The 72,089-nt window shown below is 38.4% G+C and overlaps 2 pseudogenes; both read left to right on the top strand.

Annotated features, from left to right (window-relative positions):
* The first annotated feature begins 21,980 nt into the window (after positions 1 to 21,980).
* LOC119533051 lies at positions 21,981 to 27,050 on the top strand (annotated as a pseudogene).
* Positions 27,051 to 29,731: 2,681 nt separating this feature from the next.
* LOC119533050 lies at positions 29,732 to 57,793 on the top strand (annotated as a pseudogene).
* Positions 57,794 to 72,089: the final 14,296 nt, after the last annotated feature.

Genomic DNA, 72,089 nt, shown 5'->3' with positions numbered 1-72,089 from the left:
ATAAGTATAATGTGTAAAATGTTTCTTAATGTAATTGTTGGTTTGTCTCTCCCTGTATTCAGTAGTTTGTTGGAGGGTAGGACCAAGCAGGAAGCATTTGACAGTTGTACTTATAATAGGCAAGTTTCTTATACACCATCTGAACTTTCTAATTACATAGAAATTGCTCTCCCTCCCCACACACATACACACATTGTAAACAACTTAATTGTAAACTGTGGTGAAAAAATCCCTGTGTGTGTTTACTTGGTGTCTGTGTGTAGAGTTATTAGATAATTTTATGTGTAGTAGTCAGATTTTCTGTTTTTTATACTGTGGGTCATTATAGATTTGTAGAAATTGCTGTCTTATATTGTAAATATCTTTTACTTAAGATTATAGGTGAGAAGTTTTTTTTCTTTCTTTTTTTTCTTGTGGAAATGTAGACCACTCTAGACTGTTGAGTGAGATTTTTAGGTGACTGAGTATATCCATTATTTCCCTAAATCATCAGTTCTTTTTAGATGTATAGACATTATGACATTACCGATATATTTTCATTGGTTTCCTTCTGTTTTTACTGGGTTCTCAGGAGGGATATGGACATTTTGGGAATTTTGTGATTTTATGTCTATTAATATCCAGTGCTTTTGCTTTATATTCTTTCTTTGTTTATAGAGATTGTAGATATGCATATGTTCTGTAAACATTTTACACAAAATGTTTGAAATAATTTATGCAAATATTTTTGTTTAAGAGCTCTATATGTTGGCTTTTTGGGTTTATTGATAAACAGCTGTGTTTTATAGTATTTTATACCATTTCAACTGTGTAAATATATAAAGATGATGAATTATTGGTTCATCTTTGTGTAATCTTCATTGGATTACTCCAGCTGTTATAGATAAATTAACTTCAAGAATGAGTTGACCTTTTGGAGTTATTTTTGTTATTTTTATATAAGTTGTCATGTTAGGGAGAGAGATAGAGAGATTCAAATACCTTTTACCATATTTTCGTTTAGAAAAAAAATTGCAACTGGAATCATTAAATGTTCATGTCCACTTTATATAAAAATACCTCTGTCTATTTAAGGGACATGTAAGTACATATTATTTTCCAGAAGGTACTTGGGTTCAGAATGCGATTCACTTTCACAGAAAACATTTTATAGAATCTCTAAACTATACAGTTCTGTGTTCATTTGTTGCATAGTGATATTCAAGAAAACTTCGTAAGTGATGGGTAATTAAGGTTTAATTTGTAAACATCTGAGTATTTCTAGATATATGGAGTCTAATAAAGTATAATTTTCTAATACATCATTGTAAATTTGTAGTTCTATTATTCTTTGCAATTGACTTGGCAGTGAAGCTGCTGAAAAACAGGGTTCTGTTGCTACAAAAAGTTTATCATATTTTTTTGAGGAGACAAGATTTAAGGTCTTTATGCCATTCTCATATAGAAGGCTGTCATTGGAAGTATATTTCATTTGTTAAACCATACCTAAAGAACCACACAAATTCATTTGGTAAATTTATTGTGGATAAACTGAGCATCCTGATTTTTTGCTGTTAACATACAAAATATAAATTACTTTTTTAAAGAGATTTTATGCTACCTATTGGAACTATACACACTTCTTCTGCATGTGTTCCCTTGATTGCATGACAATATTCAAACAACTTTGTAAATAATATGCAGTTAGTTTTTAATTTCTAACACCTAGTGTTTCTAGATGTACAGAGTCTCACAAAGTATAAGTTATAAATACTTCATTGTAAAATTTTATGGTTTCATTCTTTCATGTGAATGTCTTAGCAGTGTAAATGATAAAATTGTGGGGTTTTTGAGCTGTGTATATTTTAGTATATGTTTATTTTATTGTTAAGTGAAGGAGAAAGGTTTTGTGCTTTCATCATTGCAGTTTTAGGTCCTGTGTACATTAAAAAAACTGCTGTAACTAAATCATACTTTTGTAGTTGTATTGAGTTGCTGATAGGTCATTCTATAAATATATTTTTTAATCATTATGGGAAAAGTTTTTATATAGAGGAAATTTTATTCTACCTTTGTGAACTATATAGTTGTGTATTTAACTGCACTGCATGACAACATTCAAGACAACTTTGGAAAAAAACAGATAAATATGTCATTTTAAGAAATCCAGTATTTCTAGAGAACTTGGGGTCTCACAGCATATAAATTTGTAAATATTTCATTGTAAAATATAGTTACATTCATTGACATCTGTAAATGTTTTGGCAGTGCAATAGTTGACCTCTTAAGACTATAAAACATTTTAGTATTTGTACAGTGGGGTTTGGGGGAGAGGAATAAGAGATTGCTACTATGCCTACAGAATGTTATCTTCTCATAAAGAAGAACAGTTTGGATTATAACCTTTGGGGTTTGATATACTTGAAAAAACAAAGAAACAATGAGAAGGCAATTATCATATTTAATCAAGTTACATTCACAGTTAGAAAACATTCAAATTGTTAAAAGTCATTGTTATTTTGTTAGACTATATATGTCTGCATGTACGCATGTTGAAAGAGTACATATATGTGGTCTTGACAGATCTGTTTATAATTTTATGTGAGTACATGCATAAACACACATAAAACTAGGAATAAGAAATGACACTGCATTTTAAAAAGGGTATTACCTTATTCATACTTAGTGATTTAAATTTTATTTTTATTTGAAATTTAACAGTATTTTCTAAGCTTACAAACATTTCTGTGATAGCCAAGTCTATGCTGATTTTTGTATTAAATAAATAACCCAGTCATGCCAATGTCCTCTCTAGTCCATATGTGTGTGTGTGTGTGTGTGTGTGTGTGTGCTTGTGTGTGTATATATATATAAATACATATATATAATTTCTGTGGTTATGAACAGTTTTTGTTCTTTTCCTTGAGGTATTTATATGTTATGTCATAATCAGACACAAATGCCAAAAGTTGTTTTATGCCTCTGTTATATGTAAAATAATTTTGGAAAATTTCTTCTAAAGATTATTCAGTAGTGATTAAAATATAAATCAGTATATCTTTTCAAACAGAATTTTAGCAATGACAATCAATTAGCACGTGTAATTTATGAAATGGTATAATTTCCTGCTGGGGGCCTATCCTCCAATTCTAGAAAATTTACAGAGAAGAAAAAATATTATAGATCGATTATAACAGTAAACAGTAAATTGTACATCTGAAAATATCCATCAATAAGTATAAAAGGGAGAAATTATTGTAGACTGTTTAACCAATAAATACAAACTCTGAAAAAACATTCTGGAGTATAAAAGTGTTGGTAGTATTTTAAGTTCAAGCTTAAAATGATATTTTTGAAGAAGCATCAACTAGTTGTCTATGTTTGCAAAGGTGTGTGCACATTGCCTCCAGTTATGCTAACAAACTCTTAATAGTAATTATTCTACACAGCATGGGGAACAATTGAGTAATTCATGATCGTTGTTACAGTGGTGATTATTTTACTGTATTCTGAATTTTTTGTACAGGTGTGAGTTTACAAAGTAAAGCATTACATGCTTTACATGTTGGTATACTGCTACCTGAGAAAATTCAAAGTGAATATCTTATTATATGTGAATAGAAAATTGTCTGGAAGAATACATGGCAGAGAGGTGGAAAAACAAGAACAGCTTCTATGTTCTGCATTTGAATTTCAAATGTTATTTCAAAATGAACACTTAAAAAAAGAGGGAATTTTAAAGAGACAGTCTTTGTATGTCCCTTAATCCTTGCCTTTCAATGTCTTGGGGGTTCTGACTGTTTTATTCAGCTTTGTTTTCCCAGTGGCTGTTACAAATGTTTTTTTGGGAATAAACGTACAAAGAACATGCAATCTAGAGACTAATGCAGCAGAGTCTTAAAACATTAAAACAAAGCATATTGGATCACCTGAGGAGAGAAGACTCTAAATGATGGGATTGGAGGGGATTTTGAGGCAAGAAATACATTTGCAGATAACCTAAGTACAGCTGACATCATCAGAAATATTCACGATTCAATTGGGACTTTCAATTCTTAAGTCTTAATTGCAAACCAAAGGGGATGACAGTTCCAAGAAGTATGCTTTTGCCATCTTTTTTTAATGCCAAGAATGACACCATCAGTGAATGATATTTTTGTTTTGTTTTTGTTTTTGTTTTTGTTTGTGTTTTTAATTAAATTCAGTTTTATTGAAATACATTCACACACCATACAATCATCCATGGTACACAATCCACTGTCCACAGTATGATAACATAGTTATGCATTCATCACCACAATCTATCTCTGAACATTTTCCTTACATCAGAAAGAACCAGAACAAGAATAGAAAATAAAAGTGAAAAAAGAACACCCAAACCATCCCCACATCCCACCCCATTTGTCCTTTAGTTTTTATCCCCATTCCTCCACACATCCATACACTAGATAAAGGGGATGTGATCCACAAGGTCTTCACAATCACACTGTCAACCCTTGTAATCTACATTATTATATAATTGTCTTCAGGAGTCCAGACTGCTGGGTTGGAGTTTGGTAGTTTCAGGAATTTACTTCTAGCTATTCCAATACATTAAAACCTAAGAGGTGTTATCAATATAGTGCATAAGAATGTCCACCAGAGTGACCTCTCGACCCCATTTGAAATCTCTCAGCCACTGAAACTATTTCATCTCATTTTGCATCCCCCTTTTGGTCAAGAAGATACTCTCAGTCCCATGATGCCGGGTCCACATTCATCCCTGGGAGTCATATTCTGCTTTGCCAGGGAGATTTACATCTCTGGGAGTTGGGTCCCACGTAGGGGGGAGGGCAGCAAGTTCGCCTGTCGAGATGGCTCAGTTAGAGAGAGAGAGGGCCACATCTAAGCAACCAAGAGGTACTCAGGAGGAGACTCTTAGGCACCATTACATGCAAGTTTAGACTCTCCTTTGTGGTAAAGAGCTTCATAAGGGCAAGTCCCATGATCGAGGGCTCAGCACATCAAACCGCCAGTCCCAATGTTTGTGACAACATCAACACCAGTCCAGGTGAGGATGTCCAACACATCCACACCTTCCCCCAGATCCTCAGGGCTGGGGAGGGGGAGGCTGTAAATATATTTTTTATTATCTGCCCAAATTACTCTGGGATGTGAGTGAATGATCTTTTGCTGTACTCCTCACTGAAGGATTCTTCACTTCCTGGAATAATCTTTGGAAACATGATTGTGTACCACAGGGGAAAATGATAACATTGCTTCTACCACTACTTTCACCAAAACTAAAATACAATTTTCCCAAGGCTTGCAGACTCCTCCTCCTTTTTGTGTGTGGCAGTAGGCACTCCTTGAAGATGAGAAAAACTGCACTGAAAAATGAAATACTCACAGTTATAAAGTGACCCAACATGTATCAGCATAATGAATTCTAATCAGGCATGTTGACTGCTTTCATTGCTGCCATTGGACTAAATCCCTGGAGCCTGAACGGCAGAGACATTAGTACCCAGAGAATCTCAGGATGATGGAATGGACAGCTCCATCTCAGTGGTCTCATAAGTGCAACTGCATATGTTTCCAACTCTCACTTATCACTGGATAAATTTTGAAAGCTTAGTCATAAAAATTATTTTCCAAATAATTTAGAAGACATAGTAATTTTTTAATTAAAATATTTTTACTTTTGTACTATATTTTCTCCTCCTGATTATACTCCCCAGTTCTATCTGCCATTGATGGGATTTTCTGCACATTCTTTTGGGATATGTTCACAAACAATATGCAACTACTGTTTTTTGGGATCATAATTTATTTTCCCTTTTAACTGTTTCTTGAGCCCCCTGTAATTTGGTTATATAGCTTTACATTTCTTGGTGAGAGAGATGTAAATTTATTGATATGTTCTTCTTTAATAGATCTTTATATTTGCTACAAATTTTCTCTGCAACAAACATGCTTCTATGTAAATTATTTTGAATCTGTCCCACTACTTTATTGGAGTAATTCCTGTGAATTGATACTGCTGGGGCAAAAGAAAAGGAAAATATGCATTTTGAGTGAAAATTCCTTCTAAATGTAAGGCAGTCAAGCTTGCTCATAATCATATTAATAGTCATTTGTATTTCACTTCCATGTTCTCATTTTTCTTGGAATGTTTTCATTTCTATTCAAATAATAGTTACTTTGTACTGATTTCTAAGGGCTCATTTATTATGAGCAATGTAAGTCTTCTGATTTTCATATGTTGCACAAGAAATACCATGTCTTCTTCCCATTTCATTGATTCTACTGTTTCATTTTTGGCTGTGCAGAATTTCTTATTCAGATATAACTATTTTATGTTGCATGGCTTTTGATTTTTCTATTTGTTACAAATATTTACATTAGTGTCACATATATTTGTATTTTCTTCTATTTTCTAAGAATTATTCCTGTTATTTCCTTATGCATGGGCAATTACTTTAAGGCATTAAATTTTCAAAATTGAAAAAAGAAAAGCAATTTGGGTATAAGCCTTGTGTTGTAGTTTGCTAATGCTGTGGAATGCAAAACACCAGAGATAGATTGGCTTTTATAAAAAGGGGTTTATTTGGCTAAACAGTTACAGTCTTAAGGCCATAAAGTATCCAAGGTAACACATCAGTAATTGGGTACCTTCACTGGAGGATGGCCAATGGCATCCAGAAAACCTCTGTTAGCTGGGAAGGCATGTGGCTGGCATCTGCTCCAAAGTTCTGGTTTCAAAATGGCTTTCTCCCAGGATGTTCCTCTCTAGCAAGCTTGCTCCTCTTCAAAACATCACTCACAGCTGCACTGAGTTCCTTCTCTTTGAGTCAGCTCATTTATATGGCTCCACTGATCAAGTCCCACCCTGAATGGGTGGGGCCATGCCTCCATGGAAATATCCCATCAGTTATCATCTACAGTTGGGTGGGGTGCATCTCCATGCAAGCAACCTAATCCAAATGTTCCAACTTAATCCCCACTATTATGTCTGCTCCACAAGATTGCATCAAAGAATATGGCTTTTACTGGGGGACATATGCATTCAAGCTGGCACATCTTGACAAAGAAAAGCTGCATGCAAAGTAATTTGGCCTCAGTATAAATTATAGAATGGCCACAAGTGGCCAAATCAGAGATCAATAAAATAAAACACCATTTTACAGCTAAATTTATTTTGTAAGAGAATAAACAAATGGAATAAAATTCTGAATGTACAGTGTTATATGTCTCTATTGCAGAATAAAAAGCTAGAAAGAAAATGTTTTGGGCATAGCATTTTACCATATCAGTCAAGCCCCTATCCTCTCCTTAAATGCTCCAGAGCTTATTGCTTCAGGAGAAGTAAAAGAGGTTCCTAGCTCCCAGGTAAAAGATAAACAGACTGAAGCTTCCAAGGTCCAGGCTAAAGAAGTAGCCAAGGCCTCTGTGCCCCAGGCTGTGGGACACTTGGAGCACCTGATCCCCAAGATAAAATCGATCATTCTGTTGAATTTCCCTCATCCTTGCTTTTAAAGAATAAAAGAATAAATCCTTACAAATGCCTTATATTAAAGTTTTACATTTTAATCAAAAGTTATTAAATGAAAACTTTTCATGTATTACTTTAAGTGATTTATAAAGGTGTGATTTAGTATGAAAAAGTCCACTTGAAAGGAAGGTTTAGTAAATATAAAGCAGGCTTAGCACTCTAGCTTTTATATCTCCTTGTGCTACTGTGGTTGGGCAAAATCTGTAAGACTGATTAAAATCTATTAGTTCTCTTTTCTCAGAGCTAATGTTTAACTGGAAATAACAAATAGGGTTGCAAGAAACCAATCTTTTGTAAATTTGTTAATCTTTTTTATAGTTTCCCTTTAATGTAGCACTAAATCTGGAGAGAATTGCTCATGCAAAACAATACAAATGTACCACCCCTCCATAAAGCTTTGGAATGTTTTCAGTATTGTTGTAGTTTATTGTCAACTCCATTAAATCTCCTTTGCATTAAAATAAGAAACATTTTTATAAAATATAAAGTAAATGGTTTACTGTTGTTTGTTAGTACAACTGCAGCATGATTTTCCAGGGTAAATCTGGGAGCAACTTCCTAACACTAGGTAAAATAATTGAATAACAATTTTAGAGCTTAACTTAATGCAAGATATAGTTTAAAATGGTACAATTAGAAACTAAACAAGGAAGTGATCAAAGCTATGAGTGTTGTGAGAACCCAATTCTGCTCAGCCTAATAAACTTACAGATGCTGTAGTCACCCAGGATTGAGAGGGTGGTACCCTTTCTCCTCGGTTCAGATGCCCACTGCTCCTGCATTTCCCCAATCCCTGCAGCCAGGGTCTGTGGTTTTTGTGGGGTCTGTAAACTCTGCATTTCCCTAGGTCTTTCAGCCAGAGTTGTGGTGGTTGTTTCTATCACCCCACAACATTCTCTGCCAGAGTCCAGTACTTTGGGCAGCCTCTTCTTCCCCACATTATTGGGGAAATGCAGATGAGCATGGGATGCCTTTGAATTTACCCTGAAATGGCCTTCCTACCTCATATCATGAATGATATGAATTTTAGGCAGGGTGTCTCTACCTTTGGAGAGCAAAAGCAGGGACAGTAACCTCTCCAACAGGGGCCAGCTGAAATATTTTTCAGTGCTCCTGACATTCAAAAATTACAGAGAGTTGAAGATGAACTTAAGAAGTTGCTAGTCTCAATAATGATGGAATTGCATTTAAAGTGTTCTGTGCAGCTCAAGGAAGGGAACAAAAGAAAGCTATCACGTATAAAGCTAATTGAAATGCTAGTGTCTTTGGAGCAGTGCTGAGCAAAATTTTTCAGCAACAAAGGAAGTCTATAAAAGTTAAGACCCCCAGGGTCCCAAGGAAACTGCCGTTCTCCCAGCAATGTGTACATTGCAGGAGGAGGGACATTGAAAATGGGAACGTTCCAGCTTGATGCAAAGGGAAACAAGAGACTCCAGCAATACAGTGTTCACAGCTGACAGGAGACAAGGACAGTAACCTGTAGTATTGTGGACCAGGGGACTTTTCACCCATCAGGAAACCATCCTCATCACCCACAAAGAAACTTGGGTTTCATTCCAACTGGGTAAAAACAGTGATTTTTCTGGTAAACATGAGACTGAATTGCATTCAAATCAGTGCTTGTTAGGGACATGTCTGAAGTTGCTAATGACTTCTCACAACATCAGCAATGCCAAATTATGAAGGGTCAATTGACTTACAAATTTCTTTGCAAGATTCTCTCTCTCTCTCTCTCACCTGGCAAAATAAATTTACAAGTTCTGGTTCTAGGAGCAGGCCTACAAAGTGCATTGAAAGATCCAAGTAAGACACAACTTCCTAACAAAGAAAAGCCATGAAATATCCTTGAGGTGAGCCAGAGATATACAAAAAGTCATGGTAAGATTGTGGCCTAACATGATTTCAACATGTTTAAACAATGTCCACTTATGTGAAGAGAAGAAACCATTTTTTGCACCAATTAAAATATTTTAAAATAAAGAAACCAGGATGTCAAGGTTACAGATTTGTCCAGAGTTTAAGATTTATAAATCCAATGGTAAAACATATACATCCCATTGTCTGATCCCAGAGAAAAGGGTCTAACATACAGAAGGAGTGTCTGATCCAGGGGCCCTGCTGCTTATCTCACAGAAAACAGGCACCCCATAAACTAAAGAATGAAGGCTGTTAAAGGCTGTTCCAGCCACAGTGGCACCTCAAAGGCAGGTAAGGCAAAGTCAGATATGTCCATAAGATGAACAGCCAGAAAGGTCTGCTCTCCCTAGATAGATAAAGCAGCTGATTTTCTAAGGAGAATACTGTCAGAACCCTAGCAACCAATCAGCCTAGAAATTGATAAGCACTCACCCAATTGAGGCACAGAACACACTCTGCAGGCACTCATCCCCCCAACACCCTCCCATCCCAACATGGGTTTTTCCTTTAAAAATGCTGCTCTCAGATGGAGAGCTGGGGCCATTATCTTTCTTTCTTTCTTCTCTGCTGGCTCCCACCTGCTTTCTTGCTCTAATAAACTTTAAAGTCTCTACTTAAACCATGACTCACTGTGTTGCACGGATTCCTGAATGACTCCAATCTAACACCCATAGTATGTAATCTATATACTCCCTCATCAATATTCCTGGTGCATATACTTGTTTTAACTTAAAAAAAATGCCATTTATTGCATCCCAATAAATAAAGACTTGCAAAAACTCCTTGCATGCAAATGAAAAGGACTTGACTTAGGTATAAAAGAGCAGTGTAATTGGATAGTGTTAAAAAGTACCAGTTTTGTCCAGAAATCTTCAGGAGACTTTTTGCAGACTAGACCCTTTGGCAAGTAGCCATGCCAAAGAACAAAAAGGAACTCAGGATTCTTTTGTACAGTGAGCTATTGTTAAATGCTAATACCAAATTTTCAATTGATAGCCAAACCTCTATATCTGGCCACAAAGAAAAAAGAAACATTAAAATGGATATCAGAATATACAATTGCCTTTCAAATTTTTAAAGGCAAATTAATATCAGTGCCAGACTTGGGCTCCCTAATGCCATCAAAAATTAACTTATCTGTCCATGAAAAAACAGGGCATGAAATTCAAAGTACTTGCACAAGTCTTTTGGAAAAATAAACAGTGGCTTATTTGTCAAAAGGGTTTGATGCTGTAGCCCAAGGATGGCCCACTGACCTAGGACAGTGGCAACCACCTGTGAACACTTAAAAGAAATAAAATGTTTACTTGAGCTTCCAACTTATCCTTACTGTATTGGAACAAAAGGGGGACATTGGTTCACAATGGAGAAGATAGGTCACTATCAGGCAGTGCTGCTGGACAATCTTGAGCATCAATCATGCCCCAAAAAGCAAGATACTCAGTAGCAAATACTGCCTCTCCGGCCAGGAACATCAGCACAAATGTGGGATTAATTGCCCTTATAAGGGCTCTCCAGCTAAAAACAAGGCAGAGTCACCCACCTGAACAAACTAGCATATGTTTTTGCTGATTTGCATGCTCACAAAACAATTTGAAAAGATCATAGTCAAAGTAACTGCAGACAAAAAACATAAAGCTTATAAATCTAATTTTTAAATTGTCAAATGCAGTAATGCATCCCAATAAATTAGTCATCCCCTGCAAAGGACATCTATCCATGAATAATAAAAGTTGAGATGAAGAAAATTAGCAAATAGATTTACAGTCCTGCCAAAAGTCCTTGGAATCTTCAAGTACTTGCTAGTATTTGTATACACTTTTACTAAATAGCTAAAAGCCTTTTCCTTGTTGAACTACAATGCACAAGTTGTAAAATGGTTACTTCAAAAAAAATTCCTTAATTTGGAGTTCTGATTTCTGTTCAAAGTGGTAACATGCATCCCAGTTCAGAATTAACTACAATTCCATATGAAAAGTTCTTAAGTACTACTTTAGATGAAATTAATAATTAAGACTCCAATTCTTTAAATTCCCCACAGGTGTACCCCCTACACCATTACCAGCTTAAAATTTAAGTCTGAGTCTACACCTAAAACAACCAGTATCTCCAGGTTCAATTGAATTCTAAATGGGCCAAGCCTTATTTAGTGTTACTTGTTACTCATTTTTTTTAAGTTGCAGGAAATAAAGCCCTGGAATTCACCATACCAGAGTCAAGTTGCAACTGTTCCAGGGTGAAGACACACTTCCTGTTAAACAAAAACTGTGGTAACAGTAAATTATCCAGAAATAGAGTCATGGTTATGGACTCTTCAAACCATACTTACAATCTTCCTAAGTGTTATGTCTACTCTTGTCCTAGTCAAATACCTCTTATCTCTATATACTCAAATAATAACTCAACTATGTATGAAACAATTTTCATCTTCCAAAACTCTGGCTAAGAAGGATCCATGATGACTTGAATGTAGAGGATATGAGTGTTAGATTGGAGACATTCAGGAATCCACACAATGCAGTGGGTCATGGTTTAAGTAGAGAGTTTAAGGTTTATTAGAGGAAGAAAGCAGGTGGGAGCCAGCAGAAAAGAAAATAGAAAAAAAATGGCTCCAGCTCTCTATCTGAGAGCAGCATTTTTTAAAGGAAAAAACCATTTGGCGAGGGAAGGGTGTCCTGTGCTTTGAGTGTGTGAGAGCTTATCAATGTCTGAGCTGATTGGTTGCTAGTGATCTAACACACTACTATTCTTTGATGTGCACTGTGTTATCAATGTGGAGGAAGCAGGCCTTTTGGCTTGTTTGTGGTTGTTCATCTTATGGACCTATCTGATCCTGTCTTATCTGCCTTTTGGGGTCTAGGCACCACTGTGACTGGGATTTCTAAAGCAGCCTTCAACCCTTAGTTTATGGCACACCTGATATCTATGAGATAAGCAGCAGGGCCCCTGGATCAGACATTCCTTCTATATGTTAGACTTTTTTTTCTGGGGTCTGACAATAAGGAATGTTTTTATTAGAGGGAAAAAGAAAGTAGTTTTGTCTAGTTGTTTCAGAATGTGAGACAAAAACCTGAATGGAGGAAGAAAGTTGCAGAAAGTTCACAGAAAGCAAAATTTATTTTTGTGGTCAAGGTAGGAAAATGGTAAAGACTAGCCATATCACTACTTAATGTTAAAACATGACAACCTAAAGAGATGGTTTTTCAAAACAAAATGCCAATAAGTATTCTGGCTGCCACCAAAAGTTGTAGTTGTGCTCTAATTAATGTTCAATGCTGTATCTATGTGCCTAATAATTCACAAAATGCAACCCTTTTCATCTTCCAGAGCTCCAGATAAGAATAATCCATTCTCCCCCAAAGGAAATTGACATTATCTATAAGTCAAAGATTTCACCACATAACCTCTTAATTACTTCACTCCAGTTGTCAGCATGAAGCAGCCAGACCAATCAATGGTCAATTCCCAAGACTGGAAGTGAATATTATTTTAAGGGGGAAATTATAATGGTTACTTTTAAAATATAATCTTAAACTGTAAGCAAGCAAGAAATTGTAAAACATAACCTTCAAAGCTGGAGACAGAATATAATGGAAGCTCCTATTCTCACAAAGTATCAATTTGTAAATATAAAGTTTGCAAACATATGCAAATGTAAAGTTTGCACGTTCCCCATGTGTCACCTAGAAAACAGGAGATAATATATTACTGAAGTTCTCCAAACCTGTTACATGTTAACTAAACTAATGGACTCCCTTTATCTCTAATGGGTTTAGCCAGTTGAAGAATCCCTGGGAGACTGCCCCAAACCTCACAGATACATGGGACTTTTGTCTGTCACTCTTGTTGCATGTTGACTGAACGATTATCTCTCTTTATCTCTGAACATGGGTATAAAACACTTCAGGGAGGCAGATTTTAGAAAATTTCCCCTGTCTTCCTGCCAGCATAAACTAAGCCATCTTTTCCTCTTCAGCTGGGTTCAGTGTGACTTCTACTAGCTGCACCAAGCAACAAACCCCATATTTAACTGGTATTGTGTTGAATCTATAAATGTTTATGTACATCAAATTAAGCTCTTTAGGCAGAAATCAAATTATGTCATTTAGCTTTGACTGATTTTCCCCCATAGCCATCTATGGCCAACACAGATCCCTTGAATCAGGCTACATTTCCATAAACCAGAGTGCATAGTGTTAACATTTTCTGTTAATTAGTAGAGGACGAGTAAATCGTTACATATATATGTGGCCTCTGATCCCAGGTGTCCCTAGCTATTGTTTGCACCTATGGAGCTTGATGTCCCTCCTAAGGAAGAGGGAAAGGGGCTTGTCACAACTCCTCTGGGAGAGCAGAGGTTTCTGACTTCCTTTCTCCCTCAGAAGACTGGGAATTCACTTTAGTAATCTCGGGCCTCTAGGCAGTTTTCTCCATAGTTTTACTTGGACAATATCTGCTTGCTTCCCTATAGTTTCTATTTCTGTGCCTACAGTGATGAGATTCACCCACTTCTACTTAGGGGATACCTGATTACAGCAGTAAATCTCATGGGAGCCTTTCCCATTGCCCTTACTCCCACCCCCTTCTATGCAGCCTCTCCACCTCCGTGAGGTCAGCTATGGCCTGAGCAGCAAGGGAAATGGGCTGTCCTACTAGCAGACTTAGGATAGACATTAGAGGCCCATAGTAATGGTTGAAAGCACCATGCAATACCATGTTTTCCATACCTGTGGTAAAAGCTTCAGTGTCAGGACCTACGAAAGCTATGGCATAAATGGTGTGTTTCATTCCAAGCCCTCTTAAAATGTCTTGTACCTCCACCATAGTTTTCCATTGGGGGTATTGTGTGAATATATCCCTTTCATTAGGATATATGTGTAAGACATGCAGCCTTACACATGTCAATCAGCCACAACAATAAGGAGGTGATTCTCACATTGTCTGAGGTAGCACATAAGCATTTTTATAGAGAAGTGTGGGTGGAAATAGATGCCAATTTACTCATCTCTACCCCAAGAAAGCACTTATTCCCTCTGTTCTGTTGCCCCATAACCTCAGAAGCCATTTGGATAGGGACTGCCCAGATTTTGTCTATACTGTTGCCCCAAATTTTCCAATTCTGCCATGGTACACTCTCATATAGTAATGTGTAATTTCTGTTCAGGAGGCTGGAATTGCTGAGCCCAGGCAGTTGATCTTGTGATGCCTTCCATTTCTGTTGTATTATGGGGCACACCTCTCAGGCCTCATCCTCCTCCACCTCCCATCCTTCCTTCCCTTCCAATTTGTGGAGGAGTCTATGGGGTCCCATGCTTGGGGTCTGTTCTAGTTTGCTAATGCTGCAGAATGTGAAACACCAGAGATGGATTGGCTTTTATAAAAAGGGGGTTTATTTGGCTACAGTTACAGTCTTAAGGCCATAAAGTGTTGAAGGTAACACATCAGTACTCAGGTACCTTCACTGGAGGATGGTCAATGGTGTCCAGAAAACCTCTGTTAGCTGGGACGGCACATGGCTGGCATCTGCTCCAAAGTTCTGGTTTCAAAATGGCTTCCACCCAGGACATTCCTCTCTGGCAAGCTTTCTCCTCTTCAAAACATCACTCACAGCTGCACTGAATTCCTTCTCTGAGTCAGCTCATTTATATGGCTCCACTGATCAAGTCCCACCCTGAATGGGTGGGGCCATGCCTCCATGGGAATATCTCATCAGAGTCATTACCCACAGCTAGGTGGGGCGCATCTCCATGGAAACACTCAAAGAATTCCAATCTAATTAACACTGATAACATCTGCCCACACAAGATTACATCAAAGATAATGGAATTTGGGGGACATAATACATTCAAACTGGTGCATTCCACTCCCTGGACCCCAAAATGACATTATCTTTCCATATACAAAATACATTCATCCCATCACAATATCACAAAAACTTAAATCATTTCTGCTAAAGGCCTCCTCCGAAGTATCTTTAGAGTCCATATTTCCACAGTCTCTTCAAAGCAGTTTAGGCCTTTTCTATCAAGCTCCACACAATTCTTCCAGAATCTTCCCCTTATCCATTTAAAAAGCCACTCCAACATGTTTGGTATTTGCAAACTCAGCAGCAAAAGCACCCCACTTCTCTGGTAGCAAAATCTGTTCTAGTTTGCTAGTGCTGCAGAATGCAAAACACCAGAGGTGGTTTGGCTTTTATAAAAAGGGGGTTTATTTGGCTACACAGTTACAGTCTTAAGGCCATAAAGTATCCAAGGTAACACATCAGCACTCGGGTACCTTCACTGGAGGATGGTCAATGACATCTGGAAAACCTCTGTTAGCAGGGAATGCACGTGGCTGGCATCTGCTCCAAAGTTCTGGTTTCAAAATGGCTTTCTCCCAGGACGTTCCTCTCTAGCAAGCTTGCTCCTCTTCAAAGTGTCACTCTCAGCTGCACTGAGTTCCTTCTCTTTGAGTCAGCTCATTTATATGGCTCCACTGATCAAGTCCCACCCTGAATGGGTGGGGCCATGCCTCCATAGGAATATCTCATCAGAGTCATCACCCACAGCTGGGTGGTATGCATCTCCATGGAAACACTCAAAGAATTCCAATCTAATTAACACTGATAACATCTGCCCACACAAGATTACATCAAAGATAATGGCGTTTGGGGGACATAATACATTCAAACTGGCACAGGGTCCCATCTGGAGTAGCTAAATTCCTCCAGACTTGAGCCCCAGGAAACTTATAGCCATTGACTTGAGCATTTCTGCATGCCAGAGTCTTTAGCTGATTGTCCACTCAGAGCAGGTGATCAGTTAGAAAGTCCTTTATTTCCACCTGGGCATATCTTTTCCTAGTTTTACTTTCTCCTCTAAATGGTATGCAATAGTTTCACTGCTTGTTCTGTCTTGGTAACCATCTGTGGGGTTCCTAAAAGGGACCATGTTATGACTGCCAGTATTTGTAGTCCCTTTTCTTTTTTCTTAAGTTTAATTATCCTTCTATCCACTGCAAAACAGCAGCTCTGCCAATTCTTGAGCATTCTCATACTCTCACAGCAGCCCCATTCATCCAGGAGGGCATCCACCCCTCCTCACATGGATGATGGCAAATTTAGGATTGCCTCAATGGATTCTGCCTTCCCAGGACCCAGGCCCACTATTGCCAGTGGCTTTTGGGCCTCCTTCCTGGCTCACTAATTGTTCCAACACAGCTTATCCCTAAGACCAAAGGGCACACCAGGCACAGGAGGAGTTATTGATTTAATTGGGACTTTACAGGAGATGATGGTTTCATGGTTGTGGCTGGCTATGGAAAGTGAAAGACAAAGAAAAGAGAGAGAGAAGGGCCAGAGGGTGTGGCTTAGAAACACTTAGGTCCACAGGGTGTGACAATGGAATTTCAGCCTGGTCTCCTGAGTCCTGGGAATTAACACTGATCAAGGGAAGGGAGTTTTACTTCCCTGAACCCATGGGGCATTGGTTGACCTTGACATCTGTCCCATTCAGGTAGGTGACTGCATGCACTGAAAATGGAGGAGGGCATGGGGCTGTGGGGCCTCACACACCCACACCTAGTCCCAACTGATTAATCCAAAAGCTGGAGATTACAACTGTGCTAGTGCATTGTATAGGCTTAGCAAATGCATCATTTTATTACAGACAAACAACATCCTGGGAAGGACACATGAAAGTTATGACAGTGTTTGGGTGGGAAATGGAGCTTGTTGAATGGTGGGAAAATGATGACAGGAATGGAAAATTTATATGGTTTACCCTTGTTTACTGCTGGAATTTTAACCCTGTGCACCAAGCAGCTTTCAAGAATATGAATAAAAAAGGCATTGAGAAAAGAATAAAAGTCCAAGGAAGGATATAACAGCAAAATGGGTCTGCACTGCCAACCACAGCCCCCAACCTGCATCTGGAGGCAGTTTCACTGTGCAGGCAAGTACAGTAGGATGGCTCCCCACAGCAGAAGATGAGGGTGTGATAGAAGGTGTCAATCTGGCCAGACACTGGAGCATACAGCTGCAGCAGGAAGGCCAGCAGGCACCCACACAGGCTGAAGACCAGCTCCACAGGGCCATGTTTCAATCCAGCTTAACCTTAGAACTGAAGAATACTCTAGGCATAGAGTTAGACATGAATTTAATAGGACTGAGTTAGAGATGATTTGTTCCACAGCAGTGGAGGCCAGGAAAGATGGAAATTAGTGCTTTGCAAAAGCAGAGGGTGCCAGGTGGTGGTTCATAAGGGTTATGACAAGGAGGGTGTAAGAACAGGGTTTAGGCAAGCCCTTGTGACACAGGATGTGGAGATTTGTTATCAACAGTGATCAATGGAGGGCAGTTTCAGTGCTTTGTTTACAATATATTTTTCCTTCCCCAGGGAGGTCTGATGAATTTTAACACCTGTCCTGGTCAATTAGGAGTCTATGTGAAACCACTATGGGGGGAGTGGTCCAGGTCCTGGGTCTCCACAGCCTGGCAGCCCCACATGCACCAGCCATGCTGGCTGCCCATCCAACTTGCTGGGAAAATGCTCACTGTGCATGTGCCACACTGGGGCCTCCTCCATCAACCACACCTCCTCTAGACCTGCAGAAGTGGATGCCATGGGGAAGACATGGGATTCAGACATGCAGAATGTCAGGTTTGCTGAGGGAACATAGAGGTGCAAAGCAGACTGGCAATAGTGCCCAGACAGCAGCATGAGGAAAAAAGAGAGAAACCAGAAGAGAGTACTCACCAGGAAGGAGAGACATGAAACAATTTGAAGAGAGAGGTGAGAAGGCAGGACAAATGGCATGAGCAGGCCTAAGGCCCACCCCTTCTACACATATCTGGCACACTCATCTTCACTGCCTAGAAATGCAGGAGCTGGGCTCAGGGTTCCATGCAGGCACAGAGAGGTCCCCAGTTCTCCAAGTTGGTGGGCATTTATAATTCATGAATGACTATGGTGAACTGTGGAAATTAATGACATATAACTGCAGGAATATTTGAATATTTAACTAAACTAGACTATGCTAACTACTTAAAATGTATGAATCCTGTGGAGTGAAATGACCAAGACTCAGGGACAGATGGGAAATATGTCTGTGGAGGAAACAAGGCACAAGCTACACGATATCTCCTAGGGTACTGATGTTTCTTCTAAAACATGTGTTCTAGTTTGCTAATGCTGCAGGAATGCAAAACACCAGAGATGGATTGGCTTTTATAAAACACGGTTTATTTGGTTACACAGTTACAATCTTAAGGCCATAAAGTGTCCAAGATAACACTTCAGCAATTGGGTACCTTCACTGGAGGATGGCCAATGGTGTCCGGAAAACCTCTGTTAGTTGGGAAGGCATGTGGCTGGCATCTGCTCCAAAGTTCTGGTTTCAAAATGGCTTTCTCCCAGGACGTTCTTCTCTAGGCTGAAGTTCCTCAAAACTGTCACTCTTAGTTGTACTTGGGATATTTACCCTCTCTCAGCTTCTCTGGAGGAAGAGTCTGCTTTCAATGGCTGTCTTCAAACTATCTCTCATCTGCAGCTCCTGTGCTTTCTTTAAAGTGTCCCTACTGGCTGTAGCTCCACTTCAAAACGTCACTCACAGCTGCAGTGATTTTCTTCTGTATGTCAGCTCATTTATATGGCTCCTCTGATCAACTTAGACCCACCCTGAATGGGCAGAGCAACACCTCCATGGAAATTATCCAGAGTCATCACCCACAGCTGGGTGTGGTGCATTCCAAAGAAACAAAGAATCACAATCTAATCAACACTGATAATGTCTGCCCACACAAGATTAGATCAAAGATAATGGCATTTGGGGAACATAATACATTCAAACTGGCTCATGTATCTATGCAACCATAAAAGGATGTGAAACTAGGGTCTGATAAGGAGAAGGAAAGAAAGAAATTGCTCTCTAATTACATGGTTCCCAAGATGTGGCCCCTCCTAAATGCTGGTAAGAAACCTTTAGCCAAGGACAAAGTTCAAGAAGGTAAACAATCTCCCAGGAGGGGGAAAAATATAACCATGATGTAAAAGCAGCATTGATCATATCTTATTCTTAAACACTAATCTTGGTAAAACATCAGGTTTTAGGTCCCTTTAATGAATGTAATAGGGACCCAACACCATCATGCTATATGGAATGTGATGTTCTAAAATCACATATTAACACCCTGCATCCCCCACACTCCTATTCCTCATGGAAACACTAAACCTCCTGATCAGCCACTACCAGAGAACTTCTCCTGTCCATAAGTCCCAATAAAACTATGCCTGCTTCTATACCTGGTGAGTTTTTCACTGTCTTGGTAGCAACCCCCCAACCTCCCCAGAGCTCTTCACAAACTTGGTCTGGGCATTAACAGCTCCATTGGACTATTACCACAAATATACAATAGGAATTTAATAATATTCAATGAGAAATGAACAAATATTCAGGAACATAAAATAAAAACAGGAGCAACACATGGATTGTAAAAGATAATCAAAAGGAGCTGGTCAACAAAGGAAGAGATGTATATTTGGTACAGGATCTAAATTTTCTAAATGGTACAACTCCACAGTCGGTTTGTTCTAACATCACAATTGCATGGAACTTTGAATAAGAAGTGAGATATGGTAGGTTAGTATAGGCTGGAGTGAAATAGTGACACATCCCAGAGTAATTTGGGCAGATAATAAAAAATATATTTACAGCGTCCCCCCCAGCCCTGAGGATCTGGGGGAAGGTGCAGAAGTGTTGCACTTCCTCACCTGGACTGGTGTTGATATTGTCACAAACATTGGGACTGGCAGTTTGATGTGCTGAGCCCTTGATCATGGGACTTGCCCTTATGAAGCTCATTACTGCAAAGGAGAGGCTAAACTTGAATATAATTGTGCCTAAGAATCTCCCCCTGAGTACCTCTTTGTTGCTCAGATGTGGACCTCTCTCTCTCTAACTGAGCTGTCTCAACAGGTGAACTCACTGCCCTCCCCTCTACATGGGTCCCAACTCCCAGGGTTGTAAATCTCCCTGGCAATGCAGAATGTGACTCCCGGGGATGAATTTGGACCCAGCATCATGGGACTGAGAGTATCTTCTTGACCAAAAGGGGGGTGCAAAATGAGACAAAATAGTTTCAATGGCTGAGAGATTTCAAATGGAGTTGAGAGGTCACTCTGGTGGACATTCTTATGCACTATATAGATAACACCTCTTAGGTTTTAATGTATTGGAAAAGCTAGAAGTAAATACGTGAAACTACCAAACTCCAACCCAGCAGTCTGGACTCCTGAAGATGATTATATAATAATGTAGATCACAAGGGGTGACAGTGTGATTGTGAAAACCTTGTGGATCACACCCCCTTTATCTAGTGTATGGATGAGTGGAGGAATGGGGATAAAAACTAAAGGACAAATGGGGTGGGATGGGGGATGATTTGGGTGTTCTTTTTTCACTTTTATTTTTTATTCTTGTTCTGGTTCTTTCTGATGTAAGGAAAATATTCAGAGATAGATAGTGGTGATGAACGCATAGCTATGTGATCTTACTGTGGACAGTTGATTGTATACAATGGATGATTGTATGGCATGTGAATGTATTTCAATAAAACTGAATTTTAAAAAAAAGGAGCTGGTCAAAAACTTTGTGGAAAGTGCAGTCAGAGAAGGGATTCTGATCCTAGGATAGGGATAGCAGGATAGGGATAACAGCAGATCAGCCAGCTGGGGTGGATAAGTGGGAAGACCAGTGGAGACCTGAAATTTGTCTTGTCTTTGGTAGGTTTGTTTCCTCTGCAGAGAGGATTGGGAGGAGCAGAATGCCCCATGTAGTTTCTGGAGAGCAGAGGTCCCTGATTGTGCTCAAAGGGGCTGGAGAGGTGGCTGAGTGTGTCCTATACTCTTGGACCTGGAGTGAACAGGAAGACTGGATAGTGTGCCCCAGGTGCCAAAGTAATTTATGTTCCCTCACCTCATCACTGCTGTGCCAGGAAAGGCAGCCAAGTCCAGGTTGAGAGTGCTCATGATGTGCAGGGTTTGAATGCAGGTGTGAATGTACAGGGGTGGAGGGATGAAAAGATGTCTAGAGGGTAAGGGGTCTTGACCTTGGCCCTAGGAGTGGTCTGAGCCCAGCCCATGCCAGGCCTGGGTTTCTTCTGGGTTGCTACACATATGGATGTGCTGGGTCACAGCCATCTGCCTGCCTGAACTTGTAATGGCAGGAGCTAGGGCAGTGGGTGTCCATGCAGGTATTTGCTTGTGGCAGGAGGGCTCCAGGTATTCACAGGGAGGAACCATGGTCTGGGCAGTGGTGAAAAGAAGAAGCAGTGAGGGAGCCAAGGGGACTCAATATGCCTGGCAAAATCCTACAGCACCCAGTATTCCCAGATGGCCTCCCATCCAAATAGTAACCAGGCTTGAACCTGATTAGCTTTAAGGATCACACAAGAACCAGCATGTTCAGGCAGTAGAGCTGTACAAAGGACCACTAGCACAGGACAGCACTGCTCTGCTCAGTTCAGTCCCTAGAGGGACACCACCAACCCTAACATCACCCAGTCACCATGCACAACCCCATCAAAACCCTACCTGCCCGCACATGCCCAGAATCTGCTTTCTCCAGTCCCCTAACCAGTCCCCTAATTGCAGGGTGGCAAGCTGTGACCCTGCCCATCCATCCCTGCCTTGCAAGAGTAGTGGACTGGACAGAGGGCACCAGGGCAGACAAGGGTGAGGAGAAAGCCCGAGACCTGCTTGCACGCCACACACTCCCTGCACCGGCGGCTGCAGCTCTGTGGGACAGTGGGTGGAGCCTCATACACACTTCAGGCTCCTGGACGGCCTGTGGGCAGGTTCTCTGCTAAGGCCCGTGGAGCGCAGAGGCTGCCACTCACTTGTTTTTGGCGACCTTGTGGCGGATCCTGCCCGGCCACCCCAGAACCCCTCTAGCACTCATTCTTCCCCTCCCCACCCCCACCTAGCACCACACCAGCTAGGCCTCCAGGCTACTGTGGATTCTGACCCAGACAGCCACAGAACTCCCAAAAAGATGCAGCCCAGGGTCATGGGAAGATGATGGGTGTGGTTTCCAAGACTTGTCGAAGGCATCCAGGGCCATGGAGGAACCCACCTTGGGTTCCTACTCCCATTAGGGTATCAGTTGGGGGTGGAGACAGTGTGTGCTTCTCAGATCTCCCAGGCCTGAGCTGTCCCTCTGCAAACCTCCCCAAGGCTAGAGTGACTCCCTTGTCCCTTTCGTCATCTTGGCTCCACCCACTTGTCATTAAGGAGCCTGAGAGCCAGTGACTCATTCCTCTCCCCTCCCATACCAACAGGTGATCATGCTTGTAGGAGACAGGCAGTCAGCTTGGGCCCTCCTACCCCGAGACTAGAAAGCCCAGGGGTGCTGCCAGATGGGCTGGAGCCCAAACCTACAGACAAGGACATGGTCACTCTGGGCCAGTTGCTGGCCATTGTGCAAGGAAAGATGACTTGTGAACAGACTCTGGTGAACCAAGCCAGGAGCTCATGTTAGCGCTGGGCCTGGAATGGAAGTCACTGCCCTGCTGATGGGAATCAGCTGAGGTGGCCCCAGATGTGTGGTGCTGCCACCATGGACTCCACCATGGTCTCTGTTGTGTGCCTTCCATCTGGTTCTGCCAGCCACTCTGGGAAGACTTATGGGACCCTGAGTTGCATCTGTCTTTGTTTCCCAGGCTACTTGATGGTTTCTGTTTTAGTTTGCTAATGCTGCAGAATGCAAAACACCAGAGATGGATAGGCTTTTATAAAATGGGGGTTTATTTCACTACACAGTTACAGTCTTAAGGCCACAAAACATCCAAGGTAACACATCAGCAATCGGGTACCTTCACTGGAGGACGGCCAATGGCGTCCGGAAAACCTCTGTTAGCTGGGAAGGCATGTGGCTGGCATCTGCTCCAAAGTTCTGGTTTCAAAATGGCCTTCTCCCAGGATGTTCCTCTCTAGCAAGCTTGCTCTTCTTCAAAACGTCACTCACAGCTGCACTCTGTTCAGTCTCTTTGAGTCAGTATGTTTTATATGGCTCCACTGATCAAGGCCCACCCTGAATGGGTGGGGTCACACCTCCATAGGAGTATCCCACCGAAGTCACCACCCACAGCTGGGTGGGGCACATTCCAAGCAAATCTAACCAGCACCAAAACGTCTGTCCCACAAGACCACAAAGATAATGGCATTTGGGGGACACAATACATTCAAACCGGCACAGTTTCCCTTTGCACTGTCAGCAGAATGGCCATGTGGAGGTGGCTCATAGAGTCACTAGGTTTCCTGAGAGCATTCCCCAGCCACACACACCCATCATCCTCAAAGGGGTGTGAGGGCTGGCTGGGTGGATCTTGTGTCCTGGGGTCTGGAGGGCATGGGAAGCCTGGAGTGTGGTTCCCAGGTGCCAAGGAAAGGAATGTAGCCTTGTCTCAAATCTGTCATGACAGGGAAGGTAGTGAAGGCCTCTGCTATCCATGGCAGGCACTCCCCTTGTGTGCATGGTTTGAGGGCAGGTGCTGAGGGTTTGGGGCCAGTGGCCCAGAATGGTTCCTATGTATAGGGTATCTTGGCCTCAGTCATGGGGGCCTCAAGGATCATTTAGAAAATCTCAATTTCATGGCCTATAGTTAACAACTTAGAAGAAATAGACAAATTAATTTGAAGGTAGAAACTGCCACAGTTCACTGAGGAAACAGTGAATAGACCTGTATTGGTTGAGGACATTGAGTTTGTAGCAAAAAACATTCCAGAAATATTTCTATCACATCTCCTGTGATATTCCCAGGACCCTGTCTCTCCTAACTGCCATCTTCCAGAAGCCTCCCTGGATTGGCTTTTATAAATGGGATTCATTAGGTTACAAACTTACAGTTCTAAAGCCACCCAAGTGTCCAAACTAAAGCATCAAAAAGAGGATACCTGCACCAAAGAAAAGTGGGTGGTATCCAGAACACATCTGTCAGCTGGAGAGGCACATGGCTGGAGTCTGCTCTTCCTTTGCTCCTTGGTTCTGGTTTCAAAATAGATTTCTCCAAAATGTCTCTGGGCTTCTGTCTCTTGTAGTTTCTCTCTCTTCATTCCTCTGCATCCTTGCTTACTCTTCCAGGGCATTTCTCTCTAAGCATCTGGGGGTGCTCTCTTCGCATCTTTGGTACAAACTCTATGCTTCATCTCTCATTTTAGCATCTTCAAATATACATTTATTTGCACCCCCAACAACTCAGGTCTCTGGGTCTGTGTGGGATCTCAGCTATCTAAAGGACTCAGGTGATCTAATTAAGACCTACCCTAAGTGGATGTGGTCACACCTCCAGGGAAAAAAAAAACAATCAATCATCTCACCCAACAAGATTAGATTAAAGATTGTGGCTCTTCTGGGGTCCAAAACAGTTTCAATCTTGCACAATATGAAAATCCAATAGGGAAAGTTCTGAAAATCAATGACAAGGGGGTTGAGAGAGTGGTCTTTCCAAAACCCCAAGGAGTTGAACCAAGATGACTTACAGCAAGTGCATACAAAAGGCCAGGGAAGGATAGAGCAGGAATGGAGTGAGGGTCCAGAGGGCATGGATAGTCTTGGAGGACCTATGCTAGAGCATAAATGAAAAATACATAAATCTGAGAATTTGCACAATATTTATGTGCATGAGAAGACAAAAACCCACATGCAGTATCAGTTAGAGATACCTACTTTTTACTATGCTAATTTACATTTATTTCATTAATAAAGCTAAATTTTTCTTTTTCCATTTCCCATTTTTATTTTTTTCTATTAATCCTTTCTTTATATCATTATCTCATTTTTCTATTACAGGTTATCTTTTTCTCCCTCATTGATTTAAAAGAAAACTTTAGGCCTCTGCTTCCTCTGCTGTTACCTCTTCCACCAGAGCCATTCACTGCTGTGTGGAGAGAGTGAGGCAGTGCTGCTGGGGCCACCATGGAGCCTGACTCAGTGAATGAGGACAAGACAATTGAGTTCATGTTGCCAGAGTGTATTTTTGGCATTTTGTTGAAGAAAGCTGGATACTATAAACAGAAAGAATCTTGGAAGTTGCTTGACTGCTGTCTTTTTTCAGACTAGTCTGAAAGGGAATACACCCATTCATTCTGGATTGGTGGATCTGAAGCACAAAATATTTTCCAGATAATTAATGGAACATCAACTGTGATCATTTCCAGAAAGAGACCATCAGATGGAAAGTATCAAAAAGACAAAAGACTTCTTTATTAAATATTTTGACCAGTGCTCTGAATCAGATCAAGTGGAATTTGTGGAACATTTTATTTCATGAGTGTCACTATCAGCATGGACATATTAACTCTTACCTGAAGTCCATGTTGCAGTAGGACTTTATTACTGCTTTACCAGAGCAAGGCTAAGATCACGTAGCAGAAAACTTTCTTTCCTACCTGGATTACAGGTCTCTGTGTGCAGCAGAGCTGGTTTGTAAAGAATGGCAATGAGTGATCTCAGAAGGAATGCTTTAGAAGATGATTGAATGAATTGTATGCACAGATCCTCTATGGAAGGGACTTTCAGAAAAAAGAGGGTAGGATCAGTACCTGTTTAAAAACAGACTCACAGATGACCTTCCAAATTCATTTTGTAGGTCATTATACCCAAAGATTATCCAGGATATAGAGACTATAGAATCTAATAGGTGGTGTGGATGACACAACTTGCAGAGGATTCAGTGTCACTCTGAAAATAGAAAAGGTGTCTACTGTTTACAGTATGGTGATGAAAAAATTATCAGTGGCCTATGAGATAATTCTATTAAGATTTGGGATAAAACCAGCTTGGAATGTTTGAAAGTGTTAATGAGACGCTGTCCTTTGTCTCCAGTATGATGAACATGTCATTGTAACTGGCTCTACAGTAAGAGTATGGAATGTGAACACAAGTGAAGTTCTGAATACACTGATCCACTACAATGAGGCCGTATTGCACTTACACTTTAGCCATGGACTCATGGTGACCTGTTCTAAGGACAACTCCATCACCATGTGGAACATGGCTTCTGCCACTGATGTCACTTTATGCCATGTCCTGGTTGGCTACTACACTACTGTCAATGTGGTAGACTTTGATGATAAGTAAATCATGTGTGCCTCTGGTGACAGAACCATCAAGGTGTGAGGCATGGGTACCTGTGAATTTCTATTCCAAATGGGCACAAGTGAGACATTCCCTACCTCCTGTACAGGGATCAGCTACTTGTTAGGGGATCATCAGATAATACCATTAGGCTATGGAATATCAAGTGTGGCATCTGTTTAACAGTCCTAGAGGGACATTAATAATTGGTCCAATGCATGCACTTTGATAACAAGAGGATTGTCAGCAGGGCCCATGATGGGAAAATTATAGTTTGGAACTTGCAAGCTGCTCTTGACCCCTGTACACCAGCATGCCCTTTGTGTTTGTGCATGTTGGTGGAGCATTCTGGTCAGGTGCTTCAGCTTCAGTTTGATGAGTTTCAAATCATCAACAGCTCCCATGATGACACTATTTTGATTTGGGATTTCTTAAATGTGCCTCCCAGTGCCCAGAATGAGATGCCTCTCCCTCCAAAACATACACTTACACCTCCAGATAACAGTCTGCCCTTTTACCCACTTCAGGGATTCCTAGTCTTGAACTGCTGGCTACATGGTTACCAAATGCCTAAGGGAGTTCATTTGCAGCCGAATTAAGAAACTGTAATTAGTCCTAGATGCTGGGTAGATGCAGAAAAGTCTAACTCTTCAAGTGAGATATCTATTTTTGAATCATGGAGAAATTGAAAGACTTTGAGCACCATGGGATAATTAACACATGAAACACAATGATTTTTATGTTATTATTTATAATATATCTGTAGTCACATTTTCATTATTAGCAACATAATCCATAGCCTTTTTATATATGAGTTTAGGAGATGAGGGCCTTCTCCTGTTTCTCTTTGAGTAGACTACATGTTTCTCTTGGTTGAACTGGGTGGGGTATTTCCAGGTGAAGGATTGGGTATATGTAAGAGGACAAGTTTTGATTCTCATGGCTTCTCACTCCATCGTCAGCTTGGATGCTTAGTGCTTGGACTGTCTGATAGTGAAAACCCAGATGAAGATAGTTGGTGGCAGAACTACTGACATTGAAACCAGTGGTGAGTAGGGAATTGTTATTTCTACTGAAATTTAACCCTTTCCAAGATATGAAGATTTCCCATACTTGTCTGGTACATTCTAAGTACACTCATGGGATACTCACATATTTGAGATCCACTTGTGTATACCCAGGACTCTGCTATAATTATGGTGGGCAAGGGAGCGGGTAAAAAATAATCTTCTCTCCACCATTTACACTAATTTGTCCAATCTCTATTAAAGCTGTGTATTCACAGAAGAGATATGAGAGGATTTATTTTCTTCATACATCCTATGGCCTCAGTGTGGAAGTAATTCACTCAATCACTATTTTAGTGGTAGTGCTGTGCTTAGGATTATGGTGAACATAAGGGATAGAGATGAGAAATTGCACAACTTACTCCAATATGGAGGCATAAGTTTCATCAGCTGAGCTCAATGAGTCCAGTGTTATGAATGCTGGTTCAGGACTATTCCATGTTCATGACAGCACAAGAAAGAGGACAGTAAAGACAATGAAAAGGAATGTATTTATTTTGTCTTATACTTCTTACAGTTTTGAGAGAGTATATTCACATTTTGAAAAGATGTTGCAAATTCTCATTACCATCTTGTCCCCAGTTAACCATTTTTCTCTTAAAAAACATTTGTACAACTTTGTAAGTGGAAGCAATGAACAGGGAATATTGTTTCCTTATTTTAAGTTGTGCACACAGGAGGGGTATTCTATGTATAGTAAAATTTTAGAACCAGTGAAAATATTTGAAGAACTCTCAAGAGTACAGAGCAAATAACAAGTCTATTTGTCACTGAACAGAATCAAGATGAGTATACAGGAGACACAATGTAAGCTCCAGTTTGAGATCCAGGTAATTATTGAGTATGGGAGGACTTCTACTATAGGAACAGTCACCCTAGGACTTCCCCTTAGTATAGTAGTCTCAGGGGGCCCTGGTTTTTCCTACTAAACAGCTTACCCTCATATCTCAATAAAAACCTGAGAATTTTAGAGGTGATAGAGGAATAATACTCTTCTGAATTTCTGTATAAAGACTGTATACTTCTGCAGAGTTACATACTTCACTTCAGTTATATCTTCCATTTTAATGAATAATAGATTTATCACTTTTGCTTAACAATTGTTGGTTACATAGGAATCATCAGCTCATTGGATTTTTCAAAACTTGTTGCATTTTGTTAAAACATTTCCTAGACAGGGAAACTGAGGTCATTGAAGATGCCTCAAATTGGTGAAATTGGATTTTAAATTTATATCCGAGTGCACATGAGGTATTACATAATTGGGGAGTGCAAGAATAATACCTGAAAAAGTACTTCATTACTCCAAGACTCTAGGGAGAGAGGGTTGCCATGTGGAGCCAGTGAGAAACATGAATAGCCCTGATTCTGTGTGGGCAGCACACAGTTGAGCAAAAGGGACCCTTGTTATCGTGATTTTAATATGGGCCAAAAGTGTAAGTTAGTAGATTTCCCAGAGGAGTCAGTGATTAGTTGGTTTAAAGCAAATACCTGTGAAAAGGAAAGGGTACTCAGGGACCCATGGTTGTGTGGATGATTACCTTACAATTTGGGGCCACCTGTGCATTCTGGGTGAAGCATGTCAGTGATGAGGCTGATGACCAAAGATTTAGGTTTGAAACCTGGGAAGTTATGTCTGCAGGGACAGAAAATTCTTTGCTAGCCCAAAGGTCAGTGATGAGGCAAGTGTCTTGGCCAAAATAAGATATATTCTGAGGCATAACACAAAATATCCCTTATGATGAGTCTGTGGATTTACTTGAATTTGATGAAAGAGATTTAGTTATGAATTCTCAAGAGAAAATTTTATGATCAACAACTGGAAGTTATTATTTTCAGATTTTTTGGCAAATTTTCAGGTTACATCATTCCACGTGTTATGCAACATTGCCTTACGGTGAAGTTTTATGTATTCAGAGTGTATATGTCTCTGTGAGTGTATCTGATAGATGCTGGGTAAGCAGTAAGAATAATCTAGCTGGAATCCCAAACACCATTTGAGCATTTTGTACACAACCACCACCCTTCCTCAGGGTTCTCATTTCATCCAATGTACTCTGGATACTGGTAGGGATGACATTGACTGAACAAAATGCCTATGTCATTTTAGGTATCCATGACCTTCAATGATGTAGCTATCAACTTTACCAAGAAAGAGTGGGCCATGCTGGACATGAACCAGAGAAAGATGTTCAGAGATGTTATGCTGGAGAATATCAGACATCTGGTGTTCATGGGTGAGTTTCTCAAAGTATTCTATCTATATACAGCTATCTATTCATCCATCCATCTATCTATTTAATCCAGCATCAAGTTGTTCAAGTATCTAGACAATGGCCCCATATGCCACACTGATCTCTACTCTGATTCTTTCATATCTCTTATGGGTACTTAAAAGAAACTTTGTGTTTTTGTTTATTCCTTAAGTCTTATGTGTCCCACTAGTGGCATGTGATTTTCTGCTCTAAAATTTCAGGTGTTTTTTGCTGCTCAATCTCCAACATTAATAACTATGTGAGAATGCAATAAATTTTATTTCTGTAGAAAAAAATAAATATTCTCTAGATAATTATTATCCACTAGGGACTGTAGTGAAGTTTTGGCACAGAGAAGGCTAGTATTTTCCACATAGAACATAGATTGTTTTGGTTGAGCTTATGTTTTTTGGAAACTTTTATAAAATATACTTCAACCATTTTGGAATCATAATTTCTCCTGGTATGAATATATTGAGGCTACTGTAGTCCAGGAATTTAGGCATGGGCATCAATATATCCTTAGTGTTTTTGACTGAAGATCAAGAATCATCATTTTCAGGAAAAGGATTTTCAATATACTGTATTTAAATTACATTTCCTTGTGCTGTTTATAAGAGCTTACTTTCTGTTCCTCATAGTTTGCCCTGGATGATCATGAACTTATATCACTATAGATCTCAAAATCTATGCTTCTGTTTCTCATAAATAGGGTATCATGTCAGCATATCAGAAGTGCTTTCACAGTCAGAACAAGGAGAAATGTGGAGAGAAGGATTAAGGTTTCTCCAAGTACAGAGTCCAGGTGAGTTCTAAGACTCTGTGCTTCACTATGAGGAGGGGCATTGTCACTGAATGAGCAGGTCCTTAGAAGTATCAACAGAAGATTTCCTGAAATGAGTGATGTTCTCTGAAATGTAGGCTATGAATTTGGGGTAAAATTTACTCAAATTTGTAATTTTTCCATACATGTATCAATTTCTATTCAAGAATCCATCTGTGATTGTCTTTTACTTAGGAAAAGTATATTTGTTTACTTATGGGAGTTAAACTTTCACATAATGGCCTGTGTTCTGGTCCTCCTGTTTGAGGATTTTCCTTCTCCTTACCACTGAATATTGCATCTTCTTATCTTCTTATTTTCCCTGACCTTAATGCTGAAAATGTTTTATTTCTCAATTTCCAGAAAAGTGTTTCTACCTCCTAAAGTACACCTTAATTTTACATCATTGTCCAATCTAAAGGACAATATTTGAAAAATAATCACATGATAATTGAGGGTTTTCAAATATTTCATTCTGCTTATGCCACTCTATAATGCTTTTAAAATTGTTCCAGGCAGAGAAAGTGACTATAAAAATGAAGAAATGATAACCATACAACATATCTCTAAGAAGGACACATCTACCAACAAGATAAAGGTAAATTTCATGATTGTGAACATTTGTCTCCTAATTAGAGAGATAGGATTCAATAATTTAGGAGATCATCACAATCACCTGAATAATTATAGATGATATTATTCACTCTCCCATCAAAAATTTGTGAAAAGTTTCAATTAAGCAAAAAATTAACCTAAGTTCAAAACCATAACCTGAAGTCTTATAAAAGGACAATTGCATAAACATCATTCGTATACCTCTTCTTTGAAACATAATGAAGTTTTCAAAATTAATTAGCTTGGCATTTGAGATGATACAAGAGAAAATCTGTGCATGTAAGAATGTAGTACCCCATGTACATGGAACTATTATAATGAAGGATAACTGGAGACTCTCTGAATGATTGGACTAGAGAATTATGTTAATAAATATATGTGGACACATCATTAACAGTCTCTGTTGTCATTTACACCAGTAGATTTCTCACACTGAAGAGGATTCCCAGGAAAGTAAAGATTTGGGAGAATATTTTACTCACTCCACAATGAATGACATGGGAAAGAAACCCAATGTAAACACACAATTTCAAAGAGTTTTCAATCATCATTCATTCATTTATCAAAATAAAATTCAAACTGGATGTAAGTCATATAACTGTCATCTATGTGGAAAAGTCTTCAGAAGTAGTTCTGGCCTTAGACAACTTGAGAAAATACACACTGGAGAAAAGCCATATGGCTACCATCCATGTGGGAAAGACTTCACTGGTAGATCCACCCACAGACAACATGAAAGAATTCACACTGTGGAGAAACTGTATGCCTGCCACAGATGTGGGAAAGATTTCACAGATAGTACCACACTTAGACAATGTGAGAGAACTCATACTGAAGTAAAAGCATATGTCTGCCATGTATGTGGGAAAGACTTCACTGATAGTTCTACACACAGACAGCATGAGAGAACTCACACTGGGGAGAAACCATATGTCTGCAGTACATGTGGGAAATCCTTCAGTCTTTCTGGTAACCTTAGGTGGCATGAAAGAATTCACACTGGGGAGAGACCATATGTCTGCAATATATGTGGGAAATCCTTCTATGTACATGATAAACATAGGCAACATGAGAAAACTCACACTGGGGGGAAACTATAAGTCTGCCATCTGTGTGGGAAATCCTTCCATTTATGTGGTAAACTGTGGTTATATGAAAGAACTCACAGTGAGAAGAAACTATGCACCTGCCATGTATGTGGGAAATGCTTCACTGATAGCCTCAGATGACATAAGGTAATTAACAGTGGGGAGAAAACATTTCTACCATCTAAATAGGAAAACTGTTAGACATTATTCTGCTATTGGACATCAGAGAACTCATTAAATATGTTTTGCATATGGAAGAGTCTTCAGCCATAGCTTTAGCATTTAAAATAAAAGAATTCACACATGAGTGTAATAAATATCTCTCAATGTAATAAATGGGTAAATACTTTTGTTTACAATCTATCTTTAAATAACATGATGTTACTATTTTAGGATGAACTCAAAGTCTGTAACTACCTACAATAAATTTCAGCTTAGCTCCATCCTTTGGTATACAAGTATAGCTCAGAATAGGAATAACTCCTAAACCATAAAAATGGACAGAAATATCCTTACTAGGAAAAGAATATTCTAGGAGAATAAGATATAATACTTGTTGAAGTGGCTACTCAATGAAAAAATGTGAGAAATTTTTTACTTACAAAGAAATGTGTAGAATACATGTGAAGTTTCACATGGTATAATACATTCTATGTACACATAGAATGAAGAAAAGTCTTTGGTGTTTTCAATTTACCCATCAATGTTAAATTTCTCATACTGAGGAAATTTTGACACTAAAATCAAGATGAAAAAGTGTTTGGCTGGAGTTCACACCAGGAGTATCAGACTGGGAAAAAAAAAGTATCAAGAATGCTTTAGAACAAAATTCAGACTTGAATTCGGAGATTTTCCTTTTGACATATTAATGAAAAACAAATTAAAATGTAGGATTGTGAGGTGATCTGGAACTGTTGAATGCAGACTTTTGTAATGAGCTGTAGGCAGGGAAATCAGAGTTCTTTTCAACAGATTAGCACATGCACATGTTTATGAGGTAAAAACAGTGGCTGAAAATTCTAAATTTCAACTTCTATTTTTTCATACAGCTCTAACTATAATTATGAAGACTAGGTTAAATCAGAAAATATCTTTATATGTTAACTGAAAAATGTACAACCAAAGATGATCTGTCATGATTCTTATATACTGTTAACAAGCATGTACAGAGCAATAATGAACAGAACATAGATATATAAAGAGTTAACTTGGGAGTCATTTCTGGTGAAACAAACATTTTCCCTTTTAAATCTTTTTACTGGTCTTTCAACTTAAAATGGAAATAAAATGAAATCTTAGAAAAATAAGACTGTAAGTCCTGGGGTATTTGGGGACATGGGAGGGGAAAATCCCCAGAATTCTGATCAGGCATTTGCTCATGCCATGCATTAAAAATCTGTTGCCATTATCTATATCCAGGAGGGTGGCTCAGGCAGTGGCAATGATGGACCATTTTCTATAGGGGCTGAGGTGATGGGTGTTTGGCAGTTCTGGGCATGACTTGCTCCATGACATTTCCCAGCCATGGGCTCTGTTCTGGTTTGCCAATGCTGCCAGAATGCAAAATACCAGAAACTGATGGGCTCTTATAAAGTGGGTTTATTTGGTTACAAAGTTACTGTCTTAAGGACATAATCATGTCCAAGCTAAGGCATCAACCATAGGATACCGTCACTGAAGGATGGTCAATGGCATCCCAAAAATCTGTTAGTGAGGAAGGCATGTGGCTGACATCTGTTGCTCCCAGATTGTGTTTCAGAGTGGTGTTCTCCAAATATCAGCATCAGGTTTCAACAGCTGTCTTTAAAATGTCTGTAAGCTGCAGCAGAAACTCTAGTATGAGCTCTTATAAAGGGCTCTAGCAAACTAATCAAGGACCATGCTGCATAGACATGGCCACATCTACATGGAAATTGTCTAATCATCCACAGTTGGGTGGGTCACATATCATTGGAAACAATCTAATCCAAAGCTTCCAACCTCATCAACACTAATATATCCACCTCCAGAAGATTGCATCAAAGACATGGCATTTTTGGCAACCTAATACATTGAAACCAGCACAGGCTCCAAGAGTAACTCCATATCTCTGAACTCCAGAGATACACAGGGCTGCACCAGAAACCAAAAACTGCACCCATGATAGTGGCCAACTGGGGTTTGAGGAACACCAGCCCAAACATATTGCACATATGCAGTGGCCGTCATGGCTGCCACCTGGGCAGTCCCTGCAATCCCCACAGCTGCCTGCAGTGTTCCTTCAGGGAGTGCTTCTTTCTCTCCCTGTGCCTGGGAAACAGCAGGAGCTTGTGCACATGAGCTACCCACAGTGAAGCGAGCATTTTCACCTGCCTGCTACTTGAAGTCTGGTCACCAGTTCACCAGTATGGCTTTGAAGAGACTGTGGCTGGAAACATGGAATCTAAAGATAGCTCTGATGTGGACTTGAACAGAAATTTTGAATGGAAGAAAGGCTATCCTTGATTTAAAGGGGCAGAGAGTTTTGTAAGATGAGTCCTGCTTTTGGATGGAAGGCAGAACTTGAAAATGATGAGCTTGGATACTTAGCTGAAGAGATTTCAAAACTAAGAGTTGAAAACGCAGCCTGACTTCCCCTTGCAGCTTATAGTAAAATGTGAGAGGAAAGGGATATGCTAAGAATTGAAGTCTTGGGTGCAAAGAAATAAGAAATCAATGGACTGCAAAATTCTGGGCTACCAGGAAGTGATACCGCAGGGGATAGTGCCCCATGTGAGGATTTAACCGTACATGGAAACTGACTGCCATTTCAGTACAAGCCAGGATTGGAGATGGTGTTATCAAGAAAGGATTTCTGGAAAGTCTGATTCTCTGATGGTTTTGACCCCAGTATACTTGCACCAAGCCAACAATAGTTTGCAATATCTATATAAATGGAACCACTGCCAGTTTGGGCTGTAGGGAATGGAGGAGAAAAAAATTGGAGGAAAAATTTCTTCAAAGACAGAACCATGGAAATTGAGATCTGAAGTCAAGAAATCTCTGGGAAGGAGAGGTGAGCAACTGAAGCCATGGAAAAAGTGAGTTTGCCCTGGAGTCAGAGTGTGGGCCTTCTGCCTCAATGCTCAGGAAGAGTGCTGCTGCCTGAGACCTCAGAGAGATTGGAGCACATTTCTTGGTGAGCATGTTTAGATAGGGTTGAGCATGTTCCCTGGAGATGGAAGAGACTTGGGTGCCACCCTGGTGCTTGTGGAGGGTGTGGCTGAGAAAGATGTGGTTTCCCCAGTGCATGGATATTTTGAAGCCTTACCCTAGCATTTGGAGAGAAAAGGGCTGCCATATAAGACTTTAGAAATTGTTGGACTCCTGCTCTCACAAGCCCCAAGGATAAAACATCATCTGATAAATAACTCTCAGACTTTGAAACCTAATGAAGCATGCCCTGTGTGTTTTAGGAACTGTTTTGATACTGTTAACCCTGTTTTCCTTTCAGTTTCTCCTTATGGCAATGGGAATGTTTATCCCATGACAGTCTCTCCTTTATATATTGGAAGCAGATAACTTATTATAGGTATCACAGGTCCACATCCAGAGAGGAAAGAATTTTGTTTTAGCACAAGACCACATCAGTGACTGATTTGATTTTGATGAGGTCTTGTACTTACCTATTGTTATTGAATGGATTTCAGCTTTTGTGATATTGTGATGCCATGAATGTATTTTGTATTTTGAGAGAATAGGTCTTTTGGGGATCAGGGGTGGAATGTGCCAGTTTGGATATATTTTGTCCCCTCAAAAGCCATATCCTTTAATGCAACCTTCTGGGGGCAGATGTATTAGTGTTGGTTAGGTTGGAAACTTGTGATTGTGTTTCCATGGAGATATGTCTCAATCAACTGATTAAATATTTTCCATGGATATATGGACCCTGCCATTCAGGACTGGTCTAGATTTAATCACTGGCATCCTAGAAAAGAACTCAGAAATAGAATGAACTCAGAGCAGCAGAGAGGGATATTTTGGATGGAAGCTAAGAACTAAGAGCTGACACTGACACTTAGAGATATTTGGAGATGCAGACAGATGGATATTTAGTTACCAGATGAAGCCCAGAGTTTTCCCTGGGATATGCTAACACAGAACCCCCAGGTGCTTAAAAAGAAATGTCCTGGCAGAAAGAACCAAGGATGCACAGGAGCTGAGAGAGAATCTAGAACAGAACCTGGGATCAAAAGTTGCCAGCCACCTGCCTTCCCAGCTAATGGAGGTTTTCTGGAAGCCATCAGCCATCTTTCTTCAACTGTTAATGACTTAATGTGGACATTTTTTTAATCAAATTCAGTTCTATTGAAATACATTCACACACCATACAATCATCCATGGTATACAATCCACTGTAATGTGGACACTTTTATGTCTTTAGGACTGTATAACTTTGTAACAAAAGAAATCCACCTTTATAAAAGACAATCCACTTCTGGTATTTTGCATAATGACAGCATTAGCAATCCAGAACAAGTAAGATGAATCTCACAATTTATTTTAGAAATAAAACTGCCCTTGTTCTCATATATAAAGTATACCTTTCTGGCTTCTCTTAAAACTTCAGTCACAATGTTTTTTATGAAAGATTCTTCATTACTTTAAATTGATTGAACTTGAGTATTTCTTATATCTCCACCATTGTACTGTAAAATACTTTATAATTTCACTCAATGTGTTATTGAACTAAGACCAACCTAGATGCAATATATGGCATATTTGAAATCCTGAGAAAAAGACTCCTAGAAACATCTCCAAACCATTAATTTAAAAATTTCTAAATATTTCAAAATTAAGGTCTCTGTACATATTATAAAAATTCTAAAAATTAGATGCTTTGTGGGAATTCACCTGATTGATTTCTGCATTACATTATACTTTTATTTGTACTATGTATATTTTTAATTTTTACTCATTTTATTACTATCAATATGCATTTCTATATTTGGAAGTAAAAAGTAGCTATGTTTGATGACCTTATCTGAAAATGTGATGGAATGATCTATGGATTAGGTGATTCATGCATTCATTAATTTTACCACAATGTACCTTCACAGGCCTATAAAATAAGAATAACAGCTGCTGGCATCTTTCCTTTCCACTTATGAAATTTGATATTATTTGTAAGAATCAGTAATTATTTAATAACATTGTGAAGTTGAAAAAGACAAAATGTATTGAGTCTTCTGTTTTGTGTAAAATATTATGTTTCACCATACAAGCTGAACATAATGCAGAATGTGAATAAGCTGAGACATAAAAAGATTGTTTTATGTATATGTGTAAACATATGTATTGGTGGTAAATCTGTGAATAATAAATAGATGATGATTCACAGCAAATTCCTGATTAATGTTCCTTTTTATGAGTAAAACAATAAGTTGTGAAATTTTAACCTGTATTTGAAGCCCCTTCACTTATGGGCCCCTAGGGTAAACTCTTAATATACCCTCATGAACAGCACATATTCTTCTGGACTTGCTTAAACTATTTTCCTTGATGACTTGAAAATGTGGAATAGACCTTTCCAAATCTGCTTATCCTTCCATCTTCAACTTCTCTAAAGGAACATTAATGAGGCCCACACTTCACATTCTGATTTTATTGTTCCATTTTTCTTGTGATCCATATGACCATTTATAACAGAGAACCTCTGACTACTGCCAGAAAGCAATTACTTTCAGACTGACCTCCTGCTTGCAAGACCATAAATTCTCTCATTTTCCCCTCCTTGAGGGACTTTAGTTCAGGAACATTTGAAAGTGTTCACTAAGAAGTTTTCTTTTTCTTGTTGTTTCTGTTTTATGCCAATCTTTTTACTGAAACATATGAATAATTTGGTTAAAAATGGCCACTTCAATATTTAAAATAGATTTAACTTAGTAAAACTGGTTCCATGCTGTAGGTAGTCACCTCAGGAAGATTTTCTTAACATTTTCTACATATCAGACTATCCTTTCAAGCCAATTATCAAACTACTACTGTCATATTATAGAAATACAACAGGCTTTGATTGAACACAGAATAAAAACTTTTCTTATGTTGCACTCATTAATCAATGTTAAGTCTAGCTTTAATTTATGTGTGACAGTACAACAGTTAAAATGTCATTCCATCATAGGAAGATATGTTTTATGCCTCAACTCTGCCATTCACTTGCCTCATAGTCCTGAGAAATTTTGATTGTCTTTGATATATAACTTCCTTACATAGAAAATTTGTAATAATAAAGTCCTTATGAATTAAAAATTTAGAAAGTACTCCAAATAGAGCCAGTTCTCAAAATGGTACTGTTTTAGTTTGCTAAGGCTGCTGGAATGCAAAAACACCAGAAATGGATCAGCTCTTATAATAGGAGTTTCATTGGTTACAAAGTTACAGGCTTAGGTCATAAGTTGTCCAAGGGAAGTCATCAACAATCAGGTACCTTCATGGGAGCATGGCTAATGGTGTCTGCAAAACCTCTGTTAGCTGGGAAAGGCACATGGTTGGCATCTGCTCCAAAGTTCTGGTTTCAAAATGGCTTTCTCCAAGGATGTTCCTCTCGAGGCTGCAGTTCCTCAAAAATGTCACTCTCAGTTGCTTTTGGGGTCTTTGTCCTCTCTTAGCTTCTCTGGAGCAAGAGTCTGCTTTCAATGGCCTCCTTCAAACTGTATCTCATCTGCAGCTACTCTCTCAGCTTCTGTGCATTCTTCAAAGTGCCACTCTTGGCTGTACTAGCTTGCTTCTTCTGTCTGATCTTATATAGTTCTCCAGTAATTTAATTCAGACCCACCCTGAGAGGGCAGGCCAACACCTCCATGGAAATTATCCAGTTACAGTCATCACCCACAACTGGGTGGAACACATCTCCATGGAAACACTCAAAGGATTACAATCTAATTAACACTGATAGGTCTGCCCACCCAAGATTACATCAAAAATAATGATATTTGAGGGGACATAGTATATTCAAACTGGCACATTCCACCCCCTGGACCCCAAAATGACACTATCTTTCCATACACAAAATACATTCATCCCAAAACAATATCACAAAAACTTAAATCATTTCAGTAATAAGATCCCAACAAAATAAATTATAAGCATGGTCAGTCCTAAGGCTTAATTCTCCTTTAGTTGTGGATCTGTGAACTTAGAACAAGTTATGTGCTTCCAATATACAAAGGAGAGACATTCATAGGATAAACATTCCCATTGCCATAAGGAGAAACAGTAAGGAAAACAGGGTTAATGGGACCAAAACAGTTCCTAAAACCTGCAGGACAAACTCCATTGGATTTTGAAGTCTGAGAGTAACTAACAGAATGACATTGCAGACTTGGGGCTTGAGAGAGTGGGAGTTGAACACTTTATAAGGGCCTTTTGGCAGCCCTTTCCTCTCCAAATGCTGAGGTGAGTTTTCCAACATATCTACACATTGGGGAGACCAACTTCTTGGCCCCACTCTCCTCAAACATCAGGGCAGCACCAGATACCCTTCCATCTCCAGGGCACATGCTCAACCCCTTTAGAACAGTGGGATGGCAGCCAGGCTCTCCCCAATTCCCTGGGAATATGCTCAACTTTGGGAACTGGGGTGGTAAAACTCTTCCACAGCATTGAGGCAGAATGCCCACCCTTGACCTCCAGGGCAAACTCACCCTTTCCATGCATGTGTGCCACTCTGCTCTCCCAGCTCAAGGCCTCTTGACTCTAGACCTCCACCTCCATTACTCTATCTTTGAAGAAATTCTTCCTTCAATTTGTTCATTGTCTGTCTCCTCTAGTCCAGACCAGCAATGGCTCTGTCTATAAAGATCTTGCAAAAATTCTGTTAGCTTCACATAAAACACATGGGTCAAACCATAAGAAAATAGGACTTTCCACAAATCCTTTCTGCTTAACTCCTTCTCCAATCTTGGCTTGTAGTGAAATGGTGGCTGGGTTCCATGTTTGGTTGCATCCTCACATTGGGCTGTAGCTTCTGGGATTCTACCCCCTGGAAGCCCATAATTTTCCAAGCCATCAGCTTCTGGTTTCTTTGAACTCAAGAGTTCAGTTCTAATTTTATCTCTCTCTGCTTGCATTTTACTATAAGCTGCAAGGAGAAGTCAGGGTACATCCTCCACATGTAGTCTGGAGATCTCCTCAGCTAATTATTTCAGGTTGTTGCTTTCAAATTATTCCTTCCATATGACACCAGGACTCTATTTTGCCAAATTCTCTGCCACTTTAAAACAAGGATCATCTTTCTTCCAGTTTGCAAAATCACATTCACCATTTCTTTTCAAGGCCTCCTCAGATGTGTCTTTAGAGTCCATATTTCCACAGTCTCCTCAAATCAGTTTAGGCCTTTTCTATCAAGTGCCTCACAATTCTTCCAGAATATTCTCCTTATCCATTTAAAAAGCTGTTCCAACATGTTTGGTATTTGCAAACACAGCAGCACCAACACCCCACTCCTGGTACCAAAATCTGTTCTAGTTTGCTAATGCTGCTGGAATGCAAAACACCAGAAATGGATTGGCTTTTATAATGGGGGTTTATTTGGTTACAAAGTTACAGTCTTAAGGCCATAAAGTGTCCAAGGTAAGTCATCAACAATTGGGTACCTTCACTGGAGGATGTCCAAAGTTGTCTGGAAAACCTCTGTTACCTGGGAAGACATGTGGCTGGCATGTGCTCCAAAGTTCTGGTTTCAGAATGGCTTTCTCCCAGGATGTTCCTCTCTAGGCTTCAGTTCCTCAAAAATGTCACTTTTAGTTGAACTTGGGATATTTGTCCTCTCTCAGCTTCTCCAGAGCAAGAGTCTGCTTTTGATGGCCATCTACAAACTGTTTCTCATCTGCAGCTACTTGCTCAGCTTTTGTGCATTATTCAACGTGTCCCTCTTGGCTGTACTAGCTTTCTCCTTCTGTCTTATCTTATATAGTGCTCCAGTAATTTAATTCAGTCCCACCCTGACTGGGTGGGCCACCACTTCCATGGAAATTTTCCAATCAGAGTCATCACCCAGGGTTGGGTAGGTCACATCTCCATGGAAACATTCAAAGGATTACAATCTAATTAACACTGATAGGTCTGCCCACACAAGATTACATCAAAGATAATGGCATATGGGAGGACATAATACATTCAATCTGACACAGGTATCTATGTTGAGGAAAAATAAATTGGTAGGAAAAAGCAATCACAGACAAAAGCAATTATGTGATATCTTCAGCACTTACATTTCTTCCATTTTAAACCCATAGTACTATTGTTTTTAAACACACAAAAAGATGCAAGAGGAAAATCCAGGGCTCTGCATTTGATAATGGTATTTTCTTTTAAAAAGATTATGACATTATAAAGTGTTCTGAAATGATTTGTATACCGATTTTAAAACTTAGATCATTTCTTTACTTGCAGATTGCCAAGTGGCAGGGTGATCTCTGCACAGCAATGTTTTCCAGAGTTAACTAGAATACTGCACAGGTGTTCCCATCCCAGAAATATAAAGGAAAATACCATTCATTTTAATGCATAGGTAAAGAATGCATTTTCAGTATAAAGAATTATTGGTATAATTTTCCATTTATAGTTTTAATCCACACATCTATATAAAACTTAGTATACCTAAGTTAGCCAATATTTCAAAATATTAAGGGGTGAATTATGCACAGAAATTGCTAGAAGCTGTGTGTATGAATTGCAGAAAAATGCTTATATTTTCTTTTAAAACATGCTATGAGAAATCCCTAGAATTACACCCAAAGTATAAGGGCTCATGTATTTATCTTATTTTCATGACAGGGTTTCACTTATTTACTTTGACCACCTGAATATGTAGCACAGAGGTTAGCAAAGAGAAGATAATAGGCAAATATTTGTGGTATTTTTAAATGGCAATGACAATAAAATATGCAATTTTTAAGATAAATGGAGCAAACAAAATTAAATGTAGTTAAATATTTAAATTAGTATTCTTCATATTGAAACTTTGGGAAGGAAGAGGAGCCCCCCAGTTTTGCTGGCATTGGTTCCACTAGTCACTATAATCCAATCATTCTGAACTTTCATTAACAATTATCAATTCTGCTTAAAACTGCTTGAACTGAGTTTTTCAATTCAATAAATAATATATAATGCATTGGCTTAGTCTCATAGTGTAAGTAACATCCCTCTCAGTATTTTCTATTGCAATTTTATTAAAATATAGCAGAGCAGGAGAGAGTTGTAGTGATTCATGGAGGGGGATAAAGAGGAGGAAAAGAAGAAAACAGTAACATCAAACACAAGTTAATACTGTCTTCTCTTACACTGAAGAGGATAGGCAGAGTTTCTGGTAAGGATCCAGTCATGTTTCAGGTGCAGACAAGGGTGAGTGGGAACCTGAGATGATTAAGACCATGGCAGTAATCATTCTGTTTTATGACCAGGCCATCTTTGTTCAGTTTTAGTTTAAAATGTAGGGAAGAAACAGCACTAGAGAAACCCCCCTGGTATGTAAACCTTGGCATAAAAATAGAGCACTGTTGTAATTTCAAATAGCTAATTGCCTTGAGATGGCTCTAGAGAAGCAAAATATCTTCCATGGTTGTTAGAAATTCCAACTACATTTCTGTCATTGATTTCTAGTTTAATTCAGCTATGCTCAGACAACATAGTCCTTATGATTTTAACAACTGGAACATGTTAATTTTTGGCTTAGTAAATGGATAATTTTGATATATGCCAAAAATGTACTTGAAGAAAATTATGTACCCAGAGAGCAATAATCTTTGTGTCATATTTAAGACAAGTTAGCCCATTGTGTTATTCAAGTGTTGTGTATAATAATTAGATTTTATTCACATCTCCAACTATGATATTGGAATTTTAAAAATTCTCCTTTGTGATATGTCATTTCTTGCAGTATGTTTGTAGTTATGCCATCAGTGCATGCAAATTTGTAATTGTTAAATCTTCCTACTAAATCAACTTCCTTGTCATGAAGAAAAATCTCTCTTTATGTGGAGCCATACTTCCTACATCTGGTCTACATTTTTTTACTAGAATTAAGCCATATAGCTTTAATGACTGTTTTTTTTTTTTTTTGGGGGGGGGCTTGTTTTGCATTGTCTATTTTGCCATCTCATTTAAAATTTTATTTTTGTTGAATATTTTTCTGCTTATTTTAAGTATTTTTACTTATCAAGAGCTTATAGTTGGGTATTTTACCTTTCATTCCAGTTGACAAATTTTGTGTTATAATTGGGTCCTTCAGTTCATTTAAAATTTTTTTAATTCAGTTTTATTGAAATATATTCACATACCATACAATCATCCATGGTATACAATCAACTGTTCACAGTATGATCATATAGTTATGCATTCACCACCACAGTCTGTTTCTGAACATTTTCCTTACATCAGAAAGAATCAGAATAAGAATAAAAAATAAAAATAAGAAAAGAACATGCAAACCATCCCCCATACCACCCTATTTCTCATTTAGTTTTTATCCCCATTTTTCTGCTCATTCATCCATACACTAGATAAAGGGAGTGTGATCCACAAGGTTTTCACAATCACACTGTCACCCCTTGTGATCTACATTATTATATAATCATCTTCAGGAGTCCAGACTACTGCATTGGAGTTTGGTAGTTTCAGGTATTTACTTCTAGCTATTCCAATACATTAAAACCTAAGAGGTGTTATCTATATAGTGCATAAGAATGTCCACCAGAGTGACCTCTCAACACCATTTGAAATCTCTCAGCCACTGAAACTATTTCATCTCATTTTGCATCCCGATTTTGGTCAAAAGGATATTCTCAATCCCATGATGCCAGGTCTAGATCATCCCCAGGAGTCATATCCTGCATTGCTAGGGAGATTTACACCCCTGGGAGTTTCATCCCATATAGAGGGAGGGCAGTGAGTGCACCTGTCAAGGTGGCTCACTTAGAAAGAGAGAGGGCCACATCTGAGCAACCAAGGGGTACTCAGGGGAAGACTCTTAGGCACAATTATATTCAAGTTTAGCCTCTCCTTTGCAGTAACGAGCTTCATAAGGGTAAGTCCCATGATCAAGGGCTCAGCACATCAAACTGTCAGTCCTAATGTTTGTGACAACTTCAACACCAGTCCAGGTGAGGAAGTCCAAAACTTTTTCACCTTCCCCCAGCTCCTCAGGGTGGGGGGGAGTCTGTGAATATATTTTTTATTCTCTGCCCAAATTACTCTGGGATGTTTCACTATTTCACTCTAACCTATACTAACCTACCATATCTCACCTCTTATTCAAAGTTCCATGTAATTGTGGTGTTTGAACAAACTTACTGTAGAGTTATACTGTTTAGAAAATATAGATCCTGCACCAAATAGACATCTCTTCCCTTGGTCTCACATGGAAGTTGAAGTTTTAAAACACAGTCAGTTTTGACCTTACCCTTTGGCCTGGTTTGCACTAGTCTTAACCAGATCTGCTTCATTCATATCACTAATTGAAGTCTGGGCTCTTAGCTTTTTTTTAACTACCACACTGACCTTCAGAAAGGCTACACCTTTCCACATGCTCATTTGCTGTATGCACTAATACTGACATTCATATCTGCTGAGCTCTAGCTCTGAGTTTCAGGTATCTAAGAGATATGCATTGTTCTAGAGACCAATCAGGTTATACACTAAGGGATCAGCATCTCAAAGTTTAGAGATAAGCATTACAATTCAGGAATAGAGTTGACTGCTGTAAGAGTTTACAATTTAGGGACTAATACAATAATCATGTCCACATTAGGCTATGTTCTAAGATTCAATTCTGAGTTTACACATTGTAGTTAGCCTATATTGGTGAGACATTATAGTGTTTGCCTTTATTTCTGGCATACTTCACTCAAGTACTGTGTACAGCATTCATTCACCTCATTGTGTGTCTCACAGCTTCACTCCTCGTAGTTGCCCAATATTCCATTGTATGCATATGTCACAGTTCACCACTCTGTTCCTCAGTCTATGTACCCTTAGGTCACCTCCACCCATTGCAAATCATGATTACTGTCTCCATGAACAACAGTTTGCAAATGTCCATTCATGTCTCTGCTCTCAGATCTTCAAATGACATACCCCATAATGAGATTGCAGGACCTTATGGTGCTCACATACTTAACTTTTTATGGAACTACCACACTGACCTTCAGAAAGGCTACACCTTTCCACATGCTCATCAACAGTAGATAGGTACATCCGTCTCACCATGTTTTCTCCAACACTTTTTCAGTTCATTTAAATTTAATGTCATTAGTAGCACATGTTGAATTTCTGTCTACTCTTATGCTTTTAGTTTGCTATTTGTCCCACCATTTCTGTGTCCAATATTCTTCTATTGAGTTGATAAAGTGTATTTTTCCTTTTTTACAATCTAGTAGATTTTCAATTATAAAATCTTATCTCAAAAAGTTTATATATTACCCTAGAGATTTCAAAGTTGGTCTTCAACTTATTGTATTCTATCTTATTTCCATCATTAGTCAACAGATCACTCATATGAACAATTATCTAAATAAATATCTGGATATTGTTCCACATGGTCTTGGAATTATTTTAAAGGTGATTGTTTTTAATATGCATTTAGATGACATAAAAAATAAATTTCATGATTGCTATGTCACTGCCACAGTTCTGAGAACCTAAGAGTAATTTTGTTTCATTCTAATCAAACTTTACCACATAGGGCTTCCCCTCCCTCAACACCCCCATACAGAGGATGGCAAATAATTGTGGTTAATCTGGCAGCCTCTAGAGCCAAACAACCTTTGTTTCTAGGCAGGATCTATAACTTAAGGGTTGTGTGCACTCTAGGAAGTTATATTTTCTTGACTTCCTGAACCCACATATTTACCCTTTCATTGTCCTTCATTCCTTGCTGCATCCAGTGTGTCCATCTGGAATGATTTCCCTCAGCCTGAAAACCATCTGTTAACATTTTTTATACCATCCAGTTGATGGCCTTGAACTTTCTCTGCTTTAGTTTGTCTGAATATATATTTCTTTGCTCTTTGTTTAATACTTCCATAAGTATCCATTTTTTTGATGTCAGACACTGACTATTGTGAATACCCAATGTCCATATAAATAGAATCATATAGTATGTATTCTTTTGTAGTTGAGTTCTTTTGAGATATATACATAACTTTTGGCTGGGGGTGATTTGTTTTGCTAGGAATGTTCCACCAGATTTATTGCCCATATTGTAGATATTCATTCTCCTAATATTTGACATTGTGTTTATTACCATGTTTTAGCTATTGTGAAAAATAAATTTCCTTTAAAATTGCTATACTTGAATTGGTGGACCTAGACACTCATTTTTCTTGAGCATGTAGGAGATAAATTGCTGGATCAAAAATAGATGCCTGTGACAAGTGGATAGTGAGAAGCAGAACAAGCACCAAGCCTGAGTCCTCCCAGCATAACTATTATACAGGTAGAACCTGTCTGAAACAGCTATTTTGAATCTCCACAAATGAAAGCAATACTCTACAGCATCCAGGGAAGAGCAGGAGTAAGAATCTGACAAATTACAGTAAAGAACAGAAAATTGCTCTCATCTCAAGTTGGTTATTGTCACACATATCCCACTCTTGCTTCACTCCACAAAGGTACCAACCCTTCACAAACTAGCTGGTGACATAAAGGGATGTGAAAATCTTTGCTAAGACTAAGTGAGGGCACATCTAAGCACTGATCACAGCTTTCAATTAATGGCTTTTGATTGCTGGGGCCCCACTCTAAATGTGTCCCTTGATTCAACCCAACCTACAGAGGCAGTGGTGGCAGCTATTTTTTCAAACCATCCTGAGTGTTAGAGGTGAACTGAAGAACTAGCCTTCCACAGGTCTGCATGAGACAGTTAGATGAAGGATTGCATTTTGGGGACAAACCAAGAGAGCTCAGCTTTGAAAAGTTGTGAAGAAAGATCTTGGTGACTTACGTAGTCCTCTACCCAGGGTGTTTTGGAGCCAGTCTGTACACTTGACATGGTTGACTGGCCCTGATTTAGCAGAAGAAACTGACTTGTGAAAGTCTGCTTCATCACATCCCTCAACTCAGAATTTGCCCTTCAGGCAATAGCAGCTTGAGGCAATAAAAGACATGTAAGAATTATAAAGACAGTGATACAGGAGAAATGGCTTGTGGGCTTCAAACACCCATGAGCATGATGTCTGTCTCCTGGGAAACAGGGGACAAACAAACTCCTGAAAATAGGAGAACTCAAAGACAACTAAGAAGAAAAATCACAGGACCAGACATAGGCACAGAATGACAAGGGGAAACGTGCACACTGTATTCATTTTGTGTAGGCCTCCCTGATAGGGAAGATGAAGCTCAATAAAGTCTCTCTCTTATCACCAGCTGGTTACGACACCAAGAAACATGTATCTTTGGAGAATAAATATCAGAATTAACATATTAAAATGCACAGGGTGCAATGAGTGCAAGACAAAGAAACAGGAAATTATGGCCCATCCAAAGAAAAAGGATAAAAATTCAGCAACCAACAAGGAAGAATGCCAGAATGTGGACATGCCAAATAAATCCTTTAAAAATGATCTTAAAATGCTCAAGATGAAGGAAAATACAGAGAAAGAACTAAAGGATATAAGGAAAACAATGAATGAGCAAATGAGAACATTAGTAAAGATACAGAAATTTTAAAAGGAATCAACAGAACTATTGGAGTTGAAGACCATAATAACAAAACTAAAAAGTGTTCAGAAAGGTTTCAAGGACAGATTGGTGCTGGCCAAAGAAAGAATCTGAACACAATGACAGGACAATTGAAATGAATAGGGTTGAGAAACAAATATAAGATTTATGAGAAGTGAAAATAACTTAAGAACTCTTCAAATGTACCAAGGTATACATTACAGGAGTTCCAAAAGGAGAGGAAAGAAAGGAGAAGAAGAAATAGTCAAAGAAATAATGATAGAGAACTTCCCAAGCTTAATAAAAAATATGAATATACACACCCAATGAGCTCAGAAACACCAAACATCAGAAGCATTAAGAAAAATAAACCGTTTCATTTATTGATCACATTACTGAACACAAAGTACAAGGAGAGACTTCTGAAAGTTCTGAGAAAAAAGCAATGAGTTATGTACAAGCAAGTCCCAATTAGTTTGAGTTCTGCTTTCTCATCAGAAATAAAGAAGGAAAGAAGAAAGTGGGTTGAAATACTTATTGTACTTTAAGAAAACAGTTGCCAACCAAGAATTATACATCAGGTGAAACTTTCTTTCAAAAATAAGGGAGAGAGACTTCAGGGCCAAGAAGGCAACAGGAATGGGCAAACAAACTGCTGAGTACTGGCCCCACAGAGCCATGGTCTTTCCAGGAGAACCTGTGTTTGGCATCTTCTGTTGTGATGAATGGAGATCAAAATTAGGTATCAGTTAACAGAGCAATCATGCCTTTTTCAGAACCTGGCCACCCTCCAGAATGTTTCTCTCAAAAACATTGTGCTTCTCAGTATTCAGAACTTCAATAGACCACTGAGACCCCAAAACAGAAATGCAGTGGAAAAGGGGAAGATGTGGAAACTGTTGAGGAATTCATTGTTCAGAAACTGATGGCTGAACAAGTTGAGGAATTAAAGTAATAAAGGAAACCCAGGAAAAGCATAGATGACTGAAAAGAGATGCAGAACTAATTCAAGCTGGGCACATGGATAGCAGACTGGATGAGCTTTGCAATGACATTGCAATGAAAAAGAAATTGGAGGAAGAGGAGGCTGAAGCAAAGAGGAAGGCTAAAGATGCTGCATATCAGTTTCTTCAAGCAGTTAAAAGACCCCCTTGGGGATTACTGACCATGATGGCTCACTCTCCTGTAGATTCTGCCTCCCCAGGAGGTGATTCTCCACTTGGGGACTTGACTCCAACCACTATGGAAGGGGCCACCTCTGGGGTAACCCCTGGGACTTTGTCAAGTACCCCAGTAACATCATTTTCTGGGATTCCTGACACCCTTCCACCAGGCTCTCCACCCTTAGAAGCCCCCATGACCCCAGTAACAGATGATTCACCCCAGAAAAACATGCTTGGACAGAAATGAAGTCCACAAATGCAATAATTGTTGTCCCAGAAGGAGAAGAGAAAAATAAAGTGCTAGGAGGAGTATTTGAGGATACTTACAAAAGACATAAATATAAAAGGAAGAAGCCCAACAAACTCCAAATAGAATAAATCCAAATGGAACCACTCTGAGGCATGTACTAATCTGATTTTCAAATGTTGAAGACAAGGAGAAAGTCCTGAAAACAAGACAGAAGTGATTCACCACATAAAAGGGAAACCATGTAAAACTAAGTACTGCTAGTGAACAGGCACTATGGAGATGAGAAGGCAGAGGTGTCAAATATTTAAAATTCTGAAAGATCAAAAATTCCCAGCAAAGAATACATTATCCAGTAAAGCTGTACTTTAAAAATGAGGGAGAGTTTAAAATTTTCACAGAAAAACACATGCTGAGAGAATTTGTTGACAAGAGACCTGCCCTGCAAGAAATACTGAATGGAGTTCTGCCCACTGAGAAAAAGTCAGGAGAGAGAGATCTGGAGAAAAATACATAACATAAGAGTACTAGAAAGCATAACTTAAAGGAAAAAAAGAGAGCAGAGTAGGACAGAACTAAAAAAATGATAAGGTGTTTAGTTTAAGAACTGCCTTCACAGTAATGAATTTGAATGGGAATGGATTAAACTCTTCAATTAAAAGATATAGACTGACTAAATGGATTTAAAACTATGATCCATTGATGTGCTGTTTAAAAGAGACTCATCCTAGACCTAGTGGCACAAAGAGATTGAAAGTGAAAGGATGGAAAAAATATTCCACAGACACTGTAACAAAAGAAAACAGGGGTAGCCATAGAAACATCAGATGAAATAGGTTTTAAATGCAAAATCAATACAATTAATGAATTACACTTAATATATATGTATATATATATAGAAATATATGATTACATTCAAAATAACAGTATATATATTTTCTCTAGTGCTCATGGAATGTTCTCCAGGAAAGATCAAATGTTGGGGCACAAAACAAGTCTCAATTTAAAATGACTGAAATCATTCAAACCACATTCTCTTATCATAATGGAATGCAGCTTGAAATCAATAACCACCAAAGAAAAAGAACTTTCAAAAATGTATAGAGGTAAGTTGTAAATCTCCTATGCAACATGGGACATGACTCCAAGGGTTAAGTCTGGATCTGACAAAAGGGATAAAGCACATAATGAAAACACTGGACATACATAAGGTAGAAATTGAAAGTTCAAAAAAACAATGGGCAGAATCTACGGAAGTGACAGACACAACACAAGAGATGAAAGACACAATGGAGACATAAAAGAGCCAATCTGAAGGGGCAGAAGAAAACATTCAGGAACTGGAGAAAAAGAGACCTGAAAGCCTTCACACCAAATAAGAGATAGAGAAAAGAATGGAAAAATATGAGCAACACCTCTGGGAATTGAATGACAACACAAAATGCAGGATTGTACATGTCATGGGTGTCCCAGAAGAAAATGAGAAGGGAAGAGGGGCAGAAGCAATAATAGAGTAAATAATGAAAATTTCCCATCTCTTATGAAAGACATAAAATTATGAATCCAAGAAGGCATTATACCCCAAACAGAATAGATCTGAATAGGCCTAGGTCAAGACACTTAATAATGATCATGAAATAACAAAGATAAAGAGAGAATCCTGAAAACACTAAAAGAAAAGTGATACATCACATACAAAAGAAGCTTGATAAGACTATGTGTGGCTTTCTCAATAGATATCATGGAGGCAAGAAGGAAGTGGGGTGATACATTTGAGATACTGAAAGAGAAAAAGTACCAAGCAAGAATCCTACATCTGGCAAGACTGTCCTTCAAATATGAGGGATCATGGAATTGTAAAAGCTTTCTTGACTCAAAAGGGGAAGATAAATGAAACAAAGTAAAGTTTCCAGGGCTGAAAGATATCAAATGGTGTCAAGAGATCATACTGGGGATTATTCTTATGCATTACAGAGATATGCCTTTATAGTTTTTAGTGTATTAGAATAGCTAGAGGGAAATACCTGAAACTGTTGAACTACATCACAGTAGCATTATTTCTTGAAGAAAATTGTATAACTTTATAGCTTATATAGTGTGATATTGTGTGATGGTAGAAATCCTTGTGGCTCACACTCCCTTCATATACTGTATGGACAGATGACTAGAAAAATGGGAACCAAAAGTAAATGAATAATAGGAGAATATGGGGGGCATGGGATGTTTTGGATGTTCTTTTTAATTTTATTTTTATTTGTATTTTAATTTTAATTTTTACTACTTTGGAGTAATGAAAATGTTCAAAAATTGATACTGGTGATGAATACTCAACTATAAGATGATACTGTGAACATTTGATTGTACACTTTGGATAACAGTATGATATGTGATTATACCTGAATAAAATTGCAAGTAAAAATATGTATTGGGGGTTAAACAACACACTCTTAAACAATCAGTGGGTAAAAAAAGAAATTGCAAAAGAAATCAGTAAATAACTGGAAAAATGCAAATGAGAACACAATATATGAAACCTATGGATGACGTGAAGGAGGTCCTGGTGGGATATTTATAACTCCAAATGCATACATAAAAAAAGGAAGTTGGGGCTAAAACCAAAGGCCTAACTAAACAAAAGAATAAACTAAGGAATGAAGAGAAATTTAACACTAATGCTAGTAGAAGAAAAGAAATAACAAAGATATAAGCAGAAATAAATGATCTGGAGAATAAAAAACAACAGAGGGAAGAAATAAAACCAAAAGTTGGTTCTTTGAGATCAATAAGATTGACAAACCCTTACTCAGCTGTCAAAGATGAAAGAAGGAAGATTCAAATAAACAAAATCAGAAATGAGAGAGAAGTCATTATGGATCTCAAAGAAATTTTTAAAAATCTTAAGGGGATACTATGAATAACTGTATGCCCACAATCTAGACAACTGAGAAGAAATGGACAATTTCCTGGAAACAAACCTAGACTGACCTGAGAAGAAATAGGAGACCTCAATAAACAAATCCCAAGAGATCCATCCTCTTACAAATATAAACCAAGGGTCAGATGTGTTTACAGGGGAATTTTACAAAACACACAAAAAAGAGCTGGCACCATTTATGCTCAAATTCTTTCAAAATGTTGAAGAAAGATTGGTACCTAATTAATTTTATGAAGCTAACATCACTCTATCACCAAAACCATAAAAAGATACTACAAGAAGAGAAAACTACTGGCCAAGCTTCCTAATGAATATAGATGTAAAAATTTTCAACAAAATATTGCAAGTTGAATCCAAAGGCACATTAAAGGAATCATACACCACAACCAAGTGGGGCTCATTCCAGGTACACAAAGGTGGTTCAACATAAGAAAATCAGTCAAAGAAATACAACACATAAACAAACTGAAAGGCAGAAAACAAATGATAAGTTGATAGATGCTGCAAAAGCATTTAACAAAATTCAGCATCCCTTTTTGATAAAAACTATTCAAAATGTCAGAATTGAAGGAAACTTCTTCAACGTGATAAAGGGCATATGTGAAAAACCCAAAGGCAACATGGTCCTCAGTGGTGAGAAAATGAAATCCTTCCCTCAAGATTGGGAATGAGATAAGGATGCACAATGTCACAGCTACTATTCAACATCATGCTAGAAGTTTCAGCCAGAACAATCCAGCAAGTAAAGGAAATAAATGCATCCAAATTGGAGAGGAGGAAGTAAAACTTTCATTAATTTTAGATGATATGAATGTATATTTGGAGAATTCTGAGAAATTGACAACATGGAAGCTTGAGCTAATAAATTCAGCAAAATCTGAAGGATACAAGATTAATGTGCAAAAATCGATTATGTTTCTTTATACTAGTAATGATCTAACTGAATAGACAATCAACAAAAAAAAATTCCATTCACATAAGAATCAAGTACCTAGGAAGAAATGTAATCCAGGATGTAAAGAACCTCTACACAGAAAATTACAAAACTTTATTAAAAGAGATCAAAGAGGGCCTATATAGGTGGGAAGATATCCCATGTTCATGGATAGGAAGGCTAAACATCATTAAGATGTCAATTCTACGCCAATTGATTTACTGACTCAATGCAAGCCAATAAAAATTCAAACAACCTACTTTGCAGACTTGGAAAGCTAGTTATCAAATTTATTTGGAAGAGAGAGGGAACTTGAATTGCAAAAAAAAAAAAAAAAAATTCTAACAAACAAGAATCAAGTGGGAGGACTTATATTTCCTGACTTGAAAACCACAGTAGTCAAAAGAGCATGGAACTGGCACAAAGATAGACATATTGTAATGGAATAAAATCTTGAAATAATAAATAGACACCCAGGTTTATGTAAACTGATTTTTGACAAGGCTCCCAAATCCACTGAACTAGGACAGAGTAGTCTCTTCCACAAATGAGGCTGGGAGAACTGGATATACATATCCAAAAGAATGAAAGATAACCCTTACCTTACACCCTATACAACAATTAATTCAAGTTGGATCAAAGACCTAAATATAAGACCCAGTACAATAAAACCTCTAGAAGATAATATAAGGAAACATCCTCAATACAATTCTTATAAGAGGTAGCTAATTAGACCTTAAACCCAAAGCACAAGAAAAAAAAGAAAAAATAGATAAATAGGAACCCCTCAAAATAAAAAGTGGTGTGCTCAAAGGATTTTGCCAAAAAGGCAATGAGGCAGAGAACTCAATGGGAGAAAAATTTTGGTAATTGTATATCTGGTAAGAGACTGATATCCAGCATACATAAAGAAATCCTACAACTCAACAACAAATGTAGAAACATCCCAATTATGAAAGGATATGAAAATACATTTTTCCAGAGGAAACACAAATGGCTAAAATTCACATGAAAATATAATCATCTTAATAGCAATTAGGGAAATGCAAATCAAAACCACAATGAGGTATCATCTCATATGAATAAGAATGGCTGCCATTAAACAGAGAACTACAAGTGATGGAAAGGATGTGGAGAAGTTGGAATTCTTATCTACTTCTGATGGGAATATATAATTTTACAGATGCTGTGGAAGACAGACTGGCAGTTCCTCAGAAAACTAAATGTTAAGTTACCCTATGATCCTTCAATTCTAGTACTTTGTATATACCTAGAAGATCTGAAAGAAGTGACACAAACAGACATTTTCACACATGTTTTAGGGGCCTTTCCACAATTGACAAAAAATAGAAACAATCCAAGTAGCTTCAACAGGTGAGTGGATAAATAAAAGGTGTATACATATGATGGAATATTATGCAGAAGGAAGAAGGAACTAAGTCCTGAAATATGTGACAAAATGTATGAAGCCTGAAAACATAATGCTGACACAAAGTGAGAGACATCGCATATTATCACTAATATGAACTTTTTGTATAATGTAAAATCAGAGTCTTAAAATGTAGAATATAGAGGACCCAGATATAGACAGAAGCTAGTTAAGGGGAATGATTATCTAATATATACAGACTTGTTAATGAAGTTGAACTTAAAGGAATGGGAAAGGACAGGGGTGACAAAATCTCATTAATGGGATTAAAAGAGTGCTGTATTGAAGGTGAACATGATTGAAAGGGGTTGCTTAATGCTATGTATCCCACAGATAAGCACTACAAATATAAAGAAGTGATTGCATGATGTGCTTATAAAGTATGACACTGGTACAGAGTTAAGAACATAGTGGTAAATGGGGAAAACTAACGATGGCATACCATGTACTATATTTAATAGTAATACCTTCCTAGAACCACAATAATACTAGGAATAAATAATTAAGGCATAATAAGAGCTTTGGGGTGTTTTGGGTTGTGATAATTTTTTAAAAGTGAGAGTGATGATTGAAGAACAAAGTGAAAATAATGTGAGACATTGCTTATCTTGGACAGAATATGTTTTGTGTGAAAATAGTAACCCCCTATTTAATACGTCAAACCTTTGATCTTGAGGCTTGCTGTTGTGAAACTTATGGCTGTAAAGTGAAGGCTAATTCTACCTATAATTATTTCTAACCATCACTTCCAGAGAGCCTCTTTTATTGCTTATGTGTGACCTTTCTTTCTCTAAGACCAACTCTGCAAATAAATTCATTACCTAACCTGCTACATGAGACATGACTCTCCAGGGGAGTGAATCTTCCTGGCAATGTGGGATATGACTCCCAGGAAGGAGCCGGACCCAGATATCAAGAGACTGAGAATGCCTTCTTGCCTAAATGGGGGAAAGAAAGTTTACAGAATAAGGGTTCAGTGGCTAAGATATTTAAAATAGAGTCAAGGGTTTTTTCCTAGAGGTTAATATGGTGCAAGCATCAGCTAAATATTTCAAATGGCCACAGTATGCCAAGCCCAAATCAACATTAGTCCCAAAAATGCTAATGAATACACAGGTCCCTATCTGAGACTCTAAAATTTCACTCACTAGGTTTATTTCTCAGAAATTTAAATCCTCCAGAGTATTCCTATGCTAGATATGTCCCCACACCCAGAGGTAACAGCCTCTTCAAAAACATCAACCTGATGCACCCCCTTTCCCATACTATTGACACCCCTTTATGATATAAAAAAATTAGTCTGGTCAGTACCCACATATCCATGAATATTGAAAAGTAGTCCAATGAGAGGGAAAGGGAGCAATAGATAAGATAGGATTTAACAAAGGACCATGAATACTGGATCATATACATACATTTTTTAGTTTCTAGTGTATTAGAACAGCTAGAAGGAAATAATTGAAATTGCAGAATAGTAGCCCATACAATTCTTTGAAATGTGCTCTTTAAATTCCTGTTTAATTTTACTTTGAAAGTTTTCATTTTCTAGTATATGTATTATATTTCACAATAAAAAATGCAAAAAAAAACCAATTTCTGCAAGAGACTCACCTTAAATTTAAAGATAAAATAGGTTGATAGTGAAGGGATAAAAAAATGTGACATGCAAGTATTAGCTAAAAGAGATTCAGGGTAGTTATAATAATACCATAAAAATTAGACATTAGGGTCTTTGGCTGGGTAGTGCCATAATGCTGGTGTGCCACTGGGAGCTCCAGGATCACCATGGATGTGGACCAGATATGACCTTCTGCCTGAAATATCTCAATTTATTTAGAAGTATCAGTGCACACTTGAGTTTGCATTTTATGTAAAGGAAGCACTGATATGTGTGTACAAGAGCCAGAACCTCAGAAAAGTGTGAAAGAAACCAAACAAGTGGATGGTGAAGACCATGAGAAGATCTTTGCTGGGGTGGAACATGTAAATGAAGATGCTCAGCTGATATTTTTGGACTAACTTCAAATTCAAAACCAGTTGTTTCAAACATTTTTAACAGAGTCACCCCAGGTCTAATTCAAGGAGAAGATAGTATGGTCACCTGTGACAAGGTACTTGTCATGCATTGCCAAATATAAGTCCTGTGACCCTTACATCAAGAGTGGTCATCTTGCCAGTTTCTCAATCTGAATCAAGTGCAACAGGTAGTCCCATTATTATTGAGACTTTGAACCTGATTATAAAATTAATTCACCACAAGTCATGCCTAATAACTTCAGAGCTATTTTCTCCTGTGTGTCCATTGCAACATCCAGGAAGAGCAGCACTTTCTGTAGGATGTATAGATGAAAATCCTTGTATATTAAAGTTACTTTCCACTTCTGAAGTAAATATCATTAATCCCAAGAGGCCTAAACTCAGTGATGGACATTCTTTAGCTTTGTCCCCGTTGGATATATCTCATACAAAAAACAGTCAGCAAAATGTACCCTCCAAAGTTTGCCATATCTTGTTAAATCATGTTCAGAATGGAGCACTTTTTACAATATTTTGCCAAGGACAGTTTCAAGCCTGTAAATCCAGTCAGGGAAAATGGAGAACTGGCAAAATAGATTTTTCAAATATAGCAGGTCAAGAAACTGCTGATTCCAAGAAAGAAGCATGATTGTGTTACTTCATGACTTTTACTATGAACAACATAAAGAAAATGGGCAGGCAGAACAGAGAACTGACACAAACCTTAAATGCCTAAGCTGCTTTAAAGTTCTAAAAATATTAATTTTATGAACCACATGAAGCAAAGGGGTGACAGCTGGGAAAGGCATAGCACTTACCAACATGGCCACTGGCAATTCCCCTCTCCTTTCCAGCTACAGTGCCATATTGAAAGTGCACACCCTGAGGAACACTCCACTCTCTGTAAAATCTGTGAATTGTCATTTGAAACAGACCAGGTTCTCTTACAACACATGAATGACAGTCACAAACTTGGTGGAAAACCTTACATTTGACAGGCTTGCAATTATAGATCATCAGCCTTTGCTGATGTGGAAACACATTATAGAATATGCCATGAAATTCTAAAAATTTGCTTTGTCCTTTTTTTTCTAAAACTTTAAACAAAGACCTAACCATACATTTGTCATTGTAGAGGGTACTGAGAAAAGATTTTTCACCAGTGTTCCAAATGCTGTCTACAGTTTTTAACTTTCAAGGAGAAACTGCAGCACAAGACCTAGTATCAACAAAAGTTTAAGAAGCCTAAGCAACTGGAAGCATTGTCTTCTGAAACAAAAGTTGATATTCAAGTGTCCCTGGGACCTCATCAACCAGGATCAGTGGGAAGTAGCATCCACTACTGTGAGCATGTGTGTCTTGGAACCATCAGCCCTCTAAAAATAGAATTCAAAAACCCCTCATTAATTTTAGTTTTGGTAAATTTTCTAAAGCAGATATTTTAATCCAAATCAAATACCTCCACAGAAACAAAGTGTTCAAACCATGTATTTGTCAATAGCACCAAAAAGAGTGACACAAATGGATCATTCATGAATTTCTGTTAATTCATGATGTAAAATATGGTTTGCTTTGAAATATGAGATGTTACTTTAAAATATATTCATTAGCTTTCATGTAATTATCTAGTTTAACTTACAAAAGTTGTTTGTGTGTGTGCAAGAGAGAAAGCAGGAGGCAAAAAAAGGGAATACATTTTTAATATTTTGTTATTTATTCCAAGTTTGGAAGTTTATCTTTCTGTATATAGAATGTCTAAGGTTTTAAGTACTTAATTTTATTTTCGTCTTTTTCCATGCATTGAAGATTTCAATATTAACTCTTTTTCAACTGAAATGGCTTTGTTATGGGATGAGACCTGGTTGTTTTCAATGCTGAACTCCCAATAACAGATGAAGAAATGTAAAATCCACAAATATGTGGAAATTAAAAACATACTTTTAACCAGTGTGTTATAGAGTGTATTAGCCAGCATTCTCTAGGGAAACAGAAACAATTGGAGGTATCTGCAAATATCAGGAGATTTTGTAAAAGTGTCTCACACAGTTGTGGGTATGCACATGTCCAAATTCATAAGGCAGGCTGCAGGCTGAGAACTACAATGACAGTTTTCAATGAATTCCTCAGGAGAAGTTGGCTGATTGAAGTAGAGATGAAAATACTCCCTTCTGATTGCTGAAGACATCACTTCTCTTTTTAAAGCCTTCAACTGATTGTATGAAAACATCTCTCTTTGATGAAGAGACCCTCCTTAGTTTGTTGGAAGTATAATCAACCTAAATGCAGTCAACTTGATTTAAGTCCATGAAATGTCCTCACAGTAACAGACTTGTGCTTGTTTGACCAGACCACTGGGGACCAATACCTGGCCAAGTTGACATATGAAACCTAATGAGCAAAGTCTACCCCTTGTCAACTATATGTATCACCTTAAACCATACTGGATCTCTAAATAAAAAACAACGGACATATTTTTGCCTAACAATACTCAACTGTCCTGTGTACAACAGGGAATACACTATATCTCTTCAGAGTATGGTGCACATCTTTGGGTAATATACACTCTTAAACTTGATATCCTACAACTCAAACACTATGAAATGAACAGTAAAACTTCTGCCATATAAAGGGATAAGATAAAGAAGAAAACAAAGATATTTGCTTTATATATATATACAAATATACTCGTAACAGGGAAGAAATATTCATATCATTACAACTCACACTTCTGTAACTGGTCACAAGGTTGCAGTTCATATTTATCACTACCTTCTCCCACTACACATTCCATGTCCCTTTTACCATCAGCAAGCACCTCAATAGGCTGTTGTTCTATGCCTGTTAGGGTCAACTAAATCTTCATTCCAGAACTTTCTGGGCCAATGGTAGCCCTGACTAAATTTGGTTGTTGCAACTTTTCATTGATGTAATCACAGGTTATGGTGGTACTAAGAGATGCCCTAGGGGATCAACTGTATTCCAGGCAAACCCTTCTTTACCTCAATGGTGTAGCTGCAGCCCTGTTTCTCCTTGAGAGTCAGGATCAATCACCCAATCCAGTACAGCAAACACCTTCTTTGCTTGGTGATTCAGAGGCATAAGAAGCCCAAAGTGGGTACATGGACATCTTAACTTCCAGTTCAATGGCATCATTGTGTTTCCTGGTGGAAGTCCTCCTCCTTTTGGAACTAAAACTTGTAGACCAGCAAAGCAGAAAGCAAAAGTTTTCTACTGGATCACTAGGGGTAATAATGAGTGATGCCACTCCCATTTTTCACCCCTTGATTCCTGGACCCATGAATTCCAGTATGGGTGAGACAGCTTCTTATATTGGATGTTTGTTTAGAACATACACTAGCTTCCTGGAGATAATTGCCCCAGCCATGAAAGGTATCATCACCTAGCTTGTGCCATAATTGAGGCTTAATCATGATTATGAGGCTTAATCATTCTATCAATCCAGCTGTTTCAGGATGATGAGGAATGTTGTAGGACAAGAGAATTCCTTGAGTGTATGCCCATTCCCACACTACATTTGCTATGAAGTGGGACCCTTGTTCAGAAGCAATGCCATGGTGGGTAAGGCATTCTGTAAGACTAAGGATGGCAGTATTTTCAGAAGCATTGTGTGCAGAGAAGGCAAACCCACATCTGGAGTATATACCTATAACAGATTGAAGATGTTGCTACACCTTCCATAATGGAAGTGATGCAGTATAATCAACCTGTCAACAGGTAGCAGGCTGTTCACCTTGGGGAAAGGTGCCATATTGGGGACTTAGTGTGTGTCTCCCTGCTGGAAGATTGGGCACTCAACAATGGCTGTAGTCAAGTAAACCTTGGTGAGTGGAAATCCATGTAGCTGAGCCCATGAAAACCTTCATCCCTACCACAATGATCATTTTTTTATGAACCCATTGAGCAGTGACAGGATGGGCTGAAGAAAGAAGCTGACTGGTATCCATAAAATGTGTCATCATATCCATTTGATTATTGAAATCTTCCTCTGCTGAAATCACCTTCTGGTGAGCATTCTCATGGGATGCAAATATCTTCATGCTTTTTGCCTAATCACAATGGTCTATCCACAGACCTCTTTGTCATCTATTATCAATCATGTTCCTTCCAAGTTCCTGACTGTCTAGCCAAACCATTAGCAACAGCCCTTCAATCAGTATGCAAATGTACCTCTGGCCAGTTCTCCTTCTAAGAAAAATGAACAAACTGGTGCACTGCTCAAACTTCTGCCCACTGGGATGATTGTCCTTCAGGGACATCCCAGAAAGTGGATGCAGTGTTGTTGCTATCTACTATCAAGTGATACCTGCATATCATTTAGAACCATCTATAAATCAGATCCAAGTTTTCTACTCTTCAGTAAACTGGTTGTAATGAACTGTACAAGAGGCCATAGTTTTGAAGTGGGAAAGAAAAGATAATGTGGTAGGAGTGGAGGTAATGTGCATATAGGTCATTTCTTCATTTAACTTACTTGTGCCTTCAGGACCTGCTTGAGTCCTATCTTGAATATCACTGCCATTTTATGGTGAAGCACTTCTGTGCCTGCCCAACATTATAGCTTGGTTGTCAAACAACACCCAGCTCATGATAGGCAAATCTGGCCTCCTGGTAACTTTGTGGCCATGATTAAGCATTCAGTCTCTATTAAGGCAAAGTAACAGGCCAAAAATAGTCTATAGAGGATAGTGAGGCTTTGCTCCAAAATCCTAAGGGCCTACATTGTGATTATTCTATAGAGCCCTGCCAAAGTCTTCAGACAGTGTCTCTATTTGCCACTGACACTTCCAACACCATTGGATCTGCTGGATCACATGAGTGATGTGGCAGAGCAGCTTGCACAGCATGCTGGGTCAGTTGTAAATCCTCCTCTTGTTCCAGTTCCCACTTAAGGTAGAAACATTTCTGGTCAATAAGTACATGGGCTAGAGTAGAACAACTAAATGAGGAATATGTTATCTCCCAAATCCAAAGAGGCCAACTAGGCATTGTGCCTGCTTTCGGTAACAGGAAAGAACAGATGTTGCCATTTATCCTTCACACTGACATGCCCACTACCAATGAATATCTAGAAATTTCACTGAGATGGAAGGCCCTCATGTTTTCTTGGATTTATCTCCCATCGTCTGACCCACAAATGCCTTATAAATAAGACTAGAGTAGTTGCTACTTCTTGCCCACCAGGTTAAATCAACCTGATTTCATCAATATAATGGGCCAGGGTTATGTCCTGTGGGAGGGGAGAATGATCAAATTTCCTGCAGATAAGATTATGACACAGGGTTGGAGAGTTGATATATCTCTGAGGTAGTACAGTAAAGGTATACTGTTGGCTCTGCCGGCTGTAAACAGACAGTTTCTTCTAGCCCTTACTAACAGCAGTTAAGTAAAAGCATTTAAAAGACCAATAGCTGAATACCAGGTAACAGGAGCTACATTTGTAGTCACCACGTGGTTAAGTTTATTATAACCCACTGTCTTTGTCCAAGACCCATCTGTTTTCTGCACAGGCCAAAGAGGAGAGTCAAACGGGGATGTGGTGAGAATCAATAGCCCTGAATTCTTCAAGTCCTAAAGAATTGCACTAATATATGAATTACCTCCAGGAATCTGTTACTACTTCTGATTTAATATTTTGCTAGATAGGGGCCAGTCTAGAGGCTTTCACTTGGCCTTTCCTACCATAATATCCTTCACTGCATAAGTTAGGGAACCAGTGTGGGGATTGTGGCAGTGGCTGATTATGTCTGTCCCAAAAATACATTCTAGAACTGGGGAAATAACCACAGAATGGGTCTGGAGACCCTCTGGACCCAATGTGAGATGGGCCTGAGATAAAACTCCATGAGTTTCCTGACCTCTATAAGCTTCTACTCTGACAGGTGAGTAACAGTCACATTGTAACTGGGTCCTTCCTCAAGGAGACCCAGCTTTCCCCTCATTCAAGGGGCTATGAGTCTGAGAGTAAACTGTCTCAAGTCTGAGAACTGATTAAGGGGCCATGATTCTCTCATTCTGTAATTCAAATTAGACTTATTCACCTGACCTAGAAATTTTCTGCTAATACAGATCAAGTAAGAATTTAGTAGACTATCCATCTGTTTTCTTCTAGGTAACCCATGGTCCACTAGAAAACACCACATGTCTCTGCAAGTCAGAATATTTAATTGCTGCTTTGAAAATTCTGTTCATTACAGTGGCCATGACCTCCTTGTCTTTGGAAATTAGGGGCTTCCATGTGGCTTCTGACAACTTGGGATCTGTTCATCTCCATTATGTTTAATGATTCCAGTTCAGTGACAGAAATTCCCACAGTAATATCTGCCCTTCAGAAAAGAGTGACTACAGAGCTCTTCAGAGATGATGGAGGTAGTCTCACAACTTTATTCCTCACAGTTATGGTGAAAGGTGTGCCCTCTGCACATTCCTGGTGTAGATGAGTAGGTCTTACATGATAACTCCATCCCAACATTCCAATGTCTATAGGCCCTTGGGTCCCCTTATCTAAAGTATACCATGGAAGTTCTGGCATATTGACCTCATGTAATTGAAGACACCTTTGGATTTCAGCCAATCACCCAGATGAAGCCCTTTCTAAACTCTCAAGCTACAATATTGTACCCAGAATCTCTTCTTGATGAACCCATATCTACAAATGTTCATTCCAGCATTATCCCACATTCTTAATATCCTTCCCACACATATTCCCCCAATTTCTTTCTATATAAACTGGAAAACTCATGCAGGTCTTTTAGAGTATAGTGTACCTCTTCATGGGTCACAATTTGTACTTCACTTTTGGGGCCTGTTTGGCTTAATATAGTTATAGGTCTGGAAGGTGTGATGGTTAGTTCCGTGTGTCAACTTGGCTACATGATGGCACTCAGTTGTCTGGTCAAGTATGCACTGGCCTGTTCCTGCAAGGACATTTCATGGCTGGTTAATGAACCAGAAGTGTGGTTTATTAAATCATCAATTGATTGCATCTGTGTCTTATTACAATGGTCAAATAAGGGAGTGTCTTCTGCAATGAGAGAATTCAATCAGTTGGATTTAATCCAGTCAGTTGAATATTTTAAGGGAGAAGAAAGCACTTTCACTTCTTCAGCCATTCAACCTCTCCTGCAGATTTCATTAAGGACCTTCATCAGAGTAGCCAGTTTACCACCTGCCCTATGGAATTTGGGCACATTTGAGACACTTTTTTTTTTTTAATCTTCATTTTATTGAGATATATTCACATACCACACAGTCATACAAAACAAATTGTACTTTCGATTGTTTACAGTACCATTACATAGTTGTACATTCATCACCTAAATCAATCCCTGACACCTTCATTAGCACACACACAAAAATAACAAGAATAATAATTACAGTGAAAAAGAGCAATTGAAGTAAAAAAGAACACTGGGTACCTTTGTCTATTTGTTTCCTTCCCCTATTTTTCTACTCATCCATCCATAAACTAGACAAAGTGGAGTGTGGTCCTTATGGCTTTCCCAATCCCATTGTCACCCCTCATAAGCTACATTTTTATACAACTGTCTTTGAGATTCATGGGTTCTGGGTTGTAGTTTGATAGTTTCAGGTATCCACCACCAGCTACCCCAATTCTTTGGAACCTAAAGAGGGTTGTCTAAAGTGTGCATAAGAGTGCCCACCAGAGTGACCTCTTGGCTCCTTTTGGAATATCTCTGCTACTGAAGCTTATTTCATTTCCTTTCACATCCCCCTTTTGGTCAAGAAGATGTTCTCCGTCCCATGATGCCGGGTCTACATTCCTCCCCGGGAGTCATATTCCACGTTGCCAGGGAGATTCACTCCCCTGGGTGTCTGATCCCATGTAGGGGGGAGGGCAGTGATTTCACCTTTCAAGTTGGCTTAGCCAGAGAGAGAGGGCTACATCTGAGCAACAAGGAGGCATTCGGAAGGAGGCTCTTAGGCACAACCATAGGGAGGCCTAGCCTCTCCTTTGCAGCAACCGTCTTCCCAAGGGTAAAACTTATGGTAGAGGGCTCAACCCATCAAACCACCAGTCCCCTATGTCTGTGGTCACGTTAGCAACCATCGAGGTGGGGTAGGCGAATACCCCTGCATTCTCCACAGGCTCCTCAAGGGGGCACTACATCTTTTTTTTTCTTTGTTTTTCTTTTTTTTTTTAACTTTCCCTTCTTTTTTAAATCAACTGTATGAAAAAAAAGTTAAAAAGAAAACAAACATACAATAAAAGAACACTTTTATAGAACAAAATAATTACAGCTATCCCCTGGTGGTTCTGTTTTCCTGGAGGACCCTGACTAATGCAGAGGGATAATGGGAGTGGGTCATGAAAAGAATTAGAAGGGTCTTTCAAGCCAGTTAATTCAGGGCATTATGTTGAAGATTCAGTTGCTGAAACAGGAATAATCTCTCCTTTTTCATCAGGGGAGGTGGTAACAGGTATATCAAGCACTGTAGGGTTAACCTCTCCAATGGATGTTGGATGGAAGATTCCTCAAGGCAGGCTGGAAGACCAGTTGCTTTCTCCTCAGGGCAGGCTAGATGTCAGATAATTGTTTCCTCAGATCATTACAGGCTTATTTAGTAAAGACTCAAAAACTCAGCAGAATCTAAGGTTTCCATGTCCCCACTGCCATCATTATCACCCCATATATCCCCATTCCAATTTTTGGGATTCCATTCCTTTCAAATTAATGTCCTCTCTTTAACAACAGACACCCTGCAAGGTTGAGATTTTTGTTTACATATAGGTTGACTGTAAAGTTTTCAATAAGGATAGTGGTTATGGTCAAATATTATTTGACCATTTAATTATACCATGAGTGTAATTAACAATTCTCTAGTATGTACAGGAATGTGTTTGAAAGGGGATATGTTGGATCATGCATGTTAATAGAATTAAAGTTTGAAGATAAAAATGGGAGAGTGTAACAAAGTGAATCCTTTTTTTGGACAATGGGCTGGGGTTAATAATACAAGTATAAAAATATTATTTCCTGAATTATAATGGATATACAACATTAAACAAGGTGTTGAAAATAGAAATGAAAATCATCCAACATGGAAATGATAAAGAAAATTTCACTTTTGGCAGATGACATGATCCTAGATACAGGTAGTCTCAAAAAATATACTGCAAAACTCTGATGGTTAATGAAAAAATTCAGCAAAGTGGCAGGGCATAAAAATGCACCCAAAGAATCTGTGCTGTTTCCTTACATCAGTAGAGAGTGCACAGAAAAGAATCTCAAGGAAAAACTTCCATTTATAATGACAAATAAAAGAATCAAATTCAAATCAGCTCTGTGACAAGAAAAGACTCACAGAGAACCAGGCACCAATTCTGGTTCTTGACTGGTAACTGGGGGGCTGGGGACTGACCCTTCAAAGGGGATTTCTTTATTTTTTCCTTTTTTTCTCTAATTTGAAGTAGCTCATTCTAGGAAGCCTCAGGCATTTTCAATTGTCAGAGCTGACCTAGGCAAAGGTGGATTTAAGATAGAGATGGAAGGAAAGAAGTCACGTGTTGGAGGTAAATTTCTAAAGGGATTATCTCCCCTAAGAAAATGAGTAGGTGGGTCCCAGCTCAAGTAGTTGCCCTCTCTCAGAGAACTATAACCTAGGGACTGGAGAAAAAAACAGAAACAGCTTATGCTTGGCTTCTGAAATTGTCAGTCCCTGGTAGGGAGAGGGTCTAATGAGAATTAACAGCAACACATTTCTTTATGCTCATGGGGACCTGAGGGCTGACAAGCATTACATGCTGGGCAGGATATAAAAAGCACAGTCTCTAGAGTCCTCACAGGAAATTCTGGCAACTTTCTGGGTCTCATCTTCAGGGAAACCTAATACTGATTACACCAGATGACTGAGATTTGGGTCTGCCTGGTCTGGGAAAATCTGATTGGGGTAATCAAGGAAACCAGATGCTTAAACAAAAAATTATGACACACTAGAAAAAATGAAGATGGCCCAGCCAAAGGAACAAACTTACACTTCAAATGAGATACAGGATTTGAAACAACTAATTAAAGATCTTCAAATGAATATGCTAAATCAATTCAAAAATCAAATCAATGAGGAGAGGGAAGATATGGAAAATAATTGAAGGACATAAAGAAAACACTGGGTGAACATAAGGAAGAGCTTCAAAAAGTTGGAAAAAACCAATAGGCAGAACTTAAGGGAATGAAATCTATGATATTGAAGAGGTGGAAAACACAATGGAGACATACAACAGCAGATTTGAAAAGGCAGAAGAAAGGGTTCAGGAACTAGAGGACAGGATATCTAAAATACTACACAAAAAGAACAGATAAGGGAAGGAATGGAAAAATATGTGCAGGGTCTCAGGGAATTGAATGACAATATGAAGGACATGAGTGTACATATCATGGGTGTCCCAGGAGAAGAGAAGGGAAAAGAGGCAGAAACAATAATGGAGGAAACAATCACTGAAAATCTCCAATTTATTATGAAAGACAAAAAATTGCAGACCCAAGAAGCAGAGCATAGCAGAAACTGAACAGATCTACTCCAATCAGATTATCAAATGTCAATGATGAAGACAGAATTCTGAAAGCAGCAAGAGAAATGTGATCCATCACATACAAAGGAAGCTCTATAAGACTACATGCAGATTTTTCAGTAGAAGCCATGCAGGTAAGAAAGCAGTGGTAAGATATATTTAAGATACTGAAAGAGAAAATCTGCCAACCAAGAATTCTATATCTGGAAAAACTGTCCTTCAAAATGAGGGTGAGTTTAAAATATTTTCAGGCAAACATCACTGAGAGAGTTTCTGAACAAGAGATCTGCTCTGCAAGAAATAGTAAAGGGAATACAACAAACAGATAGGAAAGGACAGAAAAGAGAGCTTTAGATAAGAGAATAGAAATGAATATTATCAGTAGGGGTAAAAGTGAGAGAGGGAAAATAAAATAAAATAAGTTATGACATATAAATTCCAAAAGTAAAAATGGTAGACAGTAGACATTACTTTGAGTGAAATTAGCCAGAAACAAAAGAGGTGTCCTCTATGGACTCAGTAATATGAACTAATATGGATGAGAGAAATTCGAGAGTTAAAGCTGAGAACACAGACCATCATGAGTTAGAAAGAGGTTAGAGATTGTGCATTTGATGCTGAAGGAGTACATATGGTAAACAGGATTTGTTGTATAGATCCAGAAATGGGTAGCATAATATCGTGTGAGGTAGCACAGTACTGTAAGTATTGTAAGTACTCTGAGCATAGATGAGTGTGAGTGTGGTTGGATAGAGGAAAGCTAGGGGCATGTATGGCACCAGAAGGAAAGACAGAAGATAAAAACTGGTATCATAAAACTTAATGAAATGTTGAGTGGTCAATGATAGCAATTAAATGTACAAATATAAGAATGTTTTTAAAAGAGGGAGAACAAATGAATGTCAAAATTGCAATGTGTTGAAAATTGGATAATACAAGAGAAAAAGTACAATCAATGCAGACTAGAGTCTATAGTTAATGGTAACATTGTAAGATGCTTCCATTAATTGTAAATGAGGCAATATACCAAAGCTAAATGCTTATGAGAGGGAGTTATAAAGAAGTGATATGGAATACTTGGTGGTGGTTTTGCTGTCTGACCTTATTGTATTTTACTTTAGTTTTTTCATCTATCTTTTAAATTTTTATTCTACATTTTTCTCCTTTTCCTCTTTCTTTGCAGAAGAAATGTCCTCATATAGGTTATGGAGGTGAATGCATAACTATGTGACTATAGTGGGAATAATTGAATGTTTACTTGGAATGGATTGTTGATGTGTGAACAAAACCATTTAAAATAAACAAATGGATTCAAGTGCCAGAGAAAATTTGGAGAGAAGGATGTACCTATTTTCTGTTGGTAGGGAAGTAGAATGGTGCATCCTATCTGGAGGGCAGTGTGGTGCTTCCACAGAAAACTAATTATGGGGTGCTGTATATCCTGAAACCCTGTTATTGGGCATACACTTGGAAGATCTGAGACCAGAGACATGAATGGGCATTGCACATTGGTGACTATCATGGCAGTATTCACAAAATGCAAAGGATGGAGGTGACCTAAGGGCATATCAACCGACAAATGGAATGGTAAAGTGGGTATATACAGTCTATGGATTATTGAGTGCTGCCAAGAAGAAATGGAGTTGTGAGATATGCAAGAAGGTGAATGGACCTTGAGGACAGCATGTTGAGAAAAATTAGCCAGAATCAAAAAGATAAACATTATAACACCTCACTAATATGGACTAAGTATAATGTGCAAACTCTGAGAACTGAATATGGGAATGTAGGTTTCCAGGGAAGCCTTATGCTAAAAATTCCTCTATTGTAAGCTTTCACAGCAGCCACATGTCTTCCTTAGTTCCAATGTTTTTTTTCCCTAAATTCTAAGATAAGGTCTTTCTGTATAACTTGGCTAGTCCCAGGAATTTCAGATATCTGTGTGACACTTGAGACTCAGAGCCAGAGTTCAGCAGCTATGAATGGCAGCATTACTCCATACAGCAAAAATAAAAGAAGCTGAAAAAGACATCAGATTTTACTTACAGATATGAAGAAAATGGACTTGGTTAGAACTAAGGTAAACCAGAAAAAAGGGAAAAGGATGATATTGACTATATTCTGAAACTTCAACTTCTATGTGAGACCAAAGGAAGAGACTTTTATTTGCTGGAAAATCTATATTTTCTGTATCATGCTATATAATTTAACTTGTATGGTCAGCTTATTCAAACACCATAAGTACATAGAACCTTAAATAGGACTTGACCATCCTGATGTATTTGGGCAGAGAATATAAAGCTATTTGCAAAGCCCCATTGAGGGACTTGGGAAATCCATGGAAATATTAAATGCACCCACCTGGGGAACTTCTGACATTCTTGTAAGCATTGGGGATTAGCAGTTTAATATGTTAAGCCCATGATCTTGACACTTGCCTTTTTGAAACTTGTAGTGCAAAGGAGAGGCTGATCCTACTTATAAGTGTGCCTAAGAGCCACCCCCAGAGTACAACTTTAATTGCTTAAATGTGGCCACTCTATCTAAGCCAACACTGCAGGTAAACTCACTGCCTTCCCCCCCTACATGGAACATGACTTCCAGGGGTGTAATTCTCCCTGACAATATGGGACATGACTCCCAAGTGTGAGCCTGGACCCAGCATCATGGGATTGAGAAAGCCATCTTGACACAAAGAAGGAAGAAAAATGAAGAAAAATAAAGTTTTAGTGGATGACTGATTTTAAATGGAGTTTAGGGGTCATTATGGGAGTTATTCTTATGAATTTTATAGATATTTCTTTTTAGTTTTTTGTGTATTTGAATAGCCAGAAGGAAATACCTGAAATTGTTGAATTGCATTCCAGTATCCTTGCTTCATGAAGATGACTATATAACTATATAGCTCATATGATGTGACTGTGTGATTGTGAATGCATTGTGGCTCACAATCCCTTTATCATGTAAGGACAGATGAGTAGGAAAAAGGGTGACAAAAAGTAAACAAATAATGTGGGGAAGCAGTATGAGCTATTCTGGGTGAACTTTTGTACTTTTAATTTTAATTTTATTCTTATTTTCATCTTTATTTCTTGGATTAATGAAAATGTTCAAGAAATTGAATGTGGTGATGAATGCACAACTATATGATTATACTGTAACAATTGATTCTACACTTTGGACGATTGTATGGTATGTGAAAATATCTCAATAAAATTGCATTAAAAATGGCCTCAAAATTCAATAGACATTTTTCCAAAGAGGACATGCAATAGGAATAAAAAGCACATGAAAATTTGCTCAACATCACTTGCAATTAGGTAAATGTGAAACAAAACTAAAATGAGATATCATTTGACACACAGCAGAAAGGCTAATATTAAAAAAAAAAAAACACAGTATGTTAGAAGTGTTGGAGAGGAAGTGGGAAACAGAGACACTCATTATTTGCTGGTGGGAACATAAACTGGTGTAGTCCTGTGGAAAAGTTTGACACTTCCTCAGGAAACTATCCATAGAAGTACTATATAACCCAGAAATTCTGCTACTAGGTATATACTCAGAAAAAATGAAAGCAGGAACATGAACAGATATTTGCGCACTGATGTTCAAGCAGCAACATTCACAACTGCCAACAGATGGAGACAACACAAGAGACCAAATGGTGAATGGAAAAACAGAATATGGTATATACATAGGATGGAATATTACTCATGTGTAAGAGAATTAAGTCCAGATGCATACACCAACATGGATGAAACTGAGGACATAATGATGAGTAAAAAATGTCTGGCATAAAAGGACAAGTATTGTATGATCTCACTTATATGAATCTATTAAAATAAGCACAATCATGTGTTAGAACCTAGCATAGAGGTTACCAGAAGATAGCCTGGCATAGAGAATGGGAAACTGGTGCTTAATATGCACAGGACTTCTATTTAGGATGATTGTGCACATTTGGGAATGGATGGTAGTGATAGTAGCATACTTATGTGAGTTGAATTAATAGAACTGAATTATGTATGTGGATGTGACTGAATGAGGAAATTTTGTGTGATGTACATTACTAGAATGAAAGGTAGAAGTTAAAACATGGGACAGATAATACAGTGAATGCTGTTTTGGAAAATGGACTGGGGTTAATAGTACAAGTATAAGAATGTTCTTTCAAGAATTATAAAGTACAACACTAATACAAGTTGTTAATAATAGGGTGGTAAATGGGAAAATATACCTAATGTAAACTATGGACTATATTTGATAATTCTATTTTACTATTTTTGCTTCAGTTGTAACAATGGCATGAAACCAATACAGAATGTCTACAATAGTTGGTTATAGGAACATTGTATATTTTACATGATTTTCTGAAAACCTACAAATTCTCTTATATAAAAATATAATTTAAAATCATGCTAAATGAAAATGCTCTGATGCAAAGTTCACAGCTTTTGAAAACTGACAGAATTAAATATGTGAAAGAAACTCCAAATCTGAATAGATGTTGGTACCACTCTCTCAGCAGCTAATATGATAAGAAGAAAAAAGATCAACCAGACTAGAGACAAATCGAATATCATAAATAATAGTTTACTTAATGAATGTGTAATGCATAATACTACTTACTGAGTATAAGTAAGACACTAAAAATAGCAAAAACACATATTTTTCATGCCCTAAATAAACTATAGGGATAAAAAAGAAGAAGCAGTGTGTTCCGGAGCCAAGCATAGTCATCC

The sequence above is a fragment of the Choloepus didactylus genome, chromosome 4 (genome assembly GCF_015220235.1).
Source record: "Choloepus didactylus isolate mChoDid1 chromosome 4, mChoDid1.pri, whole genome shotgun sequence".
In the NCBI taxonomy this organism is placed as follows: domain Eukaryota; kingdom Metazoa; phylum Chordata; class Mammalia; order Pilosa; family Megalonychidae; genus Choloepus; species Choloepus didactylus.
Note: the sequence above shows the minus strand (reverse complement) of the source record. Positions and strands in the feature narration are given on the sequence as shown.